General features: G+C 42.4%; 5 protein-coding genes across 6 annotated transcripts; 1 reads left to right on the forward strand and 4 right to left on the reverse strand.

Annotated features, from left to right (window-relative positions):
- Nucleotides 1-984: 984 nt before the first annotated feature.
- Nucleotides 985-7,241, forward strand: ndel1b (nudE neurodevelopment protein 1-like 1b). The gene is made up of 9 exons (XM_080511514.1): nt 985-1,097; nt 2,902-2,998; nt 4,541-4,694; nt 5,501-5,649; nt 5,781-5,917; nt 6,025-6,192; nt 6,294-6,385; nt 6,806-6,951; nt 7,060-7,241. The coding sequence occupies exons 2-9, from the start codon at nt 2,913-2,915 to the stop codon at nt 7,148-7,150; spliced, it is 1,023 nt and encodes a 340-aa protein (XP_080367640.1). The 5' UTR covers nt 985-1,097; nt 2,902-2,912; the 3' UTR covers nt 7,151-7,241.
- Nucleotides 7,242-10,266: 3,025 nt separating this feature from the next.
- On the reverse strand, nt 10,267-16,288 carry LOC308141377 (medium-chain acyl-CoA ligase ACSF2, mitochondrial-like). 2 transcript variants are annotated; one of them, XM_080511510.1, is made up of 17 exons: nt 16,244-16,288; nt 15,490-15,829; nt 14,875-15,070; nt 14,321-14,449; nt 13,318-13,371; nt 12,913-13,031; nt 12,299-12,461; nt 12,084-12,179; nt 11,850-12,001; nt 11,680-11,771; nt 11,515-11,591; nt 11,306-11,413; nt 11,085-11,236; nt 10,858-10,987; nt 10,622-10,732; nt 10,450-10,518; nt 10,267-10,372 (listed from the first exon to the last, which is right to left on the reverse strand). In XM_080511510.1, the coding sequence occupies exons 2-17, from the start codon at nt 15,609-15,611 to the stop codon at nt 10,322-10,324; spliced, it is 1,821 nt and encodes a 606-aa protein (XP_080367636.1). In that variant the 5' UTR covers nt 15,612-15,829; nt 16,244-16,288; the 3' UTR covers nt 10,267-10,321. The 2 variants fall into 2 exon arrangements, with proteins under 2 accessions (XP_080367636.1, XP_080367635.1); XM_080511509.1 differs by having other exon boundaries at nt 10,858-10,999.
- Nucleotides 16,289-18,632: 2,344 nt separating this feature from the next.
- Nucleotides 18,633-23,555, reverse strand: LOC308141732 (medium-chain acyl-CoA ligase ACSF2, mitochondrial-like; the record flags this gene model as incomplete). Its single annotated transcript, XM_080511945.1, has 16 exons — nt 18,633-18,683; nt 18,761-18,829; nt 18,933-19,043; nt 19,169-19,310; nt 19,396-19,547; nt 20,044-20,151; nt 20,253-20,329; nt 20,418-20,509; nt 20,588-20,739; nt 20,817-20,912; nt 21,032-21,194; nt 21,284-21,402; nt 21,685-21,738; nt 22,471-22,599; nt 22,897-23,092; nt 23,434-23,555. The coding sequence occupies 16 exons, from the start codon at nt 23,553-23,555 to the stop codon at nt 18,633-18,635; spliced, it is 1,833 nt and encodes a 610-aa protein (XP_080368071.1).
- A 2,536-nt stretch (nt 23,556-26,091) lies between these two features.
- Nucleotides 26,092-31,113, reverse strand: LOC308141733 (medium-chain acyl-CoA ligase ACSF2, mitochondrial-like; the record flags this gene model as incomplete). Its single annotated transcript, XM_080511946.1, has 15 exons — nt 26,092-26,142; nt 26,228-26,296; nt 26,400-26,510; nt 26,636-26,777; nt 26,863-27,014; nt 27,556-27,663; nt 27,756-27,832; nt 27,921-28,012; nt 28,091-28,242; nt 28,326-28,421; nt 29,085-29,247; nt 29,337-29,455; nt 29,735-29,788; nt 30,475-30,603; nt 30,901-31,113. 15 exons carry the CDS (start codon nt 31,111-31,113, stop codon nt 26,092-26,094), a joined length of 1,728 nt encoding a protein of 575 aa, XP_080368072.1.
- A 13,576-nt stretch (nt 31,114-44,689) lies between these two features.
- Nucleotides 44,690-51,455, reverse strand: metrnla (meteorin like, glial cell differentiation regulator a). The gene is made up of 4 exons (XM_080511517.1): nt 51,134-51,455; nt 49,281-49,669; nt 45,659-45,718; nt 44,690-45,539 (listed from the first exon to the last, which is right to left on the reverse strand). The coding sequence occupies exons 1-4, from the start codon at nt 51,235-51,237 to the stop codon at nt 45,226-45,228; spliced, it is 867 nt and encodes a 288-aa protein (XP_080367643.1). The 5' UTR covers nt 51,238-51,455; the 3' UTR covers nt 44,690-45,225.
- Between the last annotated feature and the right edge of the window lie 16,850 nt (nt 51,456-68,305).

Here is a 68,305-nt window from a genome sequence, read left to right on the forward strand (position 1 = left end):
TTTCACACTGATAATTCAATTTTTTAAGTCATCAAATAAGCCTTTCATGTCAAGAACAGCTCACACCCTGTGGTTTTGCCTGTTTCGCCTTTTGCCCTCCGGCAGACTCTACAGGTGTATCAAAGCAAAGACTCCGAAACTGTTTCTTTGCCAGTGCCATAACCACCCGAAGTTCACACATTCACTGATTCACACATATTCTGCAAGTCACATACCACACCTCCACAAACAACTCAAACATCTGATATGAAAGATCTGTGATCTATTGACACTATTTTGGTTGTTACATTCAGTTCATATTGGACTGGGAGAGGATCAGCTCTCCTATTTTGTTGTACAGTTTGTAACAAAAACAAAGACTTCTATTTGTATCTCTATTATATGTCTTAGAAAGGGGGGGAAAGTAAGCCTTTAGAATCACAACCATTAATATTCTACAAACATGCACATTTCTGCCGAAATTATTTCATAATAAACTAAACCGTTTTTTATGAAAAAAAAAAAAAAAACCAAACAAACTGTAATCCCACAGTGAAAGTCATACTGTTACAAAGGGGACACGCGTTTTATATCTTGTTAATTCGGTATTATATTCGTATTTTATGCCAACAAAAAAATGTAAATGGAAGTAAGCCTTTAATTAAACAGCCCTTAATATTTCATCAGGTTTTCTATCCCCAATTTCTTCCCCTGGACGCCATACATATAACAATAAAAATGTAGAACATATTCGAAACACTTCATATTTTCATTATGTTACAATTTTATAGGCAGTTAGCGTCAAAATGCATCTTATTTTGACATGTCCTAATATGTTTGTGAATGTTGTTTATTCCTGTACAGACGGTACGCCCTGTAGTCGCCATGGGAACCGCAGTGCCGTAAACCCACAGAAAGGTGTGGCAACTCTGCCGGGCTCTGACGTACTCGTGGGCTGACGTCAGCACGTACGCCCATGTCTGAATTGACGTTGGTTCCGGGAGACACGTTGGCTCTGTCTGACTGCGCTCAGTATCACCGAGGCCCGGGACCGGGAGGCTGCGCTTCACATTACACCGAGACAGGAGACCACCTCGGCCCCTCTTTCACATTAACAGGTACAGAATTAAACTGCGGAAACGCTCCACTCTGCTGTGTTTTACGAGTTATATTGGTACGCTGCGCTCCGTGTCAAGCTGAAGCTCTTTTGTGACTCGCACTACGAGGAGGATGATGATGATGACAGCCCGGTTTTCGATCCAAACAGACGTCGTTAGCCTCCTACAACAACAATCATATCAATTCGGGGTTTTCTTTTTACACTTTACATGTCACAGTTAGACGTTCAATTAAACTGCTGGAGCGTTTAAATGAGCTGCTATAAAGCGGCAGTGTGTCACTTTAAACCGAAATACATTTTAATGTTTTCTCTTTTTGTGACTACATTATAATTTCTGCTTTTTAAAAGGTGACTATTTTGGCATTACTTTTGGCCTTTTAATGTGATGGGATGTTTAAACTGAACCTCTAGCTTTTTCTTAGCTTTCCTATGAGATAATCCTCATTTACTGAAATCAGAACTGCAACCACATCATGTGAGGCTTCTGACCTGATTAGTATTCACCTCATAGAAAACCGAGAATATAATTTGAGTAACTCTCCCTCTAACCCCTCTAAGGCCCCATATTTAAGGATGTGACACCATCACCGTCTGCACTAAAAGCCTTAGTAAGCAGAGTGTCATCAGCTTCAAAAGAGGATGTACTGACAGTAGTGTGTGAAAGGAACTCTTTTTGTGATGTTCTCATTGCTCCATCTATCCTGGCTTCCGTATGCCAATAAAACCAGCGATCAACTTGACACCACTCCTAAGGTTATTAGAATAATAAATAACACTACCATTTGGGTGTCTGCACTTGACACAAGGCATATGTTGTGTCTGATGCCCTAAACCTGTGAAACACTGTACCTCAGGTTCAGTCGTATGTTGCCATTGGTGAGTCCGATGACTGAGCTTATTTAACTGCTGCATTGGGCTTTAATCTATCCACCTAAACTGTTTTCTTTCACTCTTGGGCATCTGCTGGTCCAGACTTGGTTTCTGTATATCAATAGAGATGTGAGTGGTTCATGTGACATATGATACAACTAACATGGGTCAGCACCAGCGGCTTGAGAAAATGTCATTCTCCCCTCCCTTTTGGTGTCCGGCTCCCTTTCAGGAGCAGTGCTCCGACACGTGAGGGTCCTGTAGTCGGTAAACTGTTGACGTGATGTCGCAGGAATGCTTAGAAGGAAGAGCGGGCGGTCTTGCCTCATAATCACCATCCCATATTAATTCTCCTCAAGTCACGAGACAGCGATCATATTTCCAGTGTCACACCTACTGGACTTCATTTTAAGCTATAAGCTTATAGAAACATACACGATTGTTTTTGAGGGGTCTCCACTCTTATGTCTTCTGGCTGACTGACCCATCTGCAGGAAATCCTGCATTGTAAATGCCCCTGGAGCTACAGAAGTGTGAGGCAGCTGCTTTGATGTATTTATTTCTTGGAAACAGCCTTTCACCGCCACATACAACACAGAGTGGAGCTGATTCAGTAGTTTGTTTTTACCGATTCACGTGTCGCTGAAAATATTATGAGCGCACAATGACAAAGTCAAGTTTTATTTTCTTATGTCTTCATGTTTCCACCGAGGAACGAGCAGACATTCAAATCTTGAGGTTTTTTTTGTTTGTCGCTCAGCCGTGAGATAAGAAGGGAATGCACCGGGGTGAATTCTTTCGTGTCAAACTAATCAAACAGGAAATGTGCTCTCCTACCTTTTTGATATAGCAGCTATTTTGGGATCGTCTGTAAAATATAAACTGATTGATCAGTCTGCAAAGCTTATTGCGAATGTGTTTGGAATTCTCAGGGTGCCCTGACATGGAAACAGAGATGATTCCCAAATTTTCCACAAAGGACGAGGAGGTCGACTACTGGAAGTCTCAGGCCCTCAAATATAAGAAAAGGTAGGTGATGTTTGTCTCTTACATGCCTGGATATTTGGTTTGCTGCACTGTTTAACGTAGTTCATTGTAAAAATTACTCATTTGCTTTTAGTGTTTTGTTTGTGGGGAGTGTTACTGCTTGCTTACTAAGCTTTTTTTATGTTTTTTTATTTTTCAAATTTGTATACCTCATAATGTGTGCGGTCTGTCTTCCAAAGCTTTTAATCCAACTATCTTGGCACAGCAATTCCAGCCTATAGTAGGCAGATCATTACTGGTAGATTTGGTTTTGTCTGTAGTCCTGAAAGCCCCCGTTATGTAACTTTATCATCATCTTCACTCATATGTTTGGCCATGTAAAGTCAGTAAAAGCTCCAGAGTGTGGCAGGAACTGTTATGGCAATTCTTTCTGTCTGTCTTTTCTATTTTTGGCTTTGGGGCTCACTGTGTTTCCGGAGGGAGTTTGAGGCCGCACAGAAGGGGTTAAAGTCCCAGTGGTTTTTGAGGAAATGCTTGCTGTAGGTACATTTAGGAAAACAAACCAGACTGTGGAAAATATAACTAAGTGGATGGTTCACTGTGGCTTCTCCCTGTGCTGCCGCGGCACCCAGGGTCTATAAATTACCCTCATTGAAAGTTTATTTTTCTGAAGCTATGTTTGCCTTTTTTTTTTTCAATATAATTCTGCAGCGACTTTGTCTTCAGCATCCAGTTCTGATCATTCAAGCTATTGTCATGTGGTCATACTAAACAATGAAAAGCCCGGGCTTGACAAACATAAGTCATAGGGCGCAGCGTGTCGATCAAACAACCTCTTTGACTCTGGTATGTATGGAGTGACCCTACGCAACAACCGATTCATAGATTCCTCTGTTAGAGCTGTCATTATTCCAGCGCGGGTCAGCTGATCTCAGAACCTCAGTGTTGTCTTGACAGTGAAAGAAAGTGAGGGTGGATGTAAGTGACACACATCTAGAGTTTTTTTTTTTTTTTTCCTTCTTCTTCTTTTCTTGTGGCTGATTAAATTACTGAAATGATTGTGTGGTAAGCAGGGTCAGCCCTGTACAGTGTGTACTCCACACATCCTGTGTCTATGTCCTTATCCCTATCCTGTTTGTTTACCCTCTCGGTTGCGCTTTACTCTTGACCTCTGACCTCTGCCATAGCTGAAGACACATGGCGGCCTGCCTGTTTTTTCCTGAGCTTCCTCTAAAGCGCCGACGGTCACAGTTGTCTCTACAGGGACATATATTTAGAACGCTTAACTTGAAAGTGCTGAGTACACGGTTTCCTGTTTGGTGGGGAGGGAACTGAAGGTAAAAAGAAACCCAACCTGGCCACATTTTGTTTCATCAGGATTTAGTTTCTGGCCATCAGAAAAGAAAAGTTACCAGAACAGACACGAGCCAAAAGCCTGCACAAAAGCCTGTCCGTTTTCTAGAGTTCATGCCCGCCGCCATTCAGCCAGCCAGCTTCACACAACTCAATTGTGGGCAGTGAACGGGGGCAACTGTCATTCAACAATGGGCGTTAATGCTTTTCCCTCATTGTGTGTTCGTCCAGTTGCAATGAGGCCCAGGAGGAGCTGCAGGAGTTCCAGGAGGGGAGTCGGGAGCTGGAGGCCGAGCTGGAGGCTCAGCTCTGCCAGGCGGAACACCGGCTCCGAGACCTACAAACTGAAAACGAGAGACTGAAGAACGAAGTGGGCAACCTCAAGGTCAGTGGACTTGGGAACTTTTCGTGTCCGTACCTTTTGTGGTCCACCGTCTTTTACCGTCTCCAGATTAGGACAGCGATAGTGTAATGTGTTGTTACTTAATAGTTTATCTGGTATCTGGACCCAGAGCACAAGGTGCAATGACATCCTGGTCCAGTTGAGGTAATCCTGCAGCACGTCTTAATTGGATGTCAGGATGAAGAGGAAGGAAATAGATATCTGCAAGGGCAAGTCGGGTTGTTGATAACGGGCAACATGAACCCTGCTCAGGAGTTTAACTGTGACCGTCTCTGGTTCTGGATCCTTTCAGTTCTCCTGTCAGTGAGCCTCAGGGGCCACAGTAAGATAGTTCTGTGAAGAGCTGCAGAGCGAATGAGCCACAAATGAGGGACCCTGAATGGATCAAAAAGACCTTTTGAAAGTCAAATAATGTGGAAAAACACCTTGACTGCCTCATGACTCAGCATTTTTCCTCTTTTGTTGTTTATGACTAAATTCCATCACATTGAATCATCTAATGTCATTTACTATATACTAGTTATTCTATCGTTAATTAGCCTCTCGATGATATTAAGGATGCATTTGGTCATCTTCAGGCCTTCTTCTGTCGTCTGAAATTGGCTCAAAATGGCACAAAGACACAATGTATCATTTTTTTTTTTTTAAAAAGCTCCTCAGAAAACTGAGACAAGTGAGAAGAGTTTCAACAAAGTGTCTAACAGAAGAAGGCTAAACAAATCTTTGTTATCCTCATTCATTTGATCTTTGTGGTCATTCTGCTGTTCTTCACTGTCGGTCCCCTTCAGGAGAAGCTTGAGCAGCAGTACGCCCAGAGTTATAAACAGATCTCTATGCTGGAGGACGACCTGGGCCAGACACGCAGCATTAAGGAGCAGCTCCACAAATATGTCCGTGAGCTGGAACAGGCCAACGACGACCTGGAGCGAGCCAAGAGGTCAGAATGGGATATGACGCACTGCATGATGTGTACACAATGAATCCTGTATGGATTTGGTAGATTTTCTTACACCGCCTGCAGAATTCATTGTTTTGTTTTGTTTTGTTTTTGTTTGTTTTTAAATCTAGAGCCACAATAGTGTCTCTTGAAGACTTCGAGGGCCGTTTAAACCAGGCCATTGAGAGAAACGCTTTCCTGGAGAGTGAACTGGATGAGAAAGAGTCTCTGCTCGTGTCTGTGCAGCGACTGAAAGATGAAGCACGGGGTAAAGAAGAAAGAACAACATGATGGACTCTATCCTTCGCATGCAAATTTGAGACTTGTGAAAGTTGGAAGGCAGGCCTGTTCCAAATGTTTCCTCCTCCTCTGCAGACCTGAGGCAGGAACTGGCAGTCCGGGAGCGGACCACTGACAGGATGTCTGCACCCAGTTCTCCCACCTTGGACATTGACAAGATGGACTCTGCAGTCCAGGCCTCTTTATCCCTCCCTGCAACACCTGTCGGAAAAAGTATAGAGCATGCGTTTATCAACTCAAAAGGTAGGGAGTAATCCTGCTACTTTCACACACAGGCCGTGCATAGATGTACGGCTCTCCAGAGTGTGGTAATTTATTGATTTTGGTTTTGGGTTTTTTTTCAGCTTTGACAAATGGCTGTGGGAACTCGTCCCTCACGCCCTCAGCTCGAATCTCAGCTCTCAACATTGTTGGTGACCTCCTGAGAAAAGTTGGGGTAGGGATTTTTATAATTCCAAAAAAATAACAAAACTCAATAACACTATAATGTATTTGAGCTATTAACTTGTTTGATTGTGATTTCAAAAAGATCCAACCATATTCAGTATTTTGATATGTAGTATGTTGTTTTCTTTCAAAAGTGCAGATTTGAAGTTTGTTTTCCAACATGAGCACGATTAGATGACCACACAAACAACTTCCTGGGCTTGTTATAGAACATAGGGTCACGCTGTAATTCCCTGAAATATAATATAACTCCAGTGTTTCCCATGTATCATTGTTGTTTTGTGAAAACATGCAGTGAATCTAAACGGGCCACGGCAACAACGTGTCCTCTTCAGCGGGACATCCCAGAGACGTTTTGTTTTTGGGGGAGAGACTTTATGGAGATTGTGTTTCTTGTTTTCTTTGCCAGGCTTTGGAATCCAAACTCGCCGCGTGTAGGAACTTTGCCAAAGATCAGGCGGCAAGGAAAAATTACTCCTCAGACAACGGCACGTTGATCAAGAGCAACGCCACCAAGTTCTCCCACTCTCTACACACCACTTACTTCGACAAAACGTGAGTGCGCCTTCGTCTTAAAGAGAGACGCCACAGCTTATCCATGTGGTTCTCGTCTTACCTGCTTTAACAACTGGTGTGTGTGTGTGTGTATTGTTGCAACCGCAGCACTGTTAACGGTTTGGACCCCAGCTGCTTGACCTCCAAGACGTCCTCCAGAACCGTTTCTCCTCCAGGCATGTTACCTCTGAGCGTGTGAAGGATCAACGCACCACAGAAATGTCTGCTGAGACTCCAACTCACTGAACACAGTGCGGGAACAAAGAGAGGACGATTGTGCGAGGGAGTTTGGACAGAAAGCGTGGTGGGTGGGTGGGTGTGGTTGTGTGTGTGTGTGTGTGTGTGCGCGCTTGCCTGTTTGGAGTGTATGTGCAGGAAAGGCTCGAGCATATGGCGAGCTGGCCTCAAGTTTACAGCTTTCTGTGCACCCAAACGTCAGTGCACAGTTCTGTGGGGACGGTCCCACCACATACTTGCATGTGCCTAAAGCTGTACTGCTCTCTGCCTGTATGAATGTCGTGGCGATGCGTTGCTTTCCAGTTGTCACCTTTCGGAGTGGCACAGTTACAATAACGAATCTATAAACTGCGATCCCTGACAAAAGGTCCCGAGTGGACCACAGCGTCTTATCCCAACATTTCCTTCTCTTGTATGTCTACTCTGAATTGCACAGTTGAACTGTTTTTCTTTTCATAGAATGTATTATATATTTAAAAAAAAAAAAATTAAAAAGGGAGATTTGGTAAGTTATATTTCACAGTATGCTTTAAAATGCAACTTTCCCATTTGCTGTTTTCTTGCATGTGTGCATATGTGAGGTGCGGTTGGAGGAGTTTGGGTGGACCGAGGTGAATGTTTGTTTTGAAGCCATGTAGCCATTGTTCTGTCGTTCCTCTCGTCGCTGAATGAAGCCATCAGCTGATTCTCTTTTCTTGGTTAAAGCTGCAGAGAAACACTTTGATTTGTGCAGCAGTTCAGAATATACCCCAGTGGATAGCCACTGTCATTTTCAGTATACTATTTTGCCTTTGCCTAAATGTAAAAAAAAATTTCTGTTACCTTTTTACATGCTTACTTATTTAATTGTGACATGATATTGATCATTGATCTGAGATGCTTTTGGTTTCAGAAACAATCCCCATCCTCACACAAGAGGACACTTAAAACAAGTAGACTGACCCTTCGTTTTATCAGATATGTCTGAATTTATTTTGCATTGTGGCCTTTGTTTTGTGCTCCACCTTCTCTGTTTGTCAGCTTTAATGCATTGATCATTTGAAATGACTGATATTGAACAGGTTTGATGTTGACTCTTTATTCATTCCTCTTCCTGTCTGAATCCTGTTCACCCTCTCTGTTCATTCAAAAGCTAGTATTGATTATTATTTAATGGTATGCGATGTCACTTTGGGCACAGTAGAAGCCTGCTACTAAAATGTTTTTTACAGTCCGTGTATATCTTGTATAGAAGTGTAATTTTTGCCTACCAAATTGTACATATTGACATTTGGCATTAAGGTCCTATTTATTTCAGATTCTGTATGGCATGTGTTCAGAGTTTTACTGTCATACAGTGGTTAAAGCCATTGTGTTAAGATATCAGATTGTTTGTCAGAGTTGTTTAAATAAAGATTGAGACAATAAACGTGTTTCAATAGTTATTGAAAATGCCATAAGGAACCACAGAGGACAAAGACATGTGTTGCTCCAAGCTGTTCATGTTTAACGTCAATGGTTTTTCATGCTGAAGGTTGATGATGTTGCTCATGTTCAACCTTTATTTAGAAACTGTAAAATGTAAGCTATTCTTTAGTCTCTTTCATAAGGTCACAGGTGAAATTTGTCAAGATACAGTATGGTGTCATTTCTTCTCCATTAATTAATTCTTCTTGATCTTGAAGACAAACTTTTTTAATTCAGCAAATAATGTTTTGACACTATGTTGGCTTCAAAGAAGCAGTCAGAGGGTCGCCATCTACAAACAAAATCAGCTGGTCCCACAGTGTCACACAATCTGAACACAAGAGGTGTGTGAGGAGGAAACACTGGGTCTAATCTACAAATGATTGTATTATATACCTGGAAAGTGACTGGGTTAATATGTTACTTTCGCTTGGTGAATACATTGCATTTGTCTCCACTTAATGTGTTGTCTTGGAGTGTCTGACATTAAATCTGCCCAGACTATGGTGATACAATGTAATGGACTGTGTTGGAACAATGTTACTCTGTTCTACACAAACATTACTGCATCAGTCAATTCAAAATTGGGTGGATAGACGGTGGATTGAACAGCAAATAACTAATACCAAAGACATAAAAACCCTCACAATTATAGTAATCGCTGCTGCTGCCATTATTGTGTAAAATACAATCACAGGGTGGATGTTGTTGGAAACATTAAATTACACCTTATTCGAGACAGAAGGGATGGATCTTGCTTGAAGGAAGGTCTCCATACCCTGTTAAGTGAAACTTTGCTGCCCTCTATTGGTGACTGGTTTGGAACTATCTGCACTTTGAGACGCTTGCGGAGAAAACTTCTATGGAATTACATGTGTGCCACAATCCTGAGTAAACAGTGTGAAATTTTGAGCAAAGAAAACAATACTTAAAAGAAAAACGATGTGAGCAAACTAATGTAATCTGTGTTGAGGTTGGGTTTTTTTTGGTTTTTCATATTCGCAACTATCCACATCCATCAATCAAGTGTTTTACCCTGGGTTTTGTTATTTATTCTCCTGCAGATCACTGCTCTATGTGCTCGCCATGTCTATATATCATGTTCAAATTACATATGTGCCAAAACCACAGTAGACTCTGAAGGTTTTCCCACTCACCTCAATTCCTTGTTTGATTTTCAGACAGCCACACCCCAAACACGTCATGTCCACGCCACATAAATTATTTGATTTATAATTCATTTATTCTCTTCTTGCAACGTTGAAATCGAAATGAAGTGAAGACACTGTCACATTGCAAGACTATTAGTACTACATTTTCTGCTGCACTAATATGCTGGTGTGAGGTCTCATCCTGGAGTGGCAAAAGACGCGACGATGGAGCAGAGACTCTTTCATACTCAAGCCCAAGCAATCAGTCATACAACTTTTTACTTCACTTCAGGTAGTGTTCCCCACCATTAGTTTTGTGTAGTGTCCTTTGCGTGTTCCACCCTTGTTTTCTTGGTTAGTTTTATTCAGCCACGATGTGTACTTCCTCATGGCTCATTCTGTTAAGCCAGTTTATAATTATAAAATAACACAGTAATATACAATCTTTAGAAAATCTGAAATAAAATCTTGATTCTTTATTGTCATTTTCATTAGGTCACAGATGAAATATATCTTATACAGTGTAGTCTACACACCTAAAGGCCTAATTTCTTCTCCATTGCCTCCTTTAATTCATTCTTCTTGATCTAGAAAACAAACATCAGTTTTATGTCAGTAAATAAGCCAAATGTTTTGACAATATGCTGGTTTGAATGAAGCCTACCTTTCCAGAAGCAGTCATAGGGTAGCTGTCTACAAACATCACATACTGTGGGATCTTAAAATGAGAAATCTACACAAGGAAAAAGAATCAGTGCAGGAGCTGTACAGCTGAGCTCTGATTAATTAAGTTTTGAACTTTTTGGTGATTGTACGTGATAAGTAGCTGGACTTACCTGGCCTTTGCAGAATCCTCTTATCTCTTCAGTGCTGGAGGTTTGACCGTCTTTCAGCCTGATGCATGCACACACCTGCTCACCCAGCCTCTCATCTTTGACTCCAACCACCTGGAAGCAGAGAGAGCACAACTCAGCCGAATCATTTTCATGTCAAATGTAACCACACACACACTTCATATTATGGACAAAAGCATTAGAGCACTTGCTCTTCTTCTTCTGTTTTCAGACCTCACCTGCACCTCCTGCACTTTGGGATGCTTATAGAGAAATTCCTCTATCTCCGCAGGGTAGATGTTCTCTCCTCCTCTGATGATCATGTCTTTTATGCGCCCCTCAATGCAGCAGTATCCCAGATTGTTGAGGCTGGCAGTGTCGCTGTGAAGTCACAAACCGTTTCTGCTGTTTCCTTTATCCAATCAGCCAAAAAGGTCTCAGGAGTCACAATCAAAATCAATCTTACCCGGTCCTGTACCAGAGGTCTTGGGAGATTGCCTCACTGTTTTTCTCGGGGTCATCCCAGTATCCGAGCATCACACAGGGGCCCCTGATCAGCAGCTCACCTGAAGCCCCCAGAGGGACTGTCTCATCAGTGGCAGGGTCCACCACTTTAGCCTGAAGTCAGACAGATGTACAGACAGTACTGGTTTCTTGCTAAATGTGTTTAAGGAGAGAAATGCATACCTCAGTGTGAGGCATGACGCATCCCACAGTGTTCATCTTCAGTTCATCATCATCTTGTGGAAATCCCAAAAATGTGATAGGGCTGTTTTCAGTGGTTCCATAACCTATCTGTTTGAACATAAAACAACCCATTTGTGTTAATAAGAGTCTCCTATTATAAATGTTATTGTCGAGTTCCCTGAAAAGGAACAGAAATTCTATAAACTCACTGTCATTTCTTTTATTTTCATGTCTGTTACTATTTTTCTCATAATCGCTGGAGGACATGACGATCCTGCCACTATCCCTGAAACACAGCAGGAAGTCTCTCAGAATGCCAGAATATACTGCAAAATACAACACACCAGCTATCTTTTAGTCTCCAGTTCCCTTACCACCTTCGAGAGACGACAAATCATACTTGTGTGCCTCTTGTTGGCTCAGCATGTCAGTGAACATGGTGGGAGTGCCATAGACAAAAGTGCACCTTGAAGTAAAACAATAGAAGAGATGAAACGAGTGCATGGCACAGGATGAAACATTTAAAAGATGCAGAGCTCCATACTTCTCATTCTGAATAGTCTCTAAATTGCAGCGGCTGTCGTAGGCTGAAGAAGGGAACACCAATGTGATGCCGTGCACTGCCATACACATCCCTCCCAGCACCGAGCCGAAGCAGTGGTACAAGGGCACAGGAAGACACACTCGCACCTTGGGCTGATGAATATCGAGAATACAATTATTTCCATTTCACTGATGTTTTTTTTTTTTTTTTTTTTAAAGGACAACAGGAACTCACCCTCTGTTTGTAACCCACCCGAAGGCCCAGGAAATATGCATTATTTACAATATTGTGGTGAGAAAGTGTGGCTCCCTTTGGTTTCCCAGTGGTACCCTGATAAAAACAAACATGCGTCAAGCTTCATTTAAATCCATATTACATCACCCTGCAGGTTCAAGTTAACACAGTAAATGTATTCCACTGTTTACAAAACAAGTAACACTGAAGATTACTGATGTGAACTGGATGTTGATGGGGTCAGTTGAGGTCAGCTTGCTCTGAAGGTCCTGCAGCTCCTTGTAGTGTCGACTCTCGCCTGCTTGCAGCACATCATCAGTGTGGAGCATCCCCGGCTGTCGGCTATCAGTCACAATCACCATTCGCAAGTCTGGCAACCTTGGAGAGCCAAAATACTTGTCTTTGTACCACATTCAGAACTACATCAGACCTGCACTCTGAATGTGTTTCAGATCTTTGAGTTGTTGGAATTTCATCAGACACAGATGATCTACATTTGTCATGGTGTTTAAATCATGCATGCGAGTCTCAACATCTGGCTGTAAAAGCTCACCTCAGGGGGTCCCACTCTTCCTCTCTGGGGAGTCACACTGACCACCCCCACTGTGATACCATGAAACTAGTCACTGGAGGTGGTTGGTCAGTCCTCCCAGGGGCTGATGCCTTAAAATGCCCCCAACTTTAACTAAATCTTTTTGATGGACACTCACTCCCTCTCCCTGCTTGCAACTTTTATCAGTATGACTCATTACAGCCAAACAGCCCATAAAGTGGATTTCCCACATAATGATTTCCTGGTGCGAGACCAGTGTTCCCAACATAGTCATACCTGGAGCTTTGGATCAGGCCTCCCGGTGTCGTGCTGATCTCTGGGCAGATTTCCCGCAGCATCTCACAAAACCTCTGGGTTTTAAAGCTTGTGGGACACAGCACTGCTTTACACTGGATCTAGAAACAGAAAATGATGTTTTGGGTGGAAGCTTCAAGTAGTCATGCAAAAACTATCATTTCATAAAATTGCATAAAAAGAGAGTCAGATGTTTGAGTTGTGTGATATCAATGACATGTTTTGGGGAAATGGCATCCATATGAAGTAATAACAACTTTGTATTGCAAAGATATTGCAAGAAACAACACCAGAGGGTTTTGGTTTTTTTTAAAATCCATTTCTGCAACTCAGGATGAAAAAAAGAAAAAAAAAGAGGTCTGTCTGCATGTGTTAACATGCCGTTACCTTCTGCAGACTAAACGCCACTTCGTTCACCTGATACGCTGGATTCAATGACGCCTGCAAAGTGTAGAGACATAATTTTTAGAAGCTCTTCGATGAAAATGTTTGACATATACACGTGTTTGTATGGGGGATTTTACAATATTTGCTGCTATATCTTGAATAATTTCACAAGCTGACTGCATCTTGTGAATATTTTAGAGTTTCTTCAGATTTCAATACCTTTTCTTTCCCTTGTAAATAATATTTAAATACATTTCTGTTAAATGGAACTCAAATATAAATGATCTTATCATACACACTAACTGGAACCATACAATGAGCAAACAATAAAACCAGCATGCATTGGTACATTTATGATTATGTGTACAGAGATTATTGCAAACACTGTGTTAAGAAGACTATTTCTAACTGATTTATTTGAGTAGTTTCAACTCTATTGTAAGAACTGTGTAACAATTTTATGGTGCGTAGTTTACCATCGGTCATAGGGGCAGAAGTTCAAATGGAAATGCTGTTGGGCGGATATGAGCATTGACCCAGGCATTTATTTTTAGTGTGGCAGGTATGCTATGACTGCAAAACAGTATACAGTATAATGTTTTATAGTTGATCTTCTTGATCTTCACATTAAACCACATTAGATCTCCAAACAAGAGGTAACAGTGATGTTTATACTGCAATATTACCAACAAGGTTCTTCAAGTCTGAGACAATAAACATAAAAAAAATATATATTGAGTGCATTTGACTATGTGTGACTCAGAGCACCCCAGAAAAATATAAAACTCTAATTCTGAAATAGAAAAAACAAAAAAACATAGGTTTTATGTTTGGAGGAATCTTTTGTTCTTTGATCTGGGATGAAAATTCTCCAAGCAATGTTGACAAAATAACCTGAACTTCCCATTTGCTTGGCCATCACTGCCTGAAGCACCTGACCAGTATTTAATAACACAACAATGTTAATGTCAATTTTATATACAGTATATTCACTGCTTCTCACCATTATAATTCCAGCTTTGGCCGTTGCAAACTGAAAGAGAATCCATTCATAAATATTTGGTCCCCAAATCCCCAGTCGATCACCTTGCTTCAGGCCCAGAGCCAGAAGACCTGCAGCGACCTGGTCAACCTGCAAAGAAAAATAAAACACTGCTTTATAAAGACCACAATCCAAATGCTTTGGAAAATATCATGAACTGACTCATAATCAAATGCGAAGATGATCATTACAAAGTACCAGAGAACTGAAGGTGATCATTGGTCAGTATTAGTGTGCAGTGTTTAGTTTTCAATGCATTTAAAACAATTTCTTTGTCTTTTGCCTTAATATAGAGGCTCTTACATATTTAAGATGATGTCTAGTATTAAACAGTCTCTGAACAACCAGACTGAACATTCAGATTTAATGTGAGACAAGCCAAGAATTGTAAATGTATTGTTTCCCTCCAAAATCAGCAAACAAAAACAAAAGTAATCTCTGGACAGGAGAAATATTAGCTTGACTGAAGAAATGTAATAAAGAGAAGGAGTGAAGGTGGGGAGTCTTGGACGCACGTCTTGCTGAAACTGTGCAAAAGTTTTCCGGACGCCTTCCTGCTGGAACACGACAGCTTCGCGGTCGGGCCAGCGCTGGACTGTGGCCTCCAGACACTGGGCCACAGTCAGAGACAGCACGGGGACGGAGGAGGTCCCGTGGACATAACTGGTGGTCAGTGAGGGTTGTAGAGGTGGACTGTCCACATGAAGAGGCCTGGCATGGAAGGACATGTTCAGCAAGAACATACAAGGGTCAAGCGTGAGTTATTCATTCACTGCAGATTACAAGGAGCTGAAGATAAGAGAGCACATGTGCACACTGTGACTTGTCAGAGAAAACATGAAGCTGTTTAAACTTTGTCATGAAAGAGAGTGAAAGAGAAAGACAAAAACATGTAGAAATAACCAGGATCGTTCTCAGTTTGAACATTTTGAAAAGTCCTCAGCAGAGCAAAGCAAGTTAAATGAATGGGAGAAGAAACGCCGTTTCCATGAAACAAATTAACTCCTTGTGTAGAGTACCAGATCCTTTCTTTCTTCACAGATATAATCAATGACATCCAAACATAAGTATTCGTAGCCTCTTCTCTGTTTTAATCACCATTCCCTTGTAGTATGTTCATTGTCACTCACCGGCACCTCTGGAACCAAATTGCATTGTATAACTTCCACGACTTGCTGAGTCTGAGTCCATTAAATAATCTGAGTGTGTGTCCACAGGACCTCAGGACGGATGAAGACATCAGCATCGACATTTGGTTCCACACTGTCACACAAGCTGAACGCAAGAGGCGTGTGAGTAGGAAACACTGGATCTCATCAACAAATGTGTGTTATATACCTGGAAAGTGACTGGGTTAATATTTAACTTCCGCTGGTCTTTATTGACCCATTTAACATCTGTCTGGTGTGTTGAACGGGTGATGGATCCTCCCACCACAAGAACCTCAGTCCAGACTGTAGTGACAATGGCCTGAACACAGTGTTGGCATAATGATCAAATGCACATGCAGATTACTCAGGATTTTTGGTGATCTTATCACTGACTGAATCGCACACATCCTTGCAAAATGCTCTCATCAACGACTCAACCTTTAACCTAATTCAGGCTCACATCAGCACAACCAACATGTTTGTTTCACTGGAAGCAGAGAGAACAGAACTCAGTTCTCCCAGCACACAAGCATTGCTGCAACAGTCAAAATTAGAACAATAAAAGGTGGATAGAACAATAAATAAGTGAGATCATAGTAAAAAAGACTGCTGCTCTCGTTATTGTGTAAAATGTAAAGCAACAGGCTGGACGTTGCTTGAAACATTACATTACACTACACATGTAAAGACTCTTTTTCAATCACAGGTAAAAGCAGGAAAACATTTTAGTTACCTGTTTGACACGTTTCAGCTGTGACTGCGGCTTCCTCAGTGTCCTCTGACGTGTGACAGCATGTCAGTCTTCATCAGTTCACCGACACGCCCTCAAACGTTTGAGAATGCCCTGAGGAAGGCTGCAGTCGCAGCCAAAACATATCAGCCCGGTTAAAAGAAAGGTTTTCCTGCTTTTACCTGTCGTTAATAAAAACAGTCTTTACATATGTATTGAGAGCAACAAAATGAACACAATTCAACTAGGACATTACACATTTTTCCAGACGAGACCTGGGAATCATAAGGACCGGGGGCCTTATGATTCCCTTTTGCTTTGGTTCAACGGCACTCAGAGTCCATAGGTAGTTTTCAATCAAATAAGATGCATGCATTACTCGCAAACTATTATTGTATTTATTACGTCCACCAAGGACATATTAAAATCATTGGTGTATATTTATCCGTTTGCATAACTGTTAGCAAGATTACATCAAAACTAATGCACAGAATTTGTTGAAATTTTCACCACTACTTGATATTAGGCCATGGAAGAGTCCCTTAAATTATGGACTTGATCAGGATCTGGATTCTGGATCTGGGTATTGTTTTATAGGCTTTTACGTTTTACGTCAAAACTACATGACAGATTTTCACCACATTTCTGAGTCCAGGTCAACCTTTAGTGGACGCCTGAAATTTCAGATTGCATGTCTCTCATGTGGCCCTTTGAGAAATGTAATCACCCACCCTTGTTCAAGACAGAGGGAAAAGATCTCTTGAAGGAAGGTCTTTGCCTGATATGTGAAACTTTGCTGCCCTCTATTGACGCTGAAATCTCATCTGCACTTTGGGCCGCTTGTAGAGGAAATTCTTAGATGAAAAATTCTAATCTAATGCAACTTTCTGACTAGAATCATCTGAGAATAAATATTAACATGTTCTGTGTGCTATAGACTTTTTTATTTTGTTTGCTTGTTTATAAACTCTCCTGTTACAAATGTTTCCTCTTCCTCTGCAGACTTGAGGCAGGAACTGGCAATATGGGAGCGGACCACTGACAGGATGTCTGCACCCACTTCACCGACCTTGGACATTGACAAGATGGACTCTGTCGTCCAGGCCTCTTTATCCCTCCCTGCAACACCTGTAGAAAAAAGTATAGAGCATGAGTTCATCAACTCAAAAGGTAGGAATTAATCCTGGTACTTTCACCTACAGTACTTACATATATGTACAGTTCTTCAGAAGTTTGTGCTCCACCTTTACTGTTTGTCAGCTTTAATGCATTGCCAATTTGAAATGACTGATATTAAACAGGTTTGATATTGACTCTTTATTCATTTCTCCTCTTCCTGAGTGAATCCTGTTCACCCTCTATGTTCATTCCAAAGCTGGTATTATTATTTTCATTTGCCTGAAGGCCGTGGATATTATAACGCAGGCAAATTTACCCGTCCTTGCAAGATCGGGTGGATTTCACCTGCTGAAGTCTTATATTGAATCAATGGGAAACATCATGCAAGATTCTTGACTACGAGAGGTGATCCAGTTGATCTATCCTGGAAATACGACCAACACATCAGCAAACCACATCATAGATGAAGGATGCTTTGACAAGCCAATCGGTGCTCACCTCCTGGTGGATGTGTCCACCTATCAGCACATTATGAAACTTGCCTTCACTGAGAAGGAGCATGATGACACGAGGACCCTTACTGATGAAGTGGTCGATGGAAGGATGGGATCCAAACACACAGACTCAGTAGTGGCAGTGCTTGAGCAGAGGTTTGAAGAAACCTTGACTCGCCAAAGGGGGAAGAACACCTGCACTATGGAAGCAGTATCACCACATGGTAGATATGATCGAGGTCTTTATCAGAACTGAACGACTTGCAGACCACAAGGGGCATCTGTCCTGCATTGTTACTAAGGTTCTTCAACAGTTTGCAGCTGTAGGCCATCATCAATTCACCAAGGGCACACAAGTGTACTGTCAACTCATGAAGGAACTTGAAAGTTTGCCTGCTTACAAGGACACCTTAAGACATTTCACACATTCCCTGGATGAAGACCAATCATGCTTAAAAAGGGTCATACAATTCGGGTGAAGAGTTTTGCAAAAACTTGGTGATATAGATACAAACCAAGAAATGAATACACATGGACAAAAACATAACCTTCACCACCAACTTTTCTTGGTGAAGGGAATGACTTAAAGACATCGTCACAGACCACAGAGGAGGTTTCTCCAAGGTGTTTATGTTTACCATTAGTGGTTTTACATGTTGAAGGTTGATATTATTGTTACTGTACAATCTTCAGAAACTGTAAAATAGAAAGACTATTCTTTTTGATCTATTACATCAGGTCACAGATGAAATATATCTTATACAGTGTAGTCTACACATCTAAAGGCCTAATTTCTTCTCCATTGCCTGCTTTAATTCATTCTTCTTGATCTAGAAAACAAACATCAGTTTTACGTCAGTAAATAAGCCAAATGTTTTGACAATATGCTGGTTTGAATGAAGCCTACCTTTCCAGAAGCAGTCAGAGGGTAGCTGTCTACAAACATCACATACTGTGGGATCTTATAGTGAGAAATCTAAACAAGGAAAAAGAATCAGTGCAGGAGCTGTACAGCAGAGCTCTGATTAATTAAGTTTTGAACATTTTGGTGATTGTATGTGATAATTAGCTGGTCATACCTGGTCTTTGCAGAATCCTCTTATCTCTTCAGTGCTGGAGGTTTGACCGTCTTTCAGCCTGATGCATGCACACACCTGCTCACCCAGCCTCTCATCTTTGACTCCAACCACCTGGAAGCAGAGAGAGCACAACTCAGCCGAATCATTTTCATGTCAAATGTAACCACACACACACTTCATATCATGGACAAAAGCATTAGAGCACTTGCTCTTCTTCTTCTGTTTTCAGACCTCACCTGCACCTCCTGCACTTTGGGATGCTTATAGAGAAATTCCTCTATCTCCGCAGGGTAGATGTTCTCTCCTCCTCTGATGATCATGTCTTTTATGCGCCCCTCAATGCAGCAGTATCCCAGATTGTTGAGGCTGGCAGTGTCGCTGTGAAGTTACAAACAGTTTCTGCTGTTTCCTTTATCCAATCAGCCAAAAAGGTCTCAGGAGTCACAATCAAAATCAATCTTACCCGGTCCTGTACCAGAGGTCTTGGGAGATTGCCTCACTGTTTTTCTCGGGGTCATCCCAGTATCCGAGCATCACACAGGGGCCCCTGATCAGCAGCTCACCTGAAGCCCCCAGAGGGACTGTCTCATCAGTGGCAGGGTCCACCACTTTAGCCTGAAATAAGAGAGATGATGTCTGCCAACTTCTCTTCAATTAAACGAATCAGAGGACCACAACTACAACAGTTTTCTCATTAATCTTCTGGATTTCCACGACCCTCTTAAAACCAGAGCTGTGTCATTTTCATACTCGGCCCACGGATACTCCTGCAAGCTGCAGGAACTCAAAACCTCTGGCCTCTCCGTCCATAGGTGAACATTTGAAGACAATCAGAATGATAGTCCATAGTCACTACAGTCGCTGCTTTTAAAACCACCTGAAGGCTTTCCTTTTAAAAGAGCCTTTTAACTTACTTTAACGACTCTATTTCAATTTATGATTTAAAGTGTTTGTGGCATTTCTTTTTTACTGTGTGCTTGTTGCACTTTGAGATATTACAAAATTAAAGGTGCGTTACATATAAAATGTATTATTAGTAGTAGTAATGGTTGTAGCAGTACAGACAATGCTGTTTTCTTTATTAAAGGTGTATAAAGAGAGGAATGCATACCTCAGTGTGAGGCATGACGCATCCCACAGTGTTCATCTTCAGTTCATTATTATCTTGTGGAAATCCCAAGAATGCAGTTGGGCTGTTTTCAGTGGTTCCATAACCTATCTGTTTGAACATAAAACAATGCATTTGTCCTCATAAGAGTCTTCTCTTGTAGATGTTATTGTTGAGTTATCTGAACAGGAACAGAAAGTCCATGAACTCACTGTCATTTCTTTTATTCCCATGTCTGTTACTAGTTTTCTCATAATCGCTGGAGGACATGGAGATCCTCCAATGAGCCCTGAAACACAGCAGGAAGTCTCTCAGAATGCCAGAATATACTGCAAAATACAAAACACCGGCTATCTTTTAGTCTCCAGTTCCCTTACCACCTTCGAGAGACGACAAATCATACTCGTGCGCCTCTTGTTGGCTCAGCATGTCAGTGAACATGGTGGGAGTGCCATAGACAAAAGTGCACCTTGAAGTAAAACAATAGAAGTGATGAAACGAGTGCGTGGCACAGGATGAAACATTTAAAAGATGCAGAGCTCCATACTTCTCATTCTGAATAGTCTCTAAATTGCAGCGGCTGTCGTAGCCTGAAGTAGGGAACACCAATGTGATGCCGTGCACTGCCATACACATCCCTCCCAGCACCGAGCCGAAGCAGTGGTACAAGGGCACAGGAAGACACACTCGCACCTTGGGCTGATGAATATCGAGAATACAATTATTCCCATTTCACTGATGTTTTTGTTTCTCAAAAAAATAAAACCAGACCTCACCCTCTGTCTGTAACCCATTCGAAGGCCGAAGAAATATGCATTATTTACAATATTGTGGTGAGAAAGTGTGGCTCCCTTTGGTTTCCCAGTGGTACCCTGATAAAAACAAACATGGGTCAAGCTTCATTTAAATCCATATTACATCACCCTGCAGGTTCAAGTTAACACAGTAAATGTATTCCAGTGTATACAAAACAAGTAACACTGAAGATTACTGATGTGAACTGGATGTTGATGGGGTCAGTTGAGGTCAGCTTGCTCTGAAGGTCCTGCAGCTCCTTGTAGTGTCGACTCTCGCCTGCTTGCAGCACATCATCAGTGTGGAGCATCCCCGGCTGTCGGCTATCAGTCACAATCAGCATCCGCAAGTCTGGCAACCTTGGAGAGCCAAAATACTTATCTTTGTACCACATTCAGAACTACACCAGATCTGCACTCTGAATGCATTTCAGATCTTTGAATCATACCTGGAGCTTTGGATCAGGCCTCCCGGTGTCGTGCTGATCTCTGGGCAGATTTCCCGCAGCATCTCACAAAACCTCTGGGTTTTAAAGCTTGTGGGACACAGCACTGCTTTACACTGGATCTAGACATAGAAAATTGTGTATTGGACCAACCCATGGAGGCTTCATATAGTCAAACAAAACCTGTAATTTTATATAATTGCATAAAAGGGAATTTAGATTCAGTTGATATCAATGACATTCTTTGAGAAATGTCATCCATATGAAGTAATAACTATTCACGGCAAAGATCTTGCGTGAAGACAACCTTAAAGGGTCTTTTTTTTGTTGTTTTTTTTTAATACATTTCTGCATACCAAGTTCAAATACAAAATGAAGGCTGTCTGCATCACACATGTCGTTACCTTCTTCAGGGTGAACTCCACTTCATTCACCTGATATGCTGGATTCAATGACACCTGCAAAGTGTAGAGACAGATCATTTTTACAGCTCTTCACTGGATTTGTTTCACATATGAAACATTACTTTATTTATTTCATATTTTATAACCTGCAAATTTATACTCCGCAAAGCTTCACTATTAAGTTTCCCCCTGAGATTACTGTCTCCTTGATGTAAATGTGGCAACATTGACATTGGAAGTGATTTTTACAGCTTGAATATATTTGTTTGAATTTTTTAGAGATTTTTCGAATGAATTATGACAAAATAAACTAAATGAATCTTCGAACTGATAAAACTAATCATTTGACGAAAGAAATATGAAAGAAAGTGTCAGTCTGGATGACTCTGGAATTGTGTTTGATATTGACAGTGTTGGGATCTCAACGGCCCAACAACAGTCTACCAGTAAAAAAGTTTTTTTAAACCTTCCCAGATGCCAAGAGAGTTCAATATAACAAATTATTCATAATCAATTAATCCTCTTGGAGAAATTCCTTTTTTTACAACTGCCCCATAAATGGGCAATCACATTCTGTTCCCCCACAGGGAGGAGTCAACAGTCTTGCTCAGGGAGCTGTTGACAAGATTGTGGCCAAGCTGCTGAGGGAATTGAACCTGCGAGTTCCTGAACACAAGCCCATCAATCTCACCTCTCAGCCAACACTGTCTCAAACACTCAGCCAGAAGTTTTCATAGCAATGGTACTAATGTCAATTTTAGATACACTACATTCACTGCTTCTCACCATTATAATTCCAGCTTTGGCCGTTGCAAACTGAAAGAGGATCCATTCATAAATATTTGGTCCCCAAATCCCGAGTCGATCACCTTGCTTCAGTCCCAGAGCCAGAAGACCTGCAGCGACCTGGTCAACCTACAAATAAAAATAAAAATACTGCTTAAAAAAGTTCACAGCCAAAATACTTTGGAAAATATCATGAATTGACTCAAAGTTGCATTCAAATGAATTCCTTAGATTTCTGTAGTAACATAGAGACTGTTTCATATTTAAGATGATGACTGAATCAAGTCACTGAATAGCTAAACTGAATATTCATATTTCATGTAAGACCAGCCAGGAATTCTCCATGTCAAACAGAATAATCTCAAATGTAATCACTGAAGAAATGTAATAAAGAGAAGGACTGAAGGTGGGAAGTCTTGGACACACATCTTGTTGAAACTGTGCAAAAGTTTTCCGGACGCCTTCCTGCTGGAACACGACAGCTTCGCGGTCGGGCCAGCGCTGGACTGTGGCCTCCAGACACTGGGCCACAGTCAGAGACAGCAGAGGGACGGAGGAGGTCCCGTGGACATAACTGGTGGTCAGTGAGGGTTGTAGAGGTGGACTGTCCACATGAAGAGACCTGGCATGGAAGGACATGTTCAGCAAGAACATACAAGGGTCAAACGTCAGTTATTCATTCACTGCAGATTCCAGGAGAAAATGTAATTCACAGTGAAAAACATGAAACTTTTTAAACTTTCTCATGAAAGAGAGTGATTGAGAAAGAAAATCATGCAAGCATAGTCAGAATCGTTCACAGTCTGAACATTTTTGCACAGTTATAAGCAGAATGAAGCAAGTAAAACAAAATAAGTATCGGACGCTTACTTTGTTCACATATATATGAGAGCAAACATTTTCTTGTAGAATGATTAAATCCCTAAATCACTAAAACCTGGTAGTATGTTCATTGTTACTCACCGGCACCTCTGGAACCAAATTGCATTGTATGACTTCCACAACTTGCTGAGTCTGACTCCATTAAATAATCTGAGTGTGTGTCCACAGGACCTCAGGACGGATGAAGACATCAGCATCGACATTTGGTTCCACACTGTCACACGATCTGAACGCAGGAGGCGTGTCAGGAGGAAACATTGGGTCTTTTCAACAAATGTGTGTTATATACCTGGAAAGTCACTGGGTTAATATTCAACTTCCGCTGGTCCTTATTGGCCCAGTTAGTATCTGTCTGGTGTGTTGAATGTGTGATGGATCCTCCCACCACAAGAACCTCAGTCCAGACTGTAGTGACAATGGCCTGAACACAGTGTTGGAATAATGATCAAATGCACATGCAGAGTACTCAGGATTTTTGGTGATCTTATCACTGACTGAATCTCACACAGCCTTTGCAAAATGTTCTCATCAATGACTCAACCTTTAACCTAATCCAGGCTCACATCAGCACAACCAACTTATTTGTTTCACTGGAAGCAGAGAGAACAGAACTCAGTTCTCCCAGCACACAAGCATTGCTGCAGCAGTCAAAACTAGAACAATAAAAGGTGGATAGAACAATAAATAAGTGAGATCATAGTAAAAAAGACTGCTGCTCTCATTACTGTGTAAAATGTAAAGCAACAGGCTGGGTGTTGCTTGAAACAATACATTACTCTGCACATATAAAGACTTTTTTTTTCCTCAGCACGTCCTCTGACGTGTGACGGCATGTCAGTCTTTATCAGGTGACCGGCACGTCCTCACACATCAGAGGACGCCCCGAGGAAGGCTGCAGTCGCAGCCGAAACATGTCAGCCAGGTAAAAAACAAGCAACGTTTTCCTGCTTTTACCTGTCGTTACAAAAAGAGTCTTTACATATATAGTTAGAACGACAAAATTAACGCAATTCAACTATTACACTACAAATTTTTTCAGACCAGAGCTGGGCATCATAAGGTCCCGGGTGTCAGGTCTCTGTATCTGCCCCTGTGTGTCTTACCACGTGTTTCCTATTAACCAATGACCTTCTCCCTCTGTGTCAACCCATCATTGAATTCCACCTGTGTGCTTCCCTTACCTGTGTATTTAAAACCCTATCCCTCAGTTGTCTTTGTCAGTTAGTCTTGTCAATCAATCAATCAACTTTATTTATTTCACACCTTTTTATACAACAAGTGCTTTACAATGGTTTTAAAACAATGCAAAGGTTAAATAAATCATTAAAAAGCAAATTAACACACATACAGATACACACACACACCAAAATGAAGACATGCCTGGTGATATTAAGACATGGAAGGCCACTGAGGACTAAGGTGAGGAAAGGGCCTAAAATTGACCCTTGGGGAACCCTAGACCTGATTTCATGGGTTCCTGAGGAACGTGTATCCATACATACAAAGACGTGCATTACTCTGCAAGTAACTAAAAAATCAAAAGACACGGCAATGGCGACATTTCACAGCCCACGGGAACCACGTTGTCCTTTACTCCAGTCATGAATGGTCCAGCACTTGGTCTGACATCGGCATTGAGCAGACATTAAGGAAGGCATCAAAGTCAAGAGGTGGACTGAGTAGAGATTATGAAGGTGCAGCTGCACAGCATTCTCTCCATGCTTGCCTGCAGAACTACGACTGGATCCTTCTACGATGTATCTCTGAACCCCAGTGACTATTGATGTATGATGTCCATGGATATGTGCCAGTTTCGACATTAGACCCCATGGCTCCTGAGGAGCTACTGAAGTTCACGAGCTGTAATTGTCATGGAGATTGTAGCAACTGGTGGTGCAGCTGCAAGAAAAATGGGGTCACATGCAAATCTGCCTGTTGAGTCTGTAAAGGCATTACATGCAGAAACTGCAGTATTGATGTTGTTGAGTCTGAATAAGACATAGAAAACTGTGTGCATACCTTTGCCAAAGCCATATTTGTAACCAAGGAAAATAATTGATTACAAGGTTGTTTGATCCACCACACCACCATCATTTGTCATGGTGGTTTGAATTGTGTCATGTTATTAGTGTTTGACACTGATACACACACATTTGACCTTTTCTATGTGACCCCCATGGCCTTTGACTCCCAACTGCTATCCAGTGTAATGACATCACTGCATCACGTGATATATCAAAGGATAGGGATTTGAAAACGAAACATTTTGGCATCAATCGGATTAAAACTCACCATTTCATGATGACAATACTTTTTTTTTTTTTTTTTACCTTTTTGTGACTTAGACCCTGACCTTTGACTCAGTCACTTTCAAAATGTAATGGAATTATCCCTAGATGAAGACCAATCATCCTTAAACATGTCATGCAATTCGGGTGAATAGTTTTGCAAAAACTTGGTGATATAGATACAAACCAAGAAATGAATACACATGGACAAAAACATAACCTTCGCCCCAACTTTTCTTGGTGAAGGGAATGACTTAAAGTTTCTGACATCGTCACAGACCGCAGAGGAGGTTTCTCCAAGGTGTTTATGTTTACCATTAGTGGTTTTACATGTTGAAGGTTGACGTTATTGTTACAATCTTCAGAAACTGTAAAATGGAAACACTATTCTTTTTTGTCTATTTCATCGGGTCACAGATTAAATATATCTTATACAGTGTAGTCTACACATCTAAAGGCCTAATTTCTTCTCCATTGCCTCCTTCAATTCATTCTTCTTGACCTAGAAAACAAACAAACAAACATCAGTTTTACGTCAGTAAATAAGCCAAATGTTTTGACAATATGCTGGTTTGAATGAAGCCCACCTTTCCAGAAGCAGTCAGAGGGTAGCTGTCTACAAACATCACATACTGTGGGATCTTAAAGTGAGAAATCTAAACAAGGAAAAAGAATCAGTGCAGGAGCTGTACAGCAGAGCTCTGATTCACTAAGTTTTGAACTTTTTGGTGATTGTATGTGATAATTAGCTGGTCTCACCTGGCCTTTGCAGAATCCTCTTATCTCTTCAGTGCTGGAGGTTTGACCGTCTTTCAGCCTGATGCATGCACACACCTGCTCACCCAGCCTCTCATCTTTGACTCCAACCACCTGGAAGCAGAGAGAGCACAACTCAGCCGAATCATTTTCATGTCAAATGTAACCACACACACACTTCATATTATGGACAAAAGCATTAGAGCACTTGCTCTTCTTCTTCTGTTTTCAGATCTCACCTGCACCTCCTGCACTTTGGGATGCTTATAGAGAAATTCCTCTATCTCCGCAGGGTAGATGTTCTCTCCTCCTCTGATGATCATGTCTTTTATGCGCCCCTCAATGCAGCAGTATCCCAGATTGTTGAGGCTGGCAGTGTCGCTGTGAAGTCACAAACAGTTTCTGCTGTTTCCTTTATCCAATCAGCCAAAAAGGTCTCAGGAGTCACAATCAAAATCAATCTTACCCGGTCCTGTACCAGAGGTCTTGGGAGATTGCCTCACTGTTTTTCTCGGGGTCATCCCAGTATCCGAGCATCACACAGGGGCCCCTGATCAGCAGCTCACCTGAAGCCCCCAGAGGGACTGTCTCATCAGTGGCAGGGTCCACCACTTTAGCCTGAAGTCAGACAGATGATGTCTGCCAGCTTCTCTTCAATTAAATGAATCAGAGGACCACAACTACAACAGTTTTCTCATTAATCTTCTGGATTTCCACGACCCTCTTAAAACCAGAACTGTGTCATTTTCACACTCGGCACCCGGATACTCCTGCAAGCTGCAGGAACTCAAAACCTCTGGCCTCTCCGTCCATAGGTGAACATTTGAAGACAATCAGAATGATAGTCCATAGTCACTACAGTCGCTGCTTTTAAAATTACCTGAAGGCTTTCCTTTTAAAAGAGCCTTTTAACTTACTTAACGACTCTATTTCAATTTATGATTTAAAGTGTTTGTGGCATTTCTTTTTTACTGTGTGCTTGTAGCAAATTGAGATATTACAAAATTAAAGGTGCGTCACATATAAAATGTATTATTATTTGTATTATTATGATTAGTAGTAGTAGTAGTCGTAGGGGTAGTGGTAGTAGTAGTAGGGGGAGTAGTACAGAAAGTGCTGCTTTTTTTTATTAAAGGTGTATAAGGAGAGAAATTCATACCTCAGTGTTAGGCATGACGCATCCCACAGTGTTCATCTTCAGTTCATCATTATCTTGTGGAAATCCCAAGAATGCAACAGGGCCAGTTTCAGTGGTTCCATAAACTATCTGTGTCAACAGAAAACAGTGCATTTGTACTCACAATAGTCTTCTTGTGTAAATGTTACTGTTGAGCTCTCTGTAAATTAACAGAAACTCACTGTCATTTCTTTTATTCCCATGTCTGTTACTAGTTTTCTCATAATCGCTGGAGGACATGGAGATCCTCCAATAATCCCTGAAACACAGCAGGAAGTCTCTCAGAATGCCAGAATATACTGCAAAATACAACACACCGGCTATCTTTTAGTCTCCAGTTCCCTTACCACCTTCGAGAGACGACAAATCATACTTGTGTGCCTCTTGTTGGCTCAGCATGTCAGTGAACATGGTGGGAGTGCCATAGACAAAAGTGCACCTTGAAGTAAAACAATAGAAGAGATGAAACAAGTGCATGGCACAGGATGAAACATTTAAAAGATGCAGAGCTCCATACTTTTCATCCTGAATGGCCTTTAAATTGCAGCGGCTGTCATAGGCTGAAGAAGGGAACACCAATGTGATGCCGTGCACTGCCATACACATCCCTCCCAGCACCGAGCCGAAGCAGTGGTACAAGGGCACAGGAAGACACACTCGCACCTTGGGCTGATGAATATAGAGAATACAATTATTCCCATTTCACTGACGTTTTTGTTTTTCAAAAAAAAAAAGAGAAAACAAGAACTCACCCTCTGTCTGTAACCCATTCGAAGGCCCAGGAAATATGCATTATTTACAATATTGTGGTGAGAAAGTGTGGCTCCCTTTGGTTTCCCAGTGCTACCCTGACAAAAACAAACATGCGTCAAGCTTCATATAAAAAAATCCATGTTACATCATCCTGCAGATTCCAGTTAACACCATCCATCCATCCATCCACATCCATCCATCCATCCATCTCATCCGCTTATCCGGTGCCGGGTCGTAGAGGCAGCAGTCTAAGCAGGGATGCCCAGACCTCCCTCGCCCCAGACACTTCCTACAGCTCTTCCAGTGGTACCCCAAGGCATTCCCAGGCCAGCTGAGAGACATAGTCCCTCCAGCATGTCCTCAGTCTGCCCCGAGGCCCCCTACCGGAGGGACATGCCCGGCTCCTCTGGATGTGGAGGAGCAGCCACCCTACTCCGAGCTCCTCCCTGGTGACTGAGCTCCTCACCCTATCTCTGAGGGTGCGCCCAGCCACCCTACAGAGGAAACTCATTTCAGCCGCTTGTATCTGGGATCTCGTTCTTTCGGTCTTGACCCATAGCTCATGACCATAGGTGAGGGTGGGAACAAAGATCGACCAGTAAATCGTGAGCTTTGTCTTTTGGCTCAGCACTTTCTTCACCACGACGGACCGATACAAAGTCTGCATAACTGCAGACGCTGCACCGATCCGCCTGTCCATCTCTCGCCAGTTAACACAGTATTCCACTGTTTACAAAACAAGTAACACTGAAGATTACTGATGTGAACTGGATGTTGATGGGGTCAGTTGAGGTCAGCTTGCTCTGAAGGTCCTGCAGCTCCTTGTAGTGTCGACTCTCGCCTGCTTGCAGCACATCATCAGTGTGGAGCATCCCCGGCTGTCGGCTATCAGTCACAATCACCATTCGCAAGTCTGGTAACCTTGGAGAGCCAAAATACTTGTCTTTGTACCACATTCAGAACTACATCAGATCTGCATTCTGAATGTATTTCAGATCTTTGAATCATACCTGGAGCTTTGGATCAGGCCTCCCGGTGTCGTGCTGATCTCTGGGCAGATTCCCCGCAGCATCTCACAAAACCTCTGGGTTTTAAAGTTTGTGGGACACAGCACTGCTTTACACTGGATCTAGACACAGAAAATTGTGTATTAGACCAACCCATGGAAGCTTCATGTAGTAAAAAAAAAACCCTATTATTTTCATAGAATTGCATAAAATGGTTAGATTCAATTAAATTGTTTGATAGCTTTGATATATTTTTGGAGAAATGTCATCCATATGAAGTAATAACAACTATTCATGGCAAATATATTGTGAGAAAACAATCTGAAATTTAAAAACCAAAAAATTCGGCATCTCAAGATCAAAAACAAAATGAAGGCTGTCTGCACAACACATGTCGTTACCTTCTGCAGGGTGAACTCCACTTCGTTCACCTGATATGCTGGATTCAATGACACCTGCAAAGTGTAGAGACAAATCATTTTTACAGCTCTTCACTGGATTTGTTTCACATACACACATTTATGTGGATGAAACATTACTGTATTCACTTATTTGATATTTCATTTTATAACCTGCAAATTTCTACTCTGTGACATTTTACTATTAAGAGTTTATTAGAGATTACTGTCTCCTTGATGTAAATGTGGCAACATTCACATTGGAGGTGCTTTTTACATGTCAAATACATTTGCTTGAAAAAATTTTTAGAGATTCTTTAGTAAATAGGCTAAAGTAATCATTAAACTAATAAAACTGACCATTTGATGACATTAATATGAAGGAAAGTGTCAGTCTGGAACATTCTTGAATTCTGTTTGATATTGACAGTCTACCTGTAAAACATTAAACCTGATTTATTTTTTTCCAGAAGCCAAAAGTGGTCAGTGTTCCTTTTCCAAACTAACCGTTATTTATTAATCCTCTTGGAGAAGTACTTTTGTTCTAAATTGACCCATAGCTGGGTGACTATGGGTCAACAGTGCTCAAGGACCTATGTTTGCAGCCTGTTGATTGTGGGAATTGAACCTGCAAGCTCCTGAAGCTAAGCCCACCACTCTCACCTCTCGGCCACCACTGCCCCAAACACTAAACCAGTGGGTTTCATAGCACTTTTAGATACAGTATATTCGCTGCTTCTCACCATTATAATTCCAGCTTTGGCCGTTGCAAACTGAAAGAGAATCCATTCATAAATATTTGGTCCCCAAGCCCCCAGTCGATCACCTTGCTTCAGGCCCAGAGCCAGAAGACCTGCAGCGACCTGGTCAACCTACAAAGAAAAATAAAGCACTGCTTTAAAAAGACCACAGTCCAACATACTTTGGAAAATATCATGAATTGACTCAAAATTGCATTCGAATTAATTTCTTGTATTTCTGTAGTAACATTGAGGCTGTTTCATATTTAAGATGATGACTGAATCAAGTCACTGAATAGCTAAACTGAATATTCATATTTCATGTAAGACCAGCCAGGAATTCTCCATGTCAAACAGAATAATCTCAAATGTAATCACTGAAGAAATGTAATAAAGAGAAGGACTGATGGTGGGAAGTCTTGGACACACATCTTGTTGAAACTGTGCAAAAGTTTTCCGGACGCCTTCCTGCTGGAACACGACAGCTTCGCGGTCGGGCCAGCGCTGGACTGTGGCCTCCAGAGACTGGGCCACAGTCTGAGACAGCACGGGGACGGAGGAGGTCCCGTGGACATAACTGGTGGTCAGTGAGGGTTGTTGAGGTGGACTGTCCACATGAAGAGGCCTGGCATGGAAGGACATGTTTCGCAAGGACATACAAGGGTCAAGCGTGAGTTATTCATCCACTGCAGATTCCAGGAGAAGATTTAATTCACAGTGAAAAACATGAAACTTTTTTAACTTTCTCAAGAAAGAGAGTGATAACCAGATATAAATAACCATAATCATTTGCAGACCGAACATTGTGGAAAAGTCATAAGCAGAGTGGAGCAAGTAAAACAAATGAAGAAGAAAAAAACACTGTCATGATGAAACAAGTAAACATTTTGTGCAAAAGAAGTACTGGATGCTTACTTTCTTCACATATATAGTCAACGAGACCCAAAAGCAAATATGTTCTTGTAGAAAGTTTAAATCTCTAAATCACCATTCCCTTGTAGTATGCTTATTGTTACTCACCGGCACCTCTGGAACCAAATTGCATTGCCTAACTTCCACGTCCTGCTGAGTCGGAGCGCATTAAATAATTTGAGTGTGTGTCCACAGGACCTCAGGACGGATGAAGACATCAGCATCGACATTTGGTCCCACACTGTTACACAATCTGAATGCAGGAGGTGCATAAGGAAGAATGAGTGTTATATACCTGGAAAGCGACTGGGTTAATGTTCAACTAACCCCCCCCCCCCCCCCAAAAAAAAAAAAGAATTCGATGATACCATGTTTGTTATTGTGATACATGAGTTTAGATCAAATTACTGGACTGAATTCCAGAACAAATTATATGAATCATTCAGTCTAAAAGCTGTGTGGACGAGAGTGTGTGTGCTTATGTACCTGCAATTGTCGCTCCATGATATTGAGGGTGTAGGGAAAAGTAATGAGGTAAAACACACTCCCACCAGCAGGTTTCACTGTTGATCCTCATGTGTTTTTAAATGGAGTGATTTGCTCCTGTTGGGGTATCACAGACACTGTAGTTGCACTCAATTTTAACATTATAATGGTTTTGGACCTCTTATAATAATGTTTCTCTGGCACAACAAATTACACTCTTTCATGAATTGTTAATGAACAACAGTAACTTGAAACTGTTAATGATCAAAACATTAGTGAATGTATGAAAGGATGTATACCGCCATTACCAAAAACTAAAGTAAATAACTGACTCTCACCACAAAAACCACCCCCAACCCAGGAGGCCCCAGAGGGAGAACGACCACCCGCAGCCAGGAGGAGAAGGGACACAGGCCCCCGGGGCCCCATCACAAGCCACCCAGCCCAGACCAGGTGGAGCGCAGAGCCCCCTGGCCCAGCAGGCCGAGACCCCACTGATCTGCATCTCCCAGCTGAGATGTTGCTTCTTCCTCGAGAACTTCGGCAATTCCTGTATAACTGGGTCAGCCTGTTGAGAGGCGTAATGTTCAGAGATTGCTTTCTGAGGCATAACTGCAATGGAGGCTTGGGTGACTGTACGTGGGGGAGTTCTACAGCTGAGCAATGCAATGCTTGTATATCCAGAGAGGAGAGGGCATATGAAGGTCCTGGTTTTGTATCTTACTGCTCTGCTGGTCTGGATCTCAGGTGTTCCAGTTTCTCCTCACACAGTACCCCTTCTCACACAGGAGTTTTCTTCTTTCCACAGTCGCAAATTAGTCCGCTTGCTCATGTGGACTTGTTGGGTTTTGCTGTTTTAAAAGCACTTAGAAATGACTGTGTTATATTTGGTGCTATATAAATAAAGTTGAATTGAATTGAACTCAACACACATGCAAAAATGTCATTGACTGGAGCTTTATCAGGTCAGCTGTGCCTCAAGCAGGTATGCTGGATGGATTTGAAGGTAAATATAGACCTAATGTGAAATGTAAAAGCTATAGCGGCAGCAGGATCCCACTAATACTTCGTAAAATGCCCAACAAAGAACTGAACTTTTGTGTTTCCTGAGTTTATTGGACTGATGGTTCCTGATCCTGTAGAAACTCGGACAGGTTAATGTCTGTAAATGTTTTGTCACGTCAGGTCCAGATTGTTGAAAGCATTGTTTCCATCTTTAGAACTGAATGCACTTAAAAAGGAGCAAAATGAAACCTGGTCGGTTTATTTACTTTTTAATGATGAATAATTGATGTGTTAAAAAGTAAATACAGGAAACTTGGCACAGCTGCCTTGCTTCTGGTGATCCATGAGACACGCCAAAGGTCGTCAGTATTCATAATCCCTCTACAAATAACTCCCCAGATCCCTCGCAGGCAAATAACTGTTATTCTATTACCAAATTTCTTCTCAAGTGTCTGAACTGAATTTGATCTCTTGGACATTGTTTTCTTTCTAAATTTGGTATGAAACAACCTCCAGCAGTCAGTTGAAATCCTGCCCCTTGTGTATACACTGATGAGCTTTTAAACGCACACTGGGCCAGATCACACTCTGCAGAAAGCAGCGTATGGTTTCCTTCCTTCACGTGGTCGGTGTTGTCTTTGGGAAACCTAAATGACTCGTCTTCTCTGCATTGAACATTATGTCACACAAGCCTACACACACTTGAATTAAAACATGCCGTCTACAGTCACATGAGACATAATTCAAATCATCAATCAATGTGTGGACCACGTATCGTCAGTCTTGTCCAGCTTCTGTTTTGACGACAGCGTAAATTTACATGTGACCACAGGTGGAAACATGAACAGTCTCTCTGCGATTAGAGAGAAACTGTAAATGTGAAGCCCGTTTTCTGCGCTCACACTATTATTATGGATTTGGTTTGTGGGTTAATACTGCATATAACCTCGTCCAGACTAAATGATGATACGAAAGGAATTTACCAGAGATTCAACAAACTGTTGCTGTAATATACTTTTGTCCTGTAGAGAGCAGCATTTCAGCAGTATGGAGTCGCTCAGTAGCTTCCTCACAGAGTCATTAGGTGAAGAATCTGAAACACAGTGGTTTGACAGTATCCACCCTATTTTACGACAAATATCAACTATTTTCAATCCTTTTCTAACCAGTTTGTCTATCAAAGTGCATCTGGACGGTCATATTATCATCGAAATCACATCATTATTATATTAAAAAGTAGCAAGGTGAATTAACCAAAGATTTCCAAACTATGAAAATATAATTTCAAGGCCACATTATTGAGTAGTTTTGACTTGTTGTACTCTGACCACTAGGTTCAAGATGTTGTAAATTGCTGCAAAAATGCTGAAAAAAAACCTAAATACAAACTCGGGTATCTACCACAACAATCTATAGTCAACTACTGACATTTTTGTCCAATTTTATATCTAATTTTGTTAAAAATGCATGCATTTAATATTTTTTGCCTTATCAAAAAATACCCCCAAAAATACCATTATCTTACCATTAACTGTGCAATCAATACTTAATTGATTGTTCAAGTATGAGGACATGATGAGCACGTTCCCTGCTACACGACAGCTGCGGAATATCTAACTATTGCAATTTCTTAAGCATCTAAAACATATGGTCTGTTGGCCAAAACCGGCCCGCGAGAGGTTCCAATCCAAGAAGCCAAACCCAGCAATTTGTAAAAAAAAAAAATATTTCAAAGAAAACACAGATTTTTATTCCAAAAAATGTCTTAGTGGACACAAAACAGAGAGCTGAGGTATTGGTGATGCCGCCTTGAAAGATAGCTACTTCATTGCAAAAATGTAAACTAGCCATAGGGCTCAAGGCCCTGCTCTCAGGGTGAGCTTGTAAAAGCAAGCATAATCCAACAGCTATAGGAGAAGTTTGTTTTGGGACACTTCACTGCATTTTGGAGCAGAAGGTTTCATTAAAAGTGGCTCTTTGTTGAGATTGTAGTCATTTTTGGTAGCAGTCGTTTAGTATTTGCAAAAATGTTGGCATTTTCTAACTTTAAAGTTTAAAGATTAATATTTTACTGCTCACTCAAGGCGAAATTAGGCTGTGTATGGCCTCTAAACTAAAATGTGTTTAACACCACTGAAACCCGATCATTAGCAGTAAAATACAAAGTCATGGCAATGAACCACAACCTCAACTTGCAAAAAGTAAAATGACTGTGCACAATGGTTTGTATATCACCAATGATTACACAATTATGAAACACTGACTAAGATATTCTCCAGTATTCAGTTGGAAAATGGACTTTACAGGTAGTCCTATTTTATACGGCTTGAGTATCCCAACTCGTTCTTTATCAATGTACAGCAATATTCACTTGTTCACACCCACACACACACACACACACACACACACACACACACACACACACACACACACACACACACACACACACACACACACACACACACACACACACACACACACACACACACACACACACACACCAGTAGTGTGCCTGCTCTCATGTCAGTGTCTTACTACTCAGCTTTAGAGCCCACTTTAGAGAACAAATTGGAATAAATTAAGGTTTCATGTATTATTTGTGGGAAAATGTGTGCTGGAAGTAACAACACAAGGTCAGACTGTAACAATAAATATGGAGGCTCATTACATTACATTATGGTTGGGAAAGAGAGCAAAATGTTCAGTCTTACGTAATCTTCCAGGACATATTTTTAATCTGAAAAGTATTTTACCCTCGAGCCTGCAGTAATCGAGTAGTCAATACAGAACAAAGTACATTACAAATCTCCTAAATTGAAATGTGAGGGGTTTTGATGTAAAACTGCATTGGCAAATATATCGAGTTCCAAATGCCAAAAAAGCACGATAAACCTTGTCCTATAACTCCGCAGTATAATATCCAAGTAAGAAAAACACTGTGTTTCTGCAATAACAGAAGTAGGTGTGGAGACATAGGAAAAATGTGTCTTACAGCCAGCTTCTCATTTTTTCTTTCAGCAGACCAGGGAGAAAATATCACTGTCAGCACTCTTGTGAGGCTCCTGCACCCCCGCTGCAGCTCTCCCTCGCCCTGAGCTTTCCCCACATTGACATGTTGTGCATTCCACGGCAGAGCTGCAATAATCCCCCCAGATTCTGCACGTTATGTCACACCGATGACCACTTGTCTCTTTACTGTGCGTGCAACTGTGTGAACTCGACGCGACTGTGATGCAACATGAGCTCTTCGCTGCACGATTGGCTTCTGTTGCGCCTGCCAGAGAGTCAAATAAGAAAAATAAAACAAGTAAAAAACAGCAGAGGATTTAAACAGAGTGAAGTGCAGCAAGGAGAAAGTAAATATTCTTTATATTGAGGATTTTTCTCGTGCATTTTGATATATTTAACAAACATGCCATGTTAATTTTTTTCAGAATGTTTGCAGACTTTTTTTTTTTTGTTGCCCTGCACGAGCAGGTCGCCCGCCACACAGCAGGTTCCTCACCTCTGACTGAGGGTCACTGGCTGTCACCTGTCCAGAGCCACTATGTGACCGTGCCTGTGCACATGTGAGTGCGTGACCTCCCGCAGCTCTGCTTTCCCTTGCCTCAGCCATTCTTCTCCCAGCTGACCATTCAGCTGTCGCCAACACTTGTCCACTTGATAACTGTTGCCAGACCTCAGCACACTGTTTAACAGCCAATAATGATTTTTCGTTAAGTCCATCGGCCCCTGTTTAACATTAACGTTGAACACACTTAGCAGCTTTGTCCTTTTTTTTCCCCCTACCCCTACAAATAATTTGCCAGAGCTAACCTTTTCCTCAGGCACCGTTTGACACTGAGCTTTACTCTGTTCCTCCGGCTTCACATGCTCAAATGCCGAATAAGCTTTGTGTTATTTTACAGCTTTTATCAATCTATGAAGCAAATAATCTATTTCTAAATGTTCAGGCTTACAAATCTCTAGAATAAGTGATATGTTTGTCGGTATTTTTTGAAGGTGGCATGTGATATTAAACTTTTCACGTTCAAATCAAGTCCACAAATTAAAACTGCAACATTTGCAACAGAAGGATGCATCTATTCCCCCCCCACCTCAGGAATCGATCCATCATCCTCTGTCTCCAAAGCAAACAGCCCACATCCGCTCCTGTGTGAAAATCTAAGTGTTCGCTTCCTACCTATCCGTCACCCGACCTATTATCCTCCTCATTTAGACATCCATCAAACGTCATATGTTCAATTACACAATATATCACGCTCCGCCATTGGCTGACGATCTTTGTCGCACCACAAATCCCTGAAGATGCGTGTTTCCTTTGGAGGCCAGAGGTTAAGGCCTCGTCTACTCTCGATTCTAATGGCTGAATTTAGACAGGAACCATTTTTTTTCCCTCTCACCCGAAAGGCCGCAACCCAGGTCAGGGGTCAAAGAGGGGCTGGACTAGTTGCCAGGGAGGAGTCAACCCGGCGACCCAAAGCCACTGGTGCTCATTGGACTGTGCAAACAGCAGATCTGCCCCTATGGCTGGGATTCTGACAGGCCTGAGAGCAATGGAGCCAGTGCAGATTGCATTGTCTCCGAACAGACAACGAGCAAGTGTCAATGAGTGACAGGTTGTATTGAGCACATAACAACGCGGCCATTCAGCAGCAGGATTAAGTCAAGATAGGTGTTGTGACAGGAGAAGCTTTTGTTATTCAGATTCGGGAATATGTTTCTAGTGCCGTCCATTGTACTATTAAACATGTCTAATGTCATCATGAGGCCAACTGATAGTTGCTTGCTTGAAGTTTTGGAGACTTTTGCTTCGGTTCTGACTGACCAATCTGCTCGTTCTGGACTTAAGCTTTAACTGGCAAGTGTATTAGAACTGGGTCTTTTCCTTATGCTTCATATCCATGCGTGTCATTGATGGTTTCATGTGGTTAAAGGTGGAGGTACACCACATTGAGGGACAGCGTGCACTTTTGGATGCTTCCAAGGAGACAGTAAATGCCCTGATAAACTCAAAAAGAGCTTCATCAACTTTTTCCAGAGCGCCATCAGCATGGCGTGGTGACATCATGAGAAAGTCGTACCCCGGTTGACAAGGCCTGCTGTTGCCATGGGGCCATGGAAATGGCACTGTGGCTCCCAGTAAATGAAGGTTGTTGGGGGAGGGGATGTAAAGGCAAGTAAATAAAAGTGCCATTTGCTGCGTGTTTGCTTGACGTCCTCTGAGCCAAATTCTGCTCCGTTATTGGGCCGCCGAGCACCGGGGAGCACCCGGCGGCTCACTGCAGCGGACCCCCCACTCCGGAGGACATTGGTGTGTTTGCTGAGCGAGAAGAGCGCCCTGACACTGCCTGTGGAAGCCATGTGAGCCAACAGTGGTCGCACACATTCACTTATTGAGAAAAAGGACGACGCCAGACAAAAGGCGGAGGGAGGCAGGCTTGTCGGGGCAGACTTCAGCGCCCGATCGCCATTCACAAGCAGAAATAATTCAGTCATAATACAGACATCAGCGAAGAGAAAAGGAATCTACATGATAAAGCTGTGCAGTGTGATGTGTTCGATCACATGCATGGACTCTATGTTCATCGGCAGCCTTTGGCAACTGCTACTGTATATTCTTGACTGGATGATCCCAAACGTCTCGGCCAACTTTAGGTTAGAGTGAGACAAGTTTTCGAAAAGCTGCCCTCTAAAAACCATTTGCTGAGAGCAACGTCTGGTTTACTTCAGGCCAACAGTTTCCCCAATCTTCTTTGATACCCAATATGAAGACATGCGAGCCCATACTGTGACCCCAGCAATCGCATTTTGCTGGAGACACCCAACACCCTCGTCCATAATCCCGCCGGGCTGCTTTGTTGGGAGAGGCGGGGCAAATCAGGAGGCTGCAAGGCATTTCACGACTGGGAAACTCATGACCCACTGGGGATTAATGGGCATTCTGGGAGGCTCCCGAGAGGCTTGTTGACCCTTTCTTTCTGACGTGTTCATCTCTGGCTGCAGTGAAATGGGACTAAAATCTCAGCTGAAAACATTACAACAAAATCAACATATTGAATGTTATTTGCAAAAAAAGACCATGTTACACCAGTTGAATATGGCAGAGATCTGACAACTTCAAAGCAACATAAATCTACTTATATCAGTCCAAGTTGTAATCTCATGAAGCATTCAGACGAGTAATTTGTTCACGTCAATTTATCCTATTAGACTCTTTGATCATAAATAGGTTGTGGAAGAAACTGTGAACTCCACAGACTTGCCTTTATTAGACATTTGAAAAAGAAGGTCCAAAAACGAATATATAAGCTTTTTTTTATAGTACATGCTCCAAACACAACTCCGACCAAATAATTTAATACAATACTAAAGTACATGTAGCATAATGTCCTCAACCCATCGACACTGACAACCAAGCTATACTGTCCTTATTTTGGGGTATTTGATTTTAGGTAGAAGTGTAAAATAATATTTGGCTCAGTTCAAAAGAGTTAATGGTTCTCTTCTTCTCATAGAAACTTCCAGAACTTCAGCATTAACATGATGACCTGGTGTTGTGTCCCTGCAATAAAAGCAGCTGAAAGACAAAGATGAACTATATGTTTCCTTTTATTTACTGCTTATTAAATAGTTAGGTTTCAACTCTTTTTTCATATCACTTTAATCAGCTTTTTAATTGGATTTTCTGCTTTCAGTGGATTCATATCGATTTCTATTGTGTATTGAAAGAAGATGATTTGCTGTGGTGACGTTCAATGGGGAAATCTTGTAAGGAGAGGTTTTTTTTCCATCTTCTAACTTTTTAAAACACAGATTTTCTATGCAACACTAGTCTTTTTGTACAGCTCACAAAATAACACCATGAACGATTCGTTTTCGCTCAGTCTGGTGATCAAAGAAAGACCTCTCTTGTACCTCTGATTTCGCACTGAGGTTTTCTGAGGAAAGTGGTGCATCAATGAATGAACACACAGTGCAACAGACTTAGTTTAACGATTAAACCCTGGCAGAGAAGGAATGAAAAAACTGATGAATCATGGCAGCTCACTCACTGTTCAGGTGAATCCGATTTGATGCAGGCTCGAACAGGACATGACAAAAAAGTGACTGTTTTACCATCCTTTTGAAGAAGAGCAAAGACAAATGTTTAACATGGCCAGACTGAAGAACTAGAGCAAGGAATCCACTCGGGCAAAGAGCAGCTGAGAAAAGGCACTTAATGGAAAAAGATACAAAACATCTTTCCATCTTTTTATGATAGGTTAGCATCATCCATGCAGAGAAGTGAATAAAACTTTGAAAGAGTTCATTAAGAAAAATGACATCATTAGACTACCGTGTACCTATTATAGAGGACAGTTTGGGCTTGGGTTTTTTTTAATTGTTGGGAGTTTGCACATTCTTGCTGTGTATTTGTACATTTTCTCTGGATGAGTACTAACAATCCGAAAGTATATCTCTATGAGTAACTGCTGATTCTAAATTGAGCATAGTTGCAGATAATATCAGACTCCAGCAGCACTGAGTGGCATGGACTACAGAAGATATGAACTCTGCTCAATATGATTTATTATGTATAAGAGTGTTTGTTTGACTCTTGATGGGGGGTATAAAATGTTGGATATTTAATGGAAGTTCTTATAATGTATCGTAAGAGTGTAACCCAGAAATATCTGTGCAGCATTATGTCAGATGGAGGCATTGGTGCTGCAGCTGCACACTGAGTTGTGTCTCAGCGTGGGTGGCGGCTATCTGGCTGCCGGGGCGGTGTGTTTATGTGTGCTGGAGTTAGGGCCACGCGCGCACACACACACACACACACACACACACACACACACACACACACACACACACACACACACACACACACACACACACACACACACACACACACACACACACACACACACACACACACACACACATACACAGAGAGAAAGAGAAACCACAGAGACTCTATTGATTCCGGCTAATCAAGGCGGCGGTGTGTGCAGAGAGGAGCCGCACGCGCATGTGTGTGAAGTCAACACATTCCCCACATTCCTGCACTTCCCAAAGAGCCATAAAATATTAGCCACCACATTGAGCTGGGAGGCCTCGTCTCACTGCTGGGGTCCCGCTGCTCTTTAGCTCCACTGCCCTTCATTCCGCCAAGTGACTTCACACTTTGTCACGGCTCAAGTCTCCAACACAAGTTTTCTTCTTTTTTTTTTCCTTTCTGACTTTTGTTCTTAATTCCACCCACAAGATGACCATGCAGTGACTTCCATCTGACCATCTGAATCACAGACAAAACAAAGACTTGATGTATTTGTGTCTGACTTCGACTGATCCCTCTCAACCGTTAATATAATATATCAGCTTCACCATTAAGTTTTAACTGACCTCTTGAGTGTAAGAAACCATTGAAATGCACAGATCCTGTTCAGGGACTTATAATACCTATTTTATGTCATTTATTAGAAATGCAAATGCAAAGAAACACACGCATGCATTAATAAGTGCTTTGATTTAATACTTTCTACTGCATAACTTTACTCTGAAATAAGTTCATACTGTGATTTGCTTGAATGAGATTTCTGATTTGAAAAGTAGCGATTGTTTACGAATGCTTTACTGTTACAAAGTCTCCATTAATAAAGCAGTGTTATGCTTCTAGATGTCTAGAGTTCAGGCTTCTGGAGAGCAATTAATTAAATTAATTGATAATGTTTTTTTTATGTATTTAACCGTAATATAACTTAACAATGCATGTTTGAACAAAATGTGACAATGGAACAACAGATATGAACAAATATAACAATAAAATAGTTACTCATCAATGTTATCCATGTGATAGTTACATGAGCAGAACAAATGTGTCCTTCAAAGAGTCAGAAGTCTTCATATGTTGCTTAGTGCATCCTCGTGTGTACAGATGAGATGGGAAGCTCTCATGGAGTTCAGATTACAGAAAATCTTGAAATAAGGTGCGGGTGACAGAGGAACTCATAAAACTGTGCAAATTATACGTTTTACACTTTTAGCGGTAGACAGAGCACAATCCTGAGACCCGAGCTGAGACATCAGAGTGACTTTTCTTGCTTGAGCCTCAAAGCCATGCTGCGAGGGAGAAATTGTGAAAACATGCATTCTAAAAGTTGAGAAGTGACAAGCTTAATTCACAACATTCATCTGAAGAGAAATACGGTGGCAAAAGAGGATTTCAGCTCTATCAAAAACATTGTGTCGAACACAGAAGGGCCCAGATTGGACCCATGGACTTCTCCATTATATACAGCACAAAATTTGCACTTTTGATAAAATATGAGCCACAAATGAGGTTTGTTGTTTTCAGACAGTTGAATGTATTTTGTACTCTGTGGTATAGTTAAAAACAACAGAAATTGTCCTTACTTAAATTCATTGATTTAATTTAAACAAGTTGTTCCTGTGCCTCTTGGTCCTACAACAAAGGGGAAACATATGCATATATTGTTATTTAAAGGCTATTTAGCAATCATTTTACCAGGACAGTCCACTTCATGACTGGGTGGGCCTCAGAAACTAAAACTGAGTTTGAACGCCACTGACGTACGATATTATTATGTGTGAAGTCATTGTGCATCGTGCAAACAGACCAAAATGACGGGCATAGAAGAAGTCCAAAGGAAGCTCCAACAAGCAGGACAGCTGGACCGGTGAAGGAGCCGGCAGCCAAGCAGTGCCCATTGACGCTCCTCTCCTTCCTACGCCTCCACCTCCGAGGAGGCTGCTGGTTATAAAGCCAGAGCGAAAAGGTTCACAGTTAGGCATCGTTACCATAGAAACTCTGTTTGGATTTCCCAGTGAGCAATTCCAGGACCTCTGGCTTTCAGCTGGAATTCAGACAGTCAATTCAATGCACAGTGCCGTCTGAGGAGACAATTGTCTGTGTGGGGCAACCCACTGAAAGACATTGTAGGTGCGTTTCCGTTTAAGAGAAAAGACTGACAAAAAACAAACCAAAAAAAAAAAAGAAGCCTTACCAAGGACTGGATGTCATCTTAACAGGACAAACAAACTTCAACATCAAGTTGAGAATAACAGCTGACAGCTCCGACAGCCTGAACCAGTCCTCTCGTTGTATTTGAGTTGACGATGATTAAAGGGTTTCATTTAGACGGGAGAGTCTGAGCAGAGGTGTACATGCCAATCGAAATGTGCCTGGGCTGGGTGAGTGCTACTTTTTGCTACGTGCCTGGTCTGTGCAGGCCTGTATTCAGGTCTGTCTTCAGTTCTCCCTCTCCCTCATACGGCGCTGCTGCGCTGGAACAAAGAGGCCTTTCACATTGACCTTGACACACGGCCACCCCATCACCACAGGAACCAACGCAGAGGAATCCGCCCCGACTCTCTGATATCAATCTCAATCTCTCTGCTCCCCTGGCAGACAGTCCCAGCTCCACACTGAGGTGAGCAGGCTAATGCACATCATATGACTCTCTGCAGTATCCAACAGAGAATATAAGAGAAAAGAAAATGATATGTATGGAGATATTTTCACCTATGTGGAATCAGATTCTCTCTTTGAAATGTAGACATTTGAGTTTGGAGCATTATTACGCGTTTAAAACCATCACCCTCAGAGAGAAATACTTTTATAGCCAGACATTTTGATTTCTCAGAAACTAAGGGAGCCACAAAACCGTTTGTTTTTACTTTGTGTACAAGCACTGGAGATATTATTGTTTCTACATTCACCATCAACTCTGACTAGAAAATCACATTCAAATCCTGTTGATTTCTTTTATACGCTGAAATCTCACACTAAATGGTGTTAGGTGTGCTCTCTCCCCATAACAGGAAGGTCATGGGTTTGGGATATGTTACCCCGGTTTCCTCCCACAGTCCAAAAGAATGCATGTGTGGTTCAGTGATGACTCTAAATTGCCCATAAGTATTAATGTGCTCGTCTCTCTGTTTGCTTGCCTTTGGTTAAACTGGTCTGGAGTGTACCCCGACTCCCAGCTCTGGGATCAGCGCCACTCTGAACTGGATATGACAGTATAGAAGACGGACACGTTATATTTTGGGGGTTATTTACATTGACACAACTAAAATGCTTTTAGATGATTACTTATTTGATTTGAGGAGGATTTTAAAACGACAGATTATTATGGCACTATTTTAACATTGCGGAAATGAATGGGTTGTTTGTGTCCCCTGAACTAAAATGAGTTTGACACCCCTGCCTTATGATTTCATCAGTTTACGCTCATCGTTAGACCAGGCCGGCTAGTTCAGCTAAATGGATCGAAACTGAGATCAAGGCCAGTTGATGTGATTTAGTTTAGTTTGAGATATTTGAGGATATGCATCAATTTAATGACAATCGGTTTCCTCACATGACGTGAGTGCCTTGGTCTATTGTCAGAATGTACAACTGTATCCGGAGTAAATAAAGTTTATTCAACTTTAAAAGTAAAAACCGCTTTGAGTTGATTGTTGGTTATGAATTCAGTTTTTGTTGACATTACTGAAATGTTTTAATTCCCAAGTAACTAGATCAATCCAATTTTCAACAAATGATCACATTTTGCACGACCAAAAACACTTTCCTAAGTCATTTAAAATGTATTTATTATTTATCTTAAAAAGTTTAGGGTAATTGGTACCCTCAAATGATTAAAATACAAATAACTTGTTGAATCTACTGGCTGACGAGCCACTGGTCTCCAGTTGCAGTGTAAAACCAATTACATCAATTAATTTTAACATCTTCTGTTTCATCATCATGAAATAAGAAGTAAAAGCCACAAAAAAAAAGGTTTCAAAAAGAGAACAAAAAGTATTTCTTCTCAAGAGCAAAACATTTATTTTTTTTGGTTTACTTTTTCTTCTTTACAATTGTACAACCTGACAAAAAAAAAAACAAACACAATTTCAGGCATTAAATTGCAAATCCTTTTTTAGACAAAATAAGAACCTTTCACTTTATACACTTCGGTCATAAGAAATTCAAAACTGTACATCAGGCTTTTCTTTTCTTTTTTCTTTTGTTTTGTTTTTCGTCTTTACAATGAACACAGAGCTTATGTACAAAATTCATTCACATTTTATACAAATAAAAAAAAAGAACATGGGGATGGGGTCTGCTACATTTGAAACCTTCGCAGCTTGGGACACACGCTGCGTCGCGTCCCGGCTCGGTGTGCTGCTCGGAAACATCCAGGAGCTCCATCCTTTGTCTCCGGAGAGTCCTGAGAGGAGACATGGAGGCTTTGAGCCTGAGCCAGTCTCTTTCTCCTGACAGTCCACTCCTGGTCCAGCTCTGCTCCCCGCTCAGGGAGAACTCGGGTTTTCTTTCAAGCGTGGGCAGCAGCCCTTTCAGTCAGTGTCCATGTGACAGGGGTTCGTCCCCCGCTGCTCAGCCTCATGATACAACCGCAGGAAGTCTTTGTAGCGCGGCGCGCAGCCCATCCACGCCTCCCCGAACCTCACCGGGCCGGTGAAGAGGAACTCCCCCTCGCCGGTGCTCACTCGACACTGAGGGGGCATCTTGATCTGCCCAGTCCAGCGCCGTACCCTCACCCCCCCGGACACAAACACCTGGGTCTTCTGCCTGTGGAGGCGGCTGATCTCCACCGTGACAGACGAGTGCTCCTCTTCCTCTTCCACCTTTGTAATGCTGCCCCGTGCCACTAAAAAACAAAACGCACGAGCGACACCAAGTGAGATTCCTAAACTGGTAACAGCTATGGAATATTTCATTCAGCACCATATGGAATCAATCGAGTCACTTTGCGGAAACAGCACTTACCGAAGTCATTGGTGCAGACTGCTAGAAGCATCTCGGCGTCGCTGCAGGGCTGGCACGGTGCTGAGGGAAGCAGAGAGAGAGGCCTGATAAGTTACAAAAGTTACAAACTGTAGGATTTCTTTGGCCCTCCTCAGCGTGCAGCACCCATAAAAAAAATATTGGTTGACGTGTCCACAGCTCTCCAGTTAAGTACCTCCTACACAAACACACAACTATGGTGCAAGCCGGCTAACATTTCTCACACACACACACACAGCTGGGGTCACACTGATCTCCCTCTCTACACATCGCTGTTTATTTACAAATGACAAATGAATGGAATTTAATAGCAAACAGAGGTGAAAATGCTGCTGCTGACGATAAAAACCAGTGACTGAGATGGTTCAAATTGTTTCTTAACCATCCTGCCCACAATTAAATTGAGGCTCAAGGTCCCAAAGTCACTGTAACGAGTAGTTTGGGGGTGTAAGGCTTTATTTTTTTCTGTTTTCTAGTCATTTTTGGATTTTGGTCATGAATGTATTAGCATACTATGTGCCAAATTCTGTCAAAAGTGACAGGATAGGAGCAAAAGGGTTTAAATATGGATCAGGTGAGTAGTTTTACACACAGTGTCGTAGTGGTTAACACTATCACCTCACAGCAAGAGTAAATACGTTTCAAGTCTGGACCTGGGGGTCTTTCTGCATGGAGCTTAAGTGCTTTTGCATGTAGGTGGGTTTTCCTGAAGACACACAAGTTTCTTTCATCAGTCTGAAAATTTGCAACACTAAATGGATATGTGAGTGTGTGTGAGCTGGGACTGACTCCAGCAACTTGTGATCTTCAGTTACCTAAAGCGGTACAGAAGAGGGATGCATGGATAATGTTGCTCTTGTATTATGATTACAGTAACTTACACACATATACTTTAATCAATAGGGATTTTTTTTTCACAACAGAAAAAAAGTTCAAACTTTAAACGCAAACCAAAACTGACCATTTGAACACAAAAGTGAAAATGGCTTCGCCCAATTCTTTTTATTTGAACAAATGTAGCCGAGGTTGCTAGACCTCAGCTTGTGCATGTTTAATGCCCGTTGGGGGCTGTTGAGTGAGCATTCACATCACGACAGGAACCCTTTGACTCTCCGTGACAAACACGGAGCAGATGAAGATAGGGAGAGTGGCGAGCCGGGGAGAGGCTTCATCTCTGACCCGAGCTGTTAGTGCTGCACCGGGCCTGCCGGGACCTCCGCTGAGCAATAACATCAAAAGTGAGGCGGCAGCAGATAAGCGTTTTGTCATGCCCAGCTCACGTTGCACCGGTCAGAAGACTTGAAACTCATGCCGAGGGGGAACATTTTTCCGTCCGAAAATATTTGAACGAACCAACCTCTGCCCGAGGCTACATTTCACCTTTGACTGGTGGCTGGGGGACAGAGACTCAGCCTGCTCCCCTCCTGTTTTATAGCAGGAGAAAGGGCCCTAAATAGGAGCAGTTAAAGGCCTTGATTAGTTGACTCAGGTGGTCCAGCTACCAGAATGGCTTTATTAGCTGTGGCCCTGCTCAGTGAGAGTGGCACACGGCAGCAGGCGGGCAGAGGGAGAGCGGTCAGTCAGCAGCGGGAGTGGTAGCAGGAGTGTTCGGAGTGATGAGAGGATAAATGACTGGAAGAATGAACCCAGGTGGGTCTGCAGCACTGGAGACCCCCCCCCCCCCCCCCCCCCCACCCACCCAAACCTCACATGACAGGACATAAATCCAAACGTTGCTCTCATTAGGAGGAAACCTTTAAGACAAACCTGATTTCAATCTACAAACATTTCTTGCCATAGACACAATATGTGCCTCTGTCATCGCCAGCGTATTTTGAAGTGAAATAAAGGCGACTGAGCGTGTTCTAAGGTCAGCTAGTGGAGCAACACAAGGCGCTGCTGCATCAGTGGAGGGATCAGGGGTCAAACAGCCACAAGCTTGGATGGCTTAGGAACAGCTGGAAAGCTGGGACACTTCAGAGAGGCCGACCTCACCCAGAGCCCTGGAGCGGAGCGGCGCTCACTTTGAAGTGAGCCCGCGTGCCGCCACGGCATCAACCCGGGACGACAAACCCAGACGTGTTTTTTTTTTTTTTTTGCCTTTATTTTTATCGAAAAAGCTGCACAGCAGCTCACGTGACCAACATGAAACGGAACCGCAGGAATGGAGCGAGAGCCGAGTCAGCGTCAGTGTCTTCTGGCCCGTGCGCACACAGTGTCGCTCTGATCAGAACCACTTCACAGGAGCTGGGGGGTGGTGGGGGGACGGGGGGCATCAGTGTCCCTGCAACATCTGGGCCCAGATACATTCCACTGCAATGGAGCACAACTCACTAATATCGCTCAGCACAGGCGAAAACCACTTCAAACCAGCAGGGGGAGGGAGGAGTGATGTATGGATGGGGGGGGGGATGAAAAAGAAAATACTAGAATGATAAATAGGCAAGAGAGAAATGAAGAGGTAGGAAACATTGAGGCTGAGGACTGGAAGAAAGGGAGAATAATTTAGGGAGGCTGAGGGAGTGACAGCAAGAAAAAGAGGCGTGAGGGGGGAGAATAAGCTTATATGCTTCTACAAGTTCCTCCCAACATCTGGCCGGAGACGCATTCCAGCTCGATGGTGAGCAACTCAATCCCGGGTCGGAGAGGAGAGGAAAAAAGGAAGGAACGGGGGGGGGAGAAAAGATGACAAGAAGTAACGTAGCAATCAATCCAAAAAAGTTCAGGCTTCAAGTGACACGAGACCAGTGTCTCTGTGAATCATCCCAGGGCTATCTCAGGCCACGTTTACCGCCCTGCATCATCCAGCCGGGGGCTGAGCCCGGAACACAAATGTGGTCAAAACAACTTCATGCTCACACCTCTACATTTCTCTCTCTCTCCCTCTCTCTCTCTCCCTCTCTCTCCCTCTCTCTCTCTGCCAGATGATGACGCAGGACGTGGATATGTGAGGCCAGAGAGCCATTAAAACAGATGTGGGCCCGATACTGTTCATTTTTTTTTTTTGCTTTAGGTGGAAAAACACAGAGTTGCACAGCTTGAAAATGTGCAGGTTTGGCAGGTACGCAGCGTGAAAATAGACGGCTGTTTTTCATGCGAGGCCCTCTGCCTGGCTGTGCCCCTCCGTACACAAGCCATCCACAAGAAGGAAAATAATTCAAGCTTGCAGCAGAGCGCTCTCCAGTCAGATCAAGCGGTGAAAAGAGATATGAACATTTTCATCCCGCAAAACTGAAGTCTGGTGAAGCATTACAAGCTTCAGATTTTGATGTTTTAATGCTCGCGCCGAGTGTTTGACAAGAAGCGTATCCTTCCCAAACCAAAATGTACAGACGACGCAAGCAGAAAAAAAAAAAAAAAAAAAAGTCTTTGGCTTTGGTATAGGCAGCGTGCTGGAGCAAACTGCTGAGTTTCCTACTATTAGAGTCCAACTTAATAAAAGTTTCCACCAGTAGATGGCTGCATTTAGTGCAAACTGCACACGCCACAGGGACAAAGCACAAAGGAAGGGCTTTCTGCAGGGAATACAAGACACGAGCCTGCGAGTATCTACAAGGTGGACGCAACCACTGTTGTGCAGAGAAAGCAGTGAGGAACATCTTACCAACAGGTGAGTGCGCCTCTGCTCCGAGCGTGTTGCCGACCAGCTCGTACTGGAACGCCGTAATCCGCCGGCTGATGTCCGTGCGCGGGACGGCCTCGATGAAGAGAGCCCCCTCCTGAATGCTGAAGCAGTGCACCTTCCCCTGAGCCTGGTCCTGCTCGCGCAGCAGCAGACGCAGCCGGCCGTTACGGTCCAGGTAAATGTTCGTGCCGCTGGAGTCCGGCGAGGGCTTGATGCACACCGAGAGGCGCGCGGCGGCGGGAGACACCGTGTTGGTCCGGAGGTTGACGATGATGGCGCCGGTGGGATACAGCCACTCCAGGGACCCCTGGGAGCAGCGCAGGTACACCTGCTCCACGTCGCGAGTGTGGCCCTCATGGGTCAGGCCACTGCAGGAGAAGAGGAGCAGATGGAAGAAGTCAGCACACGCAGAGAGGGGCTACACCCGAATCCGAAGGCTTCAGCTGAGGAGATGCGTATTTCCCAGCTACGCAGCACATAAAGTTTGACTTACTAATTTCCAAATGATTTTCTGGTCATTTATAGCCTGAATTAACTGACCAAAGCAAAGCCTTCTGGCAGCACGTAAAGACATCAGACCGCATTCCTCCGAAAGCATTAAGGCCGTGTGCAAGACTGGCTGCATGACCAGTCACGAGCCAGAGCAGCCAAAATGACCTCAGCTCCAACACACACACACACACACACACACTCCCCACACCACATTGTTCCACCCGGGGCTTTGGCAAAACGCACCACTGGCAGGCTGCCCTTGGGAAGAGTTTGGAGGCAGAAATGGATGAATGGAGGGACACAGGGGCTTCTGGGCAAGACAACAGCAGCAACAGTAGCTGGGCCTGCTGCATGCAAGTGCAAATGCAGGTCACGCACCGAACCTCCCCTTGCTTTCAAGCCACCAAAGAGACTGGAAGAGACTTGTCCGGGCAGCACTTCGGACTCTGGCGCCAGTGTGACCGAATGACTCCCTCCAGAACTTAATGCCTGGTCAGGGTTTGAAAAACTTCAGTCCGTCAGTCATTCTGTGGCAGAGCCAGCGGCAGGAAGCCATCAGCAGTCTACCAGCATGCGCGTGCCAAGCTAGCGGTTTGACTCTAGAGGAGAGAAACGCCCAGTTTCCTGAAAATGAGATGCTGAAATTCAAATTTCGCCGTAGATCTTAAGTTAACCCCACGGCACATGCTGAGCATCTGCAGCCAGAGCCCCAAAACCAGCCTCTCCTCAGCACGCCTCTAATTAAGTCCTTTTCTAACTTCATCACTTCTGCATGCAATTAAAGGAGATTAGCCAAGAGGCGCACTAATGAACAACAGATTATTGGTGGAGAGCTGGAACTACCCCTCCTGACTGGAGGATGAAAAACAAAACCGCACTATTTGAGGCGCAGCTCTCAAGTGCAGAGACTTCAGCAGATGTTTGATGGGAGGTCAAAAAATGTTTCCAGTTCGAGCTGCCTGAGGAACCACAAACTGTTTAAAAGATTTTTTTAAAAAAATCTGCGTGTGTGTGTGTGTGTCCTTTAATCCCAAGAGCAAAACCAAAAGTACCGTGAAAGTTGTAACATTATAACAAAAATAAAGTTGAGATTATAAAAACACATCTTTAGATCATGTATTGCTGTGTAATAACATTTAATACCATTAACTGCAATAACACATGCCATATTGATAGTAAACAAAAACACTTAAATCTGTGATCACACGTGTCTCCTCGGTGAGATTATCACATACTCCGGACAGTGGGATTACTTTGCTGCAGTTTTGTGACAGTCTTTTTTTTTATTTTTTTTTTATACCAGGCCACATTAATCCAGATGTGTTTAGAAGGAGTCTCACCTGCCCTTCCAGCTGCACTGATCGCTCGAGTACTGGCAGAGAGAGGTCCGACAGAGGAGGAGAAGCGGCAGCAGGGAGGCCAGCAGCAGCATCGGGGTGAGCATGTTTATCTCGCCTCACTTCGCCTCCTGTCCAGAGAAACCGCGTTCGAGTCCGCCGCCGCCTCTCCGGCTACATGGCGTGTCCATGTGCTCCCCCGGGCCTTCTTCTTCTACTCTCGGAAGGGTTTCGTTTTTCTTTTTAAGATGAATAAAGGCGCTTTTTTTCCCTTTCCTTTCCTTTCCTCCCCCGGTCCTCGCGCCGTGCTCCGCGCTGCTTGACAGCGCTCCGTAAAATGTGAACTGAGTTGAGTTGAGGCTGCTCGCGCACCACGTCACACCCCGTCCACTGCTCTCCCCTGCGTGGTGCGTTCACGTGCTCCGCTCAGGCTCCGACCCGCGGACTTCGCTCCTCTTTAAAGAACTCGACAGGTTTCACTTTATTTTTGTGCAAAATACACAGTGACTGTATTTCACTTACGTCACGTTTTTCCACCGCTTGAAAGGTTAATGTAATGTAATTTAACAAAACCTGAAAAAGTTAAAATTTCAGTACAAGTTCAACCTTGTGCCACATTTAATAGTGCATTTTGTTTTTGTGTCGTTTTCATTCTCTCTATGCTCATATTAATCATGTTACTGCCTTGTACATATGGATATTTAATGTTACTTCTGTAGTTTTCATTCTGTTGATACTTAAATTGTCTTTTCTTTTTATCCTGTGGGGAACAACACTGTGAACTAGTTCCTCTCTGAGAGTAATAAAGTAATTTTATTCTATTCTATTCTATTCTATTCTATTCTATTGTAAACCTCTTCTTGAGTGCCAGGGGTCTGGATGTGTAATCAATTGAAAAATTATGTAAAATGTTGAAAAAAACAAAAACAAGTACATTACCTTCAAATATATTGCAACTGAAATAACTTGATTCTGTCCTTTCTTGGCTTTGTAAAACTTAACAAAGACCTGAAATTCTCTCTGCAATGTGTTTACGTCAGATAGAACCTCAATGCCATCACATAAACACTACTATCTGATTACATTGACCCCATCCGTTTGGAGGAGGTGGTCACAATCAGATCAGATCCACATAAACAGCAAATCCATTTGCATCCTGCTGTCTGTGCTTCACAAGCATGTCTGTTAAGGAATCCTCTACATGTGACTTCACACAAAAAAAATAAAAAATAAGGTAGAAAAGAAACTCGAGACAACACTGCCATGTCGCACAAGAAATGCTGCACGGTTTTCTCTTCCCGATCAGACTGATTCTTTGGTGTTAATTAGGCTTGTTGACAAACTGATACTGGCAGAGCTTCCCTGGAAAGCTGGATGTGGGATCATTTGCACATGGCAAGCATGATAAAGCATGATGAGATTAATCCAGTGACTGAATCGAATGATATGCTTGATGCTTCGCAACCTTAATGTCAATCTGATGTAGCAGATGCTAACCCTAACCCATTATTGCAACTAATGTCTTGGATTTTGGACTAACTTTCAAATGTTGAAACAACCATGAACATGACATGAATAATGCTGCATGCACCTTCTTCCATAGTTGATCACAAGTATGAACCTCTTCACATTTATACATATTTATTGCTTTTAAAGCTGAACCATGCAACTTTTGATATTCAGGAAGTGTCACTAAGTATTAGTCAGAACCCTTGAAGAAGTGTTTGGTTTCAAAACCGTAGATCACTTCTGCTGTATAAAATTCATATCTTGACAAAGTCCTGTTGATGATCATTTCATCTGGAGATGAAGATGTTTACTTTTAGATTTTGGAAGATATCTTACATTTGACTATTTGGAAATTAGGTAGATTTTTTTTTTGATATATGGGAATTATTAAGTAAAACCTACATTTGTGACAAACCAGATCACTTGAAAATCTGAGAAAATATTATGGTTTTATTATCAAAATATTTTTGACTTGATTTGTCTCCTTTGAAACTCAAAAGAATTGTTATTTTGTCGACATTTATGCACTATCACTTTTCGCACGAGTCAAAAGTGTATTATATTGAAATTGTTTTTTCTTTTCTTTCTTCTCTTTTCCATTTATTTCATCTAATTTTTGTTATTCCTTCATTCAAAAATAAATAAACATTGGTGTTATGGTGTTTGAGTAATATTATATTATTATTAAGTTACACCACTGTTTTGCCAAATGTTTGTGAAATGCTATTTTGAGTATGTCAACCTAATATGGCTTGTATGAGGTGTTCATAACTACAGGGTTTTGCCAGAAGACACACATTAAGCGAAATAATAACAAATACTCAGATTTCCGTCCCATGGCATTGTTACACAGATGAAGTGAGTTAAGTTGCTCAATATTTAGAAAGTTCCTACAGCGCCTGAACGCATCATGAAAGTTGAAGGGGACTTTCAGCTCAACTTGTTGAGTGTAGTTGTTTTTAATTACATCATTTTTGAAACATGTTTAATAATTACATTAATTTTCATTTCGTGAGTTCATACCTTCTGGGGGACTTTGTTGCATCAATAGTTTTGTTGTCAATTTAAATGTCACCGTAAACTAATTCATTTATGATTCAATAAAATGACTAAAGGATAAAAACAAACTTCTGACAATGCTCTATTCGAGGAAAAGGGCACAGATGGAGTTAAGCAGTATTTTATCAGTGTTGGCATGTTGATCAGTTGTTTTGTTATTGCATTAGAAGCACGACCACATAAATTAATCAGGAGCTATTTTCAAAAATGACATGAACTGGATCTGCTGGATGAAACCGGACTCTTACACGTGATGGCCACATTGTTTTTAAACGTGAAGTAATTGTGTGATATGTTGAAAAATGAAGTGCCGCAAAGCGCTGAGTGGTGATGGTGGTTTGATGTTTTGGCTGCAGCCCCAGACATCAGCACATATTGGCCATGTGGAGAAAGAAACGAGGTCCTTGGTCCAGTAAACCCATATGCATGTGCTGTTTCATGTGAAGCAGTATAATGAATAATATACTGCTATATATACTATAATGTATTTGGATGTGTAATGTCTATGAATGATGTCAGAAAGGGCCATGTGATTTAAGTTTAATCTAGCTCAATTACAGATGAGTGGAAATCAAATTGTGGCTTCCACACACCTCGAATCTCACAGTCACTGTGAATTTCCACTGAAAGCAGTTAAACCCATTATTAATTCATCCATTCATCCATTCATCTTATAACTCTGCTTAGAGCCACGAGTAGAGCTGGCTCCTGTCCCAGTTGACATGGGGCAAAAAACATGAATTATATTATTACTCTATTTTATCCCCCAAAAGTCCCAACATCTCGAGTTGGACGCCATCTTGAACTGCATGGTTTTGTGTAGCGGTGCGGTTCCGTTACTTCAGAATGCATCTGTAAACATGAAGTTGTCCTCACTTATGGAGTCATGTATTTTCTTCGGGAGAAGATGTTTGGTGTGTGGAAATTGTTTTTGCCTGGGAAACAAACCCGTCCGACAAGGAACACTCGAGCAGTTTGTAACTGTTCCTTCTAATCTCTGGTTTCCGAGAAGTCAGACACCAGTCATAGCTGGTTGGTGATCGTCCTGTTTTGCATTTCTGACCCAACATGCAGGGTGCATGTACGAGCTTGGGCTCCGTGCCACCCAAAGGCAGCACAGTTGACAGTTAGGTTTCCTAGTTTGTGGTGATACTACACAAGCCCCCCCCCCCCCTCAGCCTTCTTGTGCAACTTTTTTCTCCTTGTTTACGTAATCCGGATTAGACGTTTTACTTGTGAGTGTACAGCTTCCCGTGTCGTGCTCTACGCAGTGCAAGTGGTCCAGCAAGGTCTGACTGATGAGGTAACAGCACAGCGAGACGTGTCCCGGCAGGATGTACAAGGACGTATCCCACTGACATCTGCACTGTCTCATGTACATATGTGGGAGTTTACACTTTATTAGAAATGATAATAACTGCTATTTAGTCGACATCCTCTCCTGTCCCATTAAACAGCCACATCCAGATGAGCTGTTTATTAGTTGTATTTCTATAATGTCCTTCATTTGTGGATTTATAGCATTGTCCATACTGTTGAACAGTCAAGAGAACAATTAAATGTAAATTTAAATTACAGACATGTCAAATAGACACTGGTACCTTTTCACCAGATGTTAGGATTTGGTGCTTTTGAGTTATTTGGGGTTTGAGACTGTTGGGCAGACAAAACATGTCTTTTCAGAAAGTCACAGTTGGCCCTGAGGGAACCATGATGAACATTTCCACATTTTCTGTCAGTTTATAGACCAAACAAGTGACAACAGCATGTGATCAAGAAATGAATGTCACAAAAATAACAATTACGGTGCACTGGCTTACAAAGATGCAAGGTGAGGGAGACAGAAAGTTGCACAACTTGAACGCAGTGGCTCATCTTGTTGTTGCAGTTGCTCGATCACCGGTCGTGTTTGTTGTTTTCTCACTTGTTGAAGCATAAAAGGAGCAGGTTCAGCTCTCACTCTTCACCTGTCAGAGGACCCGTGGTGTTGAGGGATGTGGGGGAGGGACGACACCGTGATATATTGCAGGAGCCTGGAAAACAGGCAGTTAATCAGTGGGTGTTCTGGTGTTGTTGGGTTTTGGATTTAAGCTTGGCAGAAAAGCCCTGGGAGGCGCTGAAGTAAAGTTTAAATGAGAGGATTGGGTGCATTTTGTAAATATGTGAAGATGTGAGTGGAGTTTAATTTTTAAAAAAAAGAAAAAAAAGGAGGGGTGGGGTGGGGGGTGGTGGGTGGGTGGAGTGGAAGCTGGAGTTTTGGGGGAGGGTAGATTGGGGTTTTGTCCCAAGCTCTTGCTGTGAGTGAGTCACTTTGATGTCAGAGTCAAAGCTCCAGGTGAAAAAGCAGTCGTAAAGACGACCAGGCTGTTGACAGGACATGACTTTTATTGTGTTTACGAGCAAGTGTGTCATCATTGTCACCTTTTTTTTTTCTCCTCATGTCTCCTCCTTCATTAGTTTCTCTGTCTAGAGTAAGATACCAGGTTTTTACTATGATTTAATGAAACAGTTTTTGTGGTTTCCCGAACAAACCTATTGTTCGTCGCATGCTGTGTACAACAAAAACAAATCTCAACGAACCTATTGTTCACTGTGGCAAGATCTGCTCCTCTGGGTTTATTTATCCATTTGGCTGGAGTTAATTTTTCAACAACTCCCTCCTCCCCGCCCCCAATGTTAAACCTCCTGCTCAGTCAGAGAACCAGTTTGATGAATAAGCAAGTCTTTTCTTTCTTATTTTTTTTCTTTTTTCAGAGCCAGTCTCGGCCTGTTTCTTTAAGGCGAGTATCGCAAGGAGATAAACTATAAACTGCAGTCACACAAGCATGTCCGATATCTGGTGGTATGCGCAGGCAGATTGAAAGGTGCTGATAACATCGAGAGGCCGTCTGCCTGTCATCATCCCTCTCTGGCTCCTCTCCAGACTGTCAGAAATGCAGCTGAGCTCAAACCTCCATCACATTCCTCACAGTAAACAGGAACCCTGTCATTTTCAAGTGCTGGCCCTATCTGAAGACAGACATGGTGTTTGTATCTCCCCATACACCTTCATCAGTGTATCCCCCCCCCCCCCCCCCCCCCCCCCCACCCTGTGCTTAACCAACACAATGATGAGCACCGTGTTAATCTTGGTCGCGCAGGAGCCGAGAGTGTCAATCAGCCACGGTCGTGCTGCCGGTAATAAAGTCCATGTGTCCAGTCAGTGTGAAGATATGTGGGAGGAAAGTGACATATTTGAAATATGTGGCAACTGGAGCATCTCACTCAAAATTCCCTGAAGTTTTTGCAGGCTGGCGAAGACAAAGGATGTCTTTTGTTTTAGCCCCGATGGTGATGTATTGCTTTTTGTGTGTGCGCTTGGGCAAGAGAGGAGAACACACCACAATACAGGGACCGGGGAGGCTCTGGTGGAGACGGCCAGAAAATACCATAGCTGTGTCCCTTATATCTATAACAGACCGTGTGAAAGGCGGCGGAGCAGATTAGATGCAGTCAAGGCCTCGACACAGTGACATTGTCAAGTCCATGCTGAATTAGCCATTGATGCCTCCGAGTTGTTCTCATCACTGTGCTATCAGCACTTTCATATCTCACTCTCAGTACCACACAGAAACTTGAGGAACAGTGCTGATGGCTCATAACTGGAATTTGGGTCACGGCTCGGTCTGACAAGGCACTCGCACCAGCAGGTGGGTACCTCTTACGACAGCAGCAGCGTAATAAAAGAGTATCTGCCCCTGCTCTGACTTAAGATTTTCATCAAGGTCTGAAGGGATTTTAAGACAAACAACCAAACATGGAGGCCATAACTGGAAGCGGCATCGCTGGTCAAATCGGACTGGCTATGAGGAAAGAAGTCCCGCATGTTCACGGCATTCTCCGCCACAGACAGGGCGACTTCCGCTCTCCAGATTAGCCTCGGTGATCGGATTCTCATGGCTTCCTCTGGCCCGCGTCCCTCCTTCTTCTTCATGGCCCTGTGACATGAGAGTTTCCTTGATGGGTGCTCTCATTCTTTGATTTGCTCGATTAGTCCAGGAGGCCGTACACAAAAAGCTTCAGCCATTACGGCTGCTGATACTGGGTGACAGCCATGATAGATTCAGAGACTGTGGGGGTGGGAGGGAAGAAGCAGGAGTGCCTTCTTTTGTTAGACTGTTAGCGTTCTTTGGCTCACACAAGGAGATCGGCGCTCTGTCTACCCACATACGCTGGCATGGACCCTGTGCAAAACTTCAAGTATCGTCAGGGCTCCGACAGAACATCTAAACTTGAAAAATGTTGTTTCCGCGACCGTTGTTTGTGCTTTTTTATAGTTTGAAAGGAAGTTTTCTTCAACATCAATGAAAATGAAAAAGATTTTAATGGAATTTTAACATTGCGGGGGGGTTTTCTCTGTGGTCAGTGATCTGACAGCAGAGATGAATCTTTTTTCAGACTTCAGACTTTCAGTGTATCTTCAGTTGATGGTTTTAATCATGTTTTTGGTTTAAGCTTCTTTATACTTGGAATTAAAAAAAACTAAAATCTTTGTACTCATGGTATTTCCCATGTGGTTTTGGGTGAAAAGCAAATGGAAAATCTAACCATAAGCACATTTGTTGATCTGTATTTTGACGTTATATATAAACAAAAAAATAAGACAGCTACAGCTGCAGTGGTGGAAATGATTATGCACAGATGAACTGGAAATGGAGTTTTTATGCACTTGATAATATTTCTGTGTAAAGTGTGAATTGCATCTCAACATGTCAGAGAAGAGTGGGATGGATTGTTAAATAAGGAATAATGTAATGATGTAATGAAAACTAATGTAATATGAATGCAATAGAGACTTACATCTAAAGCCTGCAAACACCACACCCCAATGACGTTGTGTCACAACAACCTCTTTTCACTTTATGTCCCTCTGAAACTCGACAGCAATTAAAATTATTTTCTTTGTCTGAGATTATACTTGCAATATGTGATCTTAGAATTAATAGTGTGACTTTTACACTTGATGTGTGACAGTTGGCCACATCACTTTACATGGATGTAAAAATGTAATTATTTGATGTGTTTTAAAGCTTTTGTCCCTACCCAGAGTGAAAATAACCCACCCCCTTTACAAATAGTGTTTCTTCCAGTCCTCCTAAGCCAACACAGTAAACCAACATATACAGCTTTTTAGGCATAAATCTCTTCACATTAGCAAAGCTCGTCTTTACACAGATGAAAGACAAGAAGAGGAAATACAGGAGATGAAAACAGTTGGTCTACTGTGTTTGTCCACGTGCAGATTTTTATATTAGCACACGGTTTGCCTGGAGAAACAGCCATCAGACTATTGAGAACAAACAATCGGTCTTGTCTCAGTTGAGACAAAGCAGGATGGCTGTTTATGGAGATTTTTCAACCAGTGGTCTCGTTCCTGCAGCGATACAGAGGGGGCTTTAAGATCCTCAGGCTCTCCTCTGAATGGATCTCATTTTGCATGGAACAAGGAAACCCAGAGTTTGACAGCGGTGTGGTTCTGCTTCGAAGGTGATGCTTGCGTTGAGATGATTGGTACTAACAAAACCAGCACAGAGGCGATTTTGAAAGAAAGAAGACAAGAAGCTTGTGTTTATCACATTTTACGACTTTGACTTCAAACAGAAGAAAAAGCCGTATATCATCCAAACAGCATGAACATGACAAATAGCAGGGTTGTCTTCATCTCAATATGTTTGAACATCAGTGTGTGTCGTTCACTTCCTTCTATCTGCCATGCTACAGACGAACAAAAGAAACCCCAGAAAAGAGATGAAAAGGCCTTTTTAGAAGCTGTGTTTGGTTTTACTTTTAGGAGCCGCCGTAGAAAGATGGCAGCGCAACAAGGGAGCCTCTGTATAATTATGAAAGCTCATTTCTATTTATGTCAAAAGCTCTTCCTTGAATCATACACATTGCTTCTTTGAAGCGACTCAAAATGCTTGAAGTAGCAATACTATTGGTACACTCTTCTCCATCGAAAACATCCAACTGCATTTTTTACTTCATTCCTCGACGACACTGTACAGATGATGATCCTCTTAATCTTTAAAGATTAGTGACATTTTATTTAGACAAAATGCCCCAAACGTCACTTCTGTTTTTCATTCCAAAGGAAAGGTCATCTAATGTCTTATGTTGCCTAAAAAGGTAGCTTATCCTCTCTGAGCAGGCTAAATATGGAGAATATTATGCTCAATGCCTCATTTATTATGTTCTTTCTGATTTGTGAGGTGGAGGATTCAGTTCTTCTTTACATCTGCAAAACTGAAACATTTGCCTCCTTTAAAAGGAAATGCTACTAAAATCAAGAGTGCTATAATTTTCCTTATACAGTTATACCTTTTTGTGAATATATGTTTTAGACATTTCTCGCTATGCATATGCTGGCTGTCACCTCATGTTGTTCTATCTTTCAGCAGAGGAGCTTAAGATTATGCAACACATGTTTGGTATGGCAATGCTCAAATCACTGCTAAATACCCTTTTGTCTTTAAATGTCATGCGAGGATGACAACACAGACACATCGAGACATGTAATGTGACTTTGACATAAAGCGCAAAACAAAAACACTGACAACCTGTTGGGTCTGTACGCTGCTGCGATTACCTCAAGGCTACGTCCGGCAGTGTGCCAAAATAATCTGTGGCCAAATCAAGAGCCATTTTGAGTTGAGCAGGTAACTAGTACAACTGGTACAAATGGTGCAAATGGATCCTGATATGAAAAAATAGCAAGAAAAACAGGTTAAAGTTACCTAAGCAGGTACACAGAGTACTTAAAAAACTTGAAAACAAGCTTCTGCAAGAATACAGCCGCAGTGAATATGTACAAAGTGGATGAATTCCTCTGTAAAGAAGTGTGATATTGTTACACTTTGAACTCGTGTGAGGCCGAGCTGAAAGGCTACATCCATGTCAACATTTCCAGGGTCGAAGGAGCAGGTGGTGCTGCATGAAGAGAAAGTAATAATCTCTGATTTTAATAACCTGGATGGAGTTGAAAGTAGCCAGTGCGCTGACTGAGTGGAACAAGTCGGCTGTCGGTGCCAGATCAGCTGCAGGATCAGCTGAGGAATCATGGGAGCTGAGCATGGAAGCTGTGCTTTGTGATCTTATTATTGTACTTTGTGGTAGTCTGCACTCTGCTCCAGTCCTTGCCCGCCCAACTCGGCTCCGCTCAGTAGCTCAGGGTCTGACACACACACACACACACACACACACACACACACACACACACACACACACACACACACACACACACACACACACACACACACACACACACACACACACACACACACACACACACACACACACACACACACACACACACACACACACACACAGAACTTGATCCATGCAGGTTTGAATCAGCAAGTTGTCAGGCCGGTTTGCATGTCTGACGCATGCACACGCAGACAATGAAGAAGACAGACATTGCCTCACATATACTTGAGGCTGCCACACTCCACACACACTCCCGAGGTCACATGCTCCTGACGGCAAAACACACCAGAGTGGGTCAACAGTCATGCAAAACCAGATGTGGAAACATTTCAGACATGCTCATTCGAAAATATATTCGTGAGTAAGTACGTGATGTCAGACAATAATTATGATCAAAGTCACACCGGTGGTGAAAGATGGAAAACAAATGTCTGTGTCACTAAAAACAAGGTTAACAAGTTTTGATGAATGAGTTTTGAGATTTCTAAAAACAATTCCGCTTTAAGATTGAATGTGGAAAAAAAACCAACCCGTCAGTGTGTTGTTTAACCTCACTGAATATGCCCCTGTAAGACGTTGTGTTATTGTACGAACAGACACCTGTTGAAACACTGGAGACTCTGTCATGATGAGACATGTGTTGATGCAGGTGAATTATAAGGAGCGAAAAGAGTGGTGGCAGGTGATACAGCTGCAGGCTTGAACACACACACACACACACACACACACACACACACACACACACACACACACACACACACACACACACACACACACACACACAGGGCAGGGAGCTGGATCAGCTGTATGCCAAATCGGAGAAAAAGACAAATTTAGTCTTATGAGCCTTTTATATTTATACGGCTCATTATAAATCACCAACAACATTACAGTAACACACTTTACATGATCGGTCCAATTCACCCATTCACTCACACACATATGATAGACATTAAAGGTGATTGCGCACCATCAGGGACAACTTGGAATTCAGTGTCTTACCTAAAACATTGATTCTCTGTTGGTTGGAAGTGTTTCTGCAAAAGACTCCCAAAAAAAAATCATCAAACTCAGTTAACAACTACATGAATCACAAGAAACACACAATGAATGCATCCCTGTTTCATCATATTTCGCTCATACTCATGAATGACAGCGCTTAATCTCATCTCTTCACTGAAAAAGGGGTACATGTACTTTAGCAGACGTTATGAATATTTGTTAACAGGATAATGCAGCAAATGTGCATAAAATGTGGTGTGAAAATACACACAGCAATTAGAACACAGGGCTTGTTTGTTATGGTCAGTCAACCACTGTTATGTGGGGAAAAGGGACAATCCCAACGTGTAAGTTCCCAGCTGCATGAGCGCAGCAGAATTTCCAGTATTGTCAGCAAAACTAGTGACAATGGCAGCAGGAGTTTCCACACCAATAAACAAATGATTTAGGCTATTTAACAGTAGATCATTTATTCCATAAATCCTTGAAGGCTGGGATCAAAGTTTATAAAAAAAACCCATTGCTGAGTCACACACATCTGGGTCACGATCAATCACTTTAATACTCCACCTCACTGTAAAAACAACCCAATTATCATTGTCTCAAGCATTATGGTTGAAATATGTCTTATGAAATGCATAAAAGAAAAAGAAAACAAGTAAAATTATGTTTTACATGCAATTTTGAAAATGCAGCCAATGAAGAGATCAAATAATAAAAAGAAATAATAAATATAATAAGCGCACGTATCTGTAAATTCTACTATATACAGGGTTTGTATTCCCCTGCTTTTTCTTGTTCAGTACTTCCCATGTTGGAATAAACATGCTTTCATATGTGCCTGACATTGTCCAGCTCGGACCACAAGCAAAGCTAAGTGGTTTTGAGCCGCATCCATTCCAGCCATATGATCAAAATCCCAGGACATGTCTGCAAACAAAGCGGGCGATTCAGCGGTGGGCTCGCTCCGCACCTCAGCCCTGTCCCACTCTCATGCTGCCAAGCCTCAGATATACCAGCAGCTCGGGGAGTTATACATTACACAATGGGCCCATTGTACGAGCTGAGGTAACACCATAATTGTGACAATCTTCCCATTCAGGTGAAAGGCACACCCACTTTTGACTCCCAGTGACATTTTGAGAGGTTTGTGGCTTCCAGTGATGTAGCATTTATCAGATACAATGAGGAAAACGTGGGTGGCTCGCTCACCTCAGGCTGTGGCTGGAGTCGAACGAAACCACTGTTTCTATGTGTTACGCCTGCGTCCAGACCACAAGGTCTGCAGAGCGGGAGTGACAGATTTAATAACATCCTGATATTTCCATGAGGTGGACCAGTGATCCCTGATGAAAGACCAGCCTATTGGAGAAGTTTATTAATTCCTTGCTGCCAGTCTGAAACCCCAAATGAGAAACAATTTTTCCACTTGGATGATGTTGCCATAAAGCAGACCAGCCTAACGAAGCATAAATAAACGTGGCGAGGAGGAAACATTCGCCGTGATTGTGTTTCACTCTTTGGTCTTATTTATCTACTTTATCCTTTCCCTCCACTTTCTCTTATCCTATGACTAACGACAGGGATGTCAGCTCCTTCGTCCTCCCCACGAGCCGGACACTTCCTTGGGAAATAAATCACAACTATGGGCCTTCGGCTGGGAGGGAAACAGTATGGAGGGCTGGGCGGTTCCAGCTGGGCGGCTTCCAGCTCTTAGTTGAGTCTAATGCGGGTCTGTTAGGAGCTTCCCTGCCTTTCATCCGTTTAGGAAACATCTGGAATCGTCTGCCGGTCGAATTAAAGCATGCACGTGTGCTTCGCAGCGTGTGTGTGTGTGTGTGTGTGTGTGTATGTGTGTGTGTGTGTGTGTGTGTGTGTGTGTGTGTGTGTGTGTGTGTGTGTGTGTGTGTGTGTGTGTGTGTGTGTGTGTGTGTGTGTGTGTGTGTGTGTGTGTGTGTGTGTGTGCCTTCTAGGAGGATTGCCAGGAATGTTATCATTGTGTCAAGATTAACCTTGCTGTCCAGAAAATAAATTAAGGAAGCTCGCTGGTAAGTTGCCAATACATGTTTGGGTTTTGACATCATCTCCAGTGAGCAAATTCCTGCCGAACATAAACAAGTAGTTTACCATCAGTGTCCTCCTCATTACTCTTGGAAGGGTGGTGCACTGCATAGCTACGCTGTCTCCTGCAGAAAGCAAAACTGAGAATATCACAGGTTTTGGTTTTTTTTTGTACAATCGACACATTTTGTGCAGCTGTGAGTTCATCAATGGAGAGCCTCTGGATTGCATGCAAGAGTTGGAAAGTCAACAGCATTTACAAGTGTTGCCCGCTCAAAAGAAAGGATATTGTATCCATGCAAGCAGGTGAGCAGACAAAGCCTGTGATGGTGCAACAAGTCTCTCCATGCCCGAGCTCAGACATCGGGCCTTGGAGTGTTGACATATACAGAGAGAAGGAGGGTCAAAGGTCACACCTGTGGATAAAGCTCTGCACACGTCGCAAACACCAAGTGCACAATAACAGCAGCCGCAACCTGACGAGCAATATGTGACATCTGTGCTGAGCAATGCTAGTAATGTTGAGTAATGTCGTTTTCACCTTTTTTTTCTTTGCGCAAAATGTTTACTTAGTACAACTTATTTGTTGTATTCTTTCTTTTAACACAAATATGTGGAATTCTTGTCCTTCTGAAGCATCAGTATAAGGCACCAAAGTGGCGCCAAACAGCCCCGTGGATGCTGTCCATCCATCAAATATTTACTGCTTTATCCAACTCCCAACTATGAGTCAGGGTATCATACACCCTGCACAGGTCACCAGTACACCACATGGCGAGAATATACAAACGTCACATAGAAAGTCCCAGCTTGGACTCAAAGTGGGGATGTTTTATTATTATGAAATGAGAGCTTAATAAAGATAGCCCACAACAACATTATCATCTCAAAATATCTTCACAACCTTAGCTTTTGATCCGGGACGAAAGTAGCAAATTACACATTTCAGTTATTCTGATTAAGTTGGAGGATATTGCTCATATTTAATATTATTTTAGTATTAGTATTTAGCATATTTTTAAAATCATAAGTCATCATGGAGTACGTCACAAACTGGGATAAATGTTCAACCATTTTCCTGTGTTTTTGTAGTTGACATTGTTTATCATTGATCATTTCATGTACTTGTACTATAAATGCAGAATAAAACACTTTGACTTCATTTGTAAATATTATACAGATAAATTGAATCAAATGCTCATGAATAGGAATGTAATTAAATATGATTTTTTTTTTAAACAAATACTTTGAATAGTTTTCTGAAGAAAAAAATCTCCACTTATGACAGACTACAACTGAAGCAATGTAACGATTGTTTCCCACATTATCTGGTTTTCATGTGTGCAGTGTGTAAAAAGCTCCACGATGACAATCCAAAGTTTTAATGGCTGATTTTTGCTGCCATGTTATTATTCACGCACTAGGTGTAGAGGGAAGAGAGTTGCTGTGTTTGGAGCGCAGAGAGGATGTTCAGGTCTGGCTGAAGCGACATGGCTCCCCCATTTGATTTTGGGAGCATTGGAGAGGATGTTTTGCCTCCTGTGTGGTGACTCCTGACCCTCCCATCCTCCCTCTACGTGCCTCACCTCTGCTCCATTGTAGCTTTTATCAAATGGTTAAATGCTGTACATACATTCAGTGTCGGGGTAAATACGGTAGATAACAGTGACTCTGTCCCATATCAGATTTTGTTCTCATGATTGTTTTGCGAGTCCTTTGACCCTGTACCTATACAAATCTGTCCCCTAACTGCATGTGTGGATTTATAGTCTCCTGCTGCAAAACTGTCGAGTCGGACTAAAATTTCCATCCGTTTACGGGCTGATCCCACCGGTGTCTTGTTCTTTCCACCTTTGTTAGCTGGCTCTTCGGCGCATCTCAGCTCCTGTGTTTGGGTGTTTTGTCAGTGCTGCATGACTACCCTGCTCGCTAAAACAACAAGGTGTCATCCTGAGGGTCCACCGTGGCCCCTGCTGATCACACTCCACTGGGCTGAGCTCGTAGCGCTTCTCATCTCCGCTAACACACAGTGACATGGCCCTTTGATGTCATGAGGAGCAGCGTGGACCCGGTACGAGCCCAACAAAAGCAATCTGATCCTCGGCTGATGTGTCCAAGCCTGCTTGCCTGCGGCCCCCACGACAATGAGCCAGGGACAGTGGGGCCCCTGCTCCGCAACTTCAGCGTGAGCCCAAGAATAGACCTGCATGTTGTCTGTGCTGAGGCCAACATGTGAAAGGTCAGACGAGAGGAGGAGCTGATCTGTAGCCACGGAATAACAGATGTGACGGAGATTCACTCAGTTTGATCAAACCATAAATTATAAACTTTGTTATAAAGTGGCTGATACAGCATTCGGAGTAAAGAGTTAAGAGATATGGAGCATTGAAAGATTAAAAACTGTGTGAGACCAGGGATTATTAAAGTATATTTTTCTCAAAGGTGCATGTGGACTGAGAGTTTTACATTAAAGGTCCTTAATGTATTAATCTCAGCCTAATTTTAAAAGCACAATAAGTTGCAATGAACAAAAAAAAAATGTATCAAACTATAATCACAGAAAGCTTAAGCCTGGATTAAATTATCAAATCTATTGTTCCTATACCTACAGATGGTATTTCAATAACTTACACACCCTGTACTCTGAACTCAATAGTCTAAACGTTGTGTAAGAAGCTTGCATGTCATTTGTCAGCGTCACTGTGTGGGTGTGTCAATGTGACTGATTACAAAAACCCACAACATGAGTAAAGTCTTCCCTGAAGAATCCTCTGTCCTTATTTCCAGTTAAGTAACTCCCCAGACTAACCCAACTCAGATCTTAATAGCTGCAATTCTTCCAAGTCCTCAACTGTGATACGTACCTTAAAATCTCTGCACACTTATTTGGAAACGACACATATGGAAAGCTCACCCATGAACAGTGTTTGCATTTAAAACAACAGAGGAACCACTGAGCTGCGAGCACTGTTTATTATCTTGACATGCCAGTGTGTGTGTGTGTTTACATTTGCTGATAATGTCTGCACGGGGCAGGTTAGAACAGCTCAAACTCAGCTGGATCGAAGTCTGGATCTGGATTCTGGGTCTTTTGCATGTTTCCTCCTCCTGGAGACGGCGAGAGAACAAACACAAACAGCAGCGCTTGCTTGTGTCTGAGACCATTAGAGCACCTGAGGTCAGACAGGCCCTGATGATAATGGCGATTTGACCTTCAAAGCCTTTTCCAACAAATTCTCCAGGGGAAGCTTAATCTCTGCTTGATGCCATGGGATCATAATGTTTGATAATCTCAGACGACTGAAGGCCTTTTGGCTTGAGAAGCGGAACGTTTGTGAGGTTAAAGATGGAAAGGAAAGAGAAATCATTCTTGAGACTTTCACCGTCTTACTCTGCAATTCATCATCTTTTACATAACCCCCTTTTCCCACCAGCAATACAGTATTTTGTCCAACATCTTAGATAAGTAATTTTTCAAATATGCTCCTCATATTGCACATTTAGTGAAGCGGTGGTACTGTGCGGTGTTTGTGACTGGCAGGTTTTTGGACGTGGGGGAGGGTTTGGAAGAGAAGACGACAGTATATTGATTCCTGCGATGAATGATTGCAAAACCCAAACCTGCTGCTCATATCTCCACCTCGAATGAGCCAGTACCAGCGCCAAGAAGTGTATATAGGGGAACCGCTGTGTGTTTTCTTGTTTCATTCTTACAAGTACGCTTACATCTTACACTTTTATGTCCCCCACACTGGTAGGAAGATCCAATGTCTTTTAACCCCTGCAGGAAACGCTTCCTCATTTGCTCATCAAAGTTTACATCAACATCCGTGTGAAAATTATATACCATTGCAAAACGGGACTCAGGGATTACCTCAGTGAAGAGCCACGCAGCGTGTCCCATCCAGTACATCTGGTTCACTTTAGCTGCAGCATCAACAAGTGCTTCCACCACCGCTGTGCTGCTGCGAGCCCCTCTCTCACTCTCCCTCTCTCTCACACACACACACACACACACACACACACACACACACACACACACACACACACACACACACACACACACACACACACACACACACACACACACACACACACACACACACACACACACACACACACACACACACACACACACACACACACACACATATATCATGTAGGATGATGTGCGACAAAGCTTTGCAGATCACTTTGAAAGCGCTGCGACTGATGTATATTTCATGAGGCATTAGATGCAGTATTATTCATGATGGTCGACTCTGCTGTTTTGTTGCGGAGACAGAGAGCCGGACAATA

Source organism: Blennius ocellaris (assembly GCF_963422515.1).
Source record: "Blennius ocellaris genome assembly, chromosome: 16".
Classification (NCBI taxonomy): Eukaryota; Metazoa; Chordata; class Actinopteri; order Blenniiformes; family Blenniidae; genus Blennius; species Blennius ocellaris.

Excerpts from the sequence above, each read along its gene's own strand:
- metrnla (XM_080511517.1), bottom strand. The coding sequence starts at position 51,237 with ATGCTCACCCCGATGCTGCTGCTGGCCTCCCTGCTGCCGCTTCTCCTC. Across the intron at positions 49,670-51,133 it reads CAGTGCAGCTGGAAGGGCAG|TGGCCTGACCCATGAGGGCC; the intron begins GTGAGACTCCTT and ends CTTCTCCTGCAG. Across the intron at positions 45,540-45,658 it reads AGTCTGCACCAATGACTTCG|TGGCACGGGGCAGCATTACA; the intron begins GTAAGTGCTGTT and ends TTTGTTTTTTAG.
- LOC308141377 (XM_080511509.1), bottom strand. The coding sequence starts at position 15,611 with ATGTCGATGCTGATGTCTTCATCCGTCCTGAGGTCCTGTGGACACACA. Across the intron at positions 13,032-13,317 it reads TGGCGTTTAGTCTGCAGAAG|ATCCAGTGTAAAGCAGTGCT; the intron begins GTAACGGCATGT and ends TTCTGTTTCTAG. Across the intron at positions 10,373-10,449 it reads CTATGACTGCTTCTGGAAAG|ATCAAGAAGAATGAATTAAA; the intron begins GTAGGCTTCATT and ends TTTGTTTTCTAG.
- ndel1b (XM_080511514.1), top strand. The coding sequence starts at position 2,913 with ATGGAAACAGAGATGATTCCCAAATTTTCCACAAAGGACGAGGAGGTC. Across the intron at positions 4,695-5,500 it reads ACGAAGTGGGCAACCTCAAG|GAGAAGCTTGAGCAGCAGTA; the intron begins GTCAGTGGACTT and ends GGTCCCCTTCAG. Across the intron at positions 6,193-6,293 it reads TGCGTTTATCAACTCAAAAG|CTTTGACAAATGGCTGTGGG; the intron begins GTAGGGAGTAAT and ends GTTTTTTTTCAG.